The following is a 72,089-nucleotide window of genomic DNA, read 5'->3' on the forward strand; positions in this document are numbered from 1 at the left end:
CAACATTGGGACAACAACGTCCTAATAACATTGGCAGTCCTCCTTCAGTCCCTCATCTTGGTGGTAGACCGCCAGTTTCTAGCTCCCAAATACGGGGTGATATCTCTGTAGTTACGGATGCACGTGTTTCTTTTCTCGCAGATCTAGCCCAGATTCTAAAAGATCCCCGCCGTAACCGTCAACCTGCAATTCATATTCTCCAATCAGCTAAGACGTGTTTTGCTAACCTTCCCAGATCGATGGTGATGACCTAGCGCCACCACTGGACGTTCCAAATCTCTCTGAGTCTCTTTGGTCAGAGGAGATGGGTGGAATGAACGCTTCCAATGACGATGACTCCCACTGATTATAGTATTATTCAGTGGAACGTTAGCGGGGTTCGAGCCCATTTGGGTTCACTCACGCAGCTTATTCTGAGTCACATTCCGTTACTTGTCGGTCTTCAAGAAACTTTGTTATCCGATGCTTCCTCGTTCAATCTCCGATTTGGCCGTTACTCAGTGTATCGGTTTGATCGCGCTGGCCGTCAGGGGGGCGGTGTCGCTCTGCTGGTTCTTTCATCCATTTCCCAGTTCCGTGTTATTTTGCCATTCAGGAGGTAGTGGCAGTCTCCTGCTTTATCAATAATAGTTGGACGGTGGTGGCAAGTGTTTATGACCCTCACGGTTCTGCTCCAGAGCTGACTTAGATTTACTTAAACCCTCTATGGGCACTTCATGTTTTATACTGGGAGATGTTAATGCCCACCATCCTTTGTGGGGAAGCTCCGTCGTGGATGCCCAGGGTGTCAGGGACTATGGCAGCGACCACATGCCTCTCTGCATTCATTGCTCGCGCATCGTGACTCCAATGGTAGACTCCCCCTTAGTGGAATTATGCAAAAGCTGATTGGCCTGGTACCGGGCACTGCTCAACGGTGCTTTTGACGGTTGGAAACCGGGGGAGTCTATTGAAGATACGGTGGAGCTCTTTACTTATCAGGTTCTTTCTGCTGCTCAAGCTGCTATACCTAGTCGGGATGCTGACTGCTCTGTTGGATACTCTTTTTAAAGAGGCCTCCTTGGATGAAGATGAGGAGGTTCACATGACAATAAGGGAGTCATTGCACGAAGACTTCATGAGTCAGAACGATGAACCGTTTACGAGTGATGAGGTTTTGGAGACCATCAACTCTTTTAAAAAGGGCAAGGCTCCTGGTGAGGATGATATTACCATTGAGCTTTTCAAGATCGTTATCTTAGCTTGCCCATCGTGGTTTGTCAGGCTTTTCAACGCTTGCCTCAGCATGGGATGCTTCCCAAAGCTTTGAAAGGTTGCTAAGCTAGTCTTTCTGTATAAAGAAAGAAGAGACAGGCAGAACGCTAAGGCCTACAGGCCAATCTCTTTACTTCCTGTGGTAGGGTAGGTGCTGGATAAGCTGTTGTCAAGAAGGTTGTACTACTTTCTACACGGCAACAAATTGCTTAGCGAAAAGCAATATGGGTTAAGACATTGTCGATCCACGACTCACTGTCTTACCAATATGGTGAACCACATCAGGGATAACAAGACAAATAATTGTCACACCAGTTTGATATCTTTAGACATGACAATGTGTGGATTCCAGGAATCTTACACGGTTTAAGAAACATATATGAGACATACGTTAACTATCTGAAGGATAGGGTAGCAGTGGTGAGGGCAGGTTTTACCCGTATAAGGAGAGTACTGACCCGCGGATGCCTTCAGGGTTCATTCACTGGACCTCTGCTATTCAATGTGGTTATGGAGAGCGCACTGAGGATTGAGTACCCAGAGGACTCCCAAATCCAGGCTTTCGCGGATGACTTGCAATCACTATTTTGGGGCACGTCTAGGCATGCACTCGAAACCACGGGTAAGGTGATCGTGGAAAATTTGATGGAGTGGAGCCAAGTCTATAAGCTGAGATTTTCCATAAAAAAGTCGGCGGCAATCACCTTCGCCGCAAAGAGTGTCATGAAGAGACTCCCAATCTATAAGATCAACGTCCTAGTGATGGTGCGACGGTTTTTACGGATTGTCTTTTTGATATTAACGCAATAAGCAATCATAAAAACAATCATGGTTTATGCCATAAAATGCGTAAGTTGTTGAAACGGTTGGTGACGCAGGTCACGTTTACTTGGATAAAGTCACGCACTAGGTGTTGTCTAGGGAATGAAAGGGCTGACTTTCTCGCAGTACCCCGTTTTTGTTTGATTTAGATTGGTGTCAAGGCCCCAAATCACCCGGTTTACACGTCGAGTTGGATACTGCATTTCAGAATCGGTTAACACTGCTTGCTCATGAGTGATGTGTCCCGCCTGCCGAATGCTTCCTTTTCTGGCCTAGCATTCTATGTTGCCAATATCGATGTCACTTGTTCCTTCCGTACTTCTGCGATGCTATCACTGCTATCGTCCAATCTATTCTCTGGCTCCTTGATAATCAAATCTTTGAGGCAGTGATCTGCTCCGACTCCCGCTCCACCCTTGCGCTTCTTAGTCGTTACGGACAAACTGACCCATTATTGTTTCCGCTGTTAGGTCGTCTTCGTGACTATTGTCTGGTTCGTTATACTTTAACCTCGGTGCCAGCGCATGTCGGAATTCAGGGTAACGAACTAGCGGACCGCGCTGCTCGAAATGCGGCGGGGTCGGCTGCGGCCCCATATGTTTTTGCTCCAGTCGATGGCCTTCATTGTAGAAGGCTCCTTCGTAGCAGCCTACTTTCCTCCTGGCAGCTTCACTGGGATTCACTCTCAGTGGGCCGTTTCCTGTACTCGGTTCATCCTTCGCCGTGTTATCCGGCCATTTGGCATCTTCATCTTCACTGTTGTTGATGAAGCACTACTCGATCGTTTCCCCACCCCGTTTTAAACGATCGCCCTCCCCTCTCTGTGTGCCTTGCGACGTTTTTGGTGACCTAGCCCATTATGTGTGATTCTGTCCCCGCTTCAGTTATCTCCGGGGCTCTCTTTAGCGTCGCCTCTCGCCAGACAAACATTCCCTGGCTCATGTTCTCTCCTATAATGCCCTCCCATCCCGACTGCTTCTTCCACTCTTGAGCGAGCTCACGGTACTCCTGTTCAAGATTAGTGAACGATCTTTAGTGATTTATCCCTAAATGTACTGTCTGTTTTGATCTGTACGTACTACAGACCTGATGCCACGTTTATCACATCAAAAAAAACTGATCGAGTTTATAGTTTCATGTACTGTTATGTATTTAGTTAATTACGGATGAATTAGAGTGTTCAATGCAATTTTTTTGTCGAGTAACAAGAGACAAGATATGCCAAACCAGTTTTAAAGAAAGAACTAAAGGTAGTCAGGTTGAAATCTTTACAAACATTAGCGAATAATTAAGCCTTAGCGTTGCTGGCCCGGTCGCCAGTACATGTAGTGATAAGAATTATAATTTTTCTAAAACTATAAAAACATTGTGATCTACCTTCAAGATTCCAATTCTAGGCTCCCTCTAAACAATTTAGTTAAATGTTAAGTAATTTAAACTTAACTTTCCAATGTTTCGTAAAAAATATTTTTTGGGCTCCTTGGTAGGATTTTGGGGGCCCCCTTTAAAATTTCAAGGTAGGCGGTTGCTTACCCCATGACGCCGCCACAGGCGACAGTTCAAAAACCACTGGCGCTTTCCATTGGTTCTTAGTATTAGGACGTGTTTTGAAGAAAAAAAATAGTACCGGAGGTAGTCACCGGGTGGCTTTGGGGCTTTAAAAATAAAATGGCGTCTTTAGACCGAGCTGGAGGCCACGATTATTAACTGATTTACCGTTATTTTGTTGGAAAAATGTTGAACAGATAATTGTTAAGCTAATTTTATAACATTGTGAATGCCTTAAATAATGTTTTTCATTAAAATATTCTATTAAGATATAATCAGCACAAAGCTGAAGGCTATGAAAATTCTAGTCATTACAGATGCAACTTTTAAATAACAGAAGAAGATATTATCATGGTCATGATGAAGCTCAAGCCAAATAAAAATAAATAGGAAATAATTTTGTAGCGTATATGGTTTAAGTTTATTTTACTTTCAAAACAATTATGTTTGAAAATAAATTTTGGTTTTAATTAAAATACATTTTATAAGAAAAAACTAATGTAATTACATAATAACATAAACACAATTATAAACAGTAATGTATGAAATCCTATGTTTAAAGTCATATGGGCATTTTTTATTGTTTTTATTTGACACGAATTATTTATATTAAATAAATTGATAAACCAATAAAATAAAGGTTTAACTCTTTATCACAGTGGTTCTAGTAGGATAAGAAACATTTAAATAAAAATAAGTTTTAAATATATAATTAACCTCATAATTAATATAATTTTTCTAGATGCATTTTCAATACAGAATGTTACGTATTCACATTAGAAATCTTAAATTATTTACCTTGTCAATTATTTCACTTATGGTTCTTTGTAGAATTCCTATAAATTGTATAAGGTGAAGTTTTTAGAAAAACAAGCAAATTATTTCCTTAATATTTTGAAATACATTTTCCATTCAGACTCTTTCATATTTTAAAAGATATTAAATATTCAATTTACTAAAATATTTTAACTTATTAAAAAGTATACCTTTCAGAGGTTTATCGGTAATGTTAAACGTCATCCATGACGCGTTATTTTAGACATCTTTACGCGCTGCCTACGTTAATCAAGGCCTGTGCGCGCACTGTGAGAGAGGGGAGACTTTAAGAAATGCGACTTCTTGTTTTTTCCGGTAACTGGACGTGAGATGGCTCTCCTCGCTAGCCAAATTTAAGGAATCATCACAACTTTATTTACGGCGCGAAAAAGAGAATTTCGAATCGAACAGGTCTAGTAACCAGCGCTCATAGTGAGAGATTGCGGCGAATTAAATTGCCAATAAAAATTGGAAAAGGGAGTCGTGCACGGGCCTTGATTAACGTAGGCAGCGCTTTACGTTCGCCGACCGCAGAGAGCGGGCGGCGAACACGCGTATGGTGTAGGATTATCACCATCCGCGAGTAGGACCCGTTTAAGTAGAGCCCGTGAGTTCCGCGGAATGTTCTATCACGAATAAACCGAAGTGGAATACTTTCCCCGAAGGGGTTTATTATGAACTTCTAATATAACTAAAATTAAATTTTTCAAAAACATTGTTGATAGACGACATGAACTCTAGCCCTCAAGATAGTTTTGCCATTTTATTTACGTAATTAAGCAGTTGGTGTAACCATCCGCGGTTTCCCGACCAAACCACTCTCTACCAAAGGTGGGCATTTCATGAACTTTTGATGTTCATTCACTCACTAGTTGGAGCAATACCACCTTAAGTCGGCAGCTAACGAAATTAAATAAGAAAAAACTTTTATCATCCTCCAAAATCTTTGTTTGAGTACATAGTCCAAGTCGTAATACCTATTTAAGTAAGAACGATCGCGCTCTTTTGGTAGGAATGGAAAAAGAACAGTTCGTTTCGGGATCTTAAACCGAATTCCCGGCGTGAACGGTCACGTGATACCTTTATCACTTCAAACCTTAGGCGATGTGGGTTCATTTTAGTATTTTAGACCAAATATCTCAAATATGTTAATATTTATGCGAAATATGTCAAATGGAAAAACTGTTAGCCAATATTATAAGTTGATACAGGAGATAACACTAGGAAGAATTTTTCTGGTCAAAAGATTTATCCTTTTTTTCGTTAACAGTGATATTTCGTAGCTTGAACGAATATCATTTTTTAAGTCCCAATCGATATTTGTGAGATCATTTTTCTGGTCACTAATTTTTTTCAAAGCGTGAAATATATTGCGACTAAATTCAGAGTAAAAATGTTCAAAATTTAGGTTTGCAAGACGACCCATTTCCAACCAAACAATTTCCAGTTGTAACTTTATTTTTGTGAGCAATATTACAATTATTGTATTACATCTATTAATAACAATAAATAATTTTTATGCCTCATTTTCGGTTTTGTTGTCTTTCGTTTGCGCTTAGAATTTTTCCAAATGTGGTTTTCGATATTCCTGATATAACAAACAATCTTCTACGATCTCAATAGAAAGCCTAGCGCGTCTTGGTCGTTTAAGCGATCCTCCTACAGAAAACATTCTTTCGCAAGCAGCCGACGTTGCGGGGGCGGACAAATGTCTTTTCGCGAGTGCAGCGATAGCTGGGTATTTATGTTGGTTCTCTCGCCAATACATTAATGGACATGAGAAATCGGGACTTGCTGGTGTATCATTTAAGTAGGAATTAATCATGTCTTTAAGGGAGCCTGGCTCCAACCTTTGCCGCTTTTTGTGCATTAACGCGAAATGACTTGAGGTTGGTTTATTGTTGCAAGCCGTTTCATGGCTACTAGGGACAGCTGGCACGAAAAACTGAGGCGTAGTTCGTAAGCATTTCTATGGCGTCGTTTTCCGATAGAGTCTTGAATTGCGGATACATTTGCGCCCATGGTGGTTCGCTAAAGTCACCTGAAAATACATCAGAAGTTTCAAATATATTTCTTAGGTCGAAGGATCCAAATGTTATTTGCTAGTAGTATAATTTTGGCCACAGCAAATTTTCTATGGTAGAAGCTCTTTCACTGTACAACGGCCTCAAAGTATTGGAAATTATTCCGCTAGCCTACTTCTTCGTAATCTCGTTATTATTGGATATATAAATAACTTTTTAGACCCGTGGCCATAAATTAATTATTTTCTACTCCTTTATTAAGTGTTCTTTACGATGGCAAGGTCCCCAGGTCCCCAGTAGCACAGGCCTTACGGGTCAACGTCGCCCCAACGGTTGGCAAACTCGCATCAAATGTCCGGGTAGCGCGACGTGGCGACAATTTCTGCTGACTGCATAACCGCTAAACAACCAACGGTATTACGACGTCGTTTTGACGTTGGTTGCTTAGCGGTTTTGCAGTCGGCAGCAACTGGTGCCACGTCGCACCACCCGGACATTTGATGCAAGTTTGCCAACCGTTGGGGCGACTTTGACCCGTAAGGCCTGTGCTACTGGCGGTTTTACAACCATGCCTTCAAGAATTGAAAGAACTGTAAAGTGTTCTTCGACGATAATTACCTTTAAAAATAAATAATTTTTGCCTTGGGTCGCCCATGGCTGGTAGTATGTAAAATGGATCGGAGAGGTGACCACTAAAACGAGATTCCATATCTTTTAGGATGTTGTTTCGAAGCGCTGGAAATTTCGTAGTGCTGTTGTTATATATTGCGTCGAAAGCATCCAATAACTTCATCACCACGACTGCGATCTGCGGGCCATCTCCTTGAAGACAGTCTGTGGCGTCTTTCAGTGGTAGTAGCAAAGTATATAAAACTTTTATTTTGGTAAACTTGCTAGGAGAAGGTGCTTCGGTTATTCCATGAGTCGTCAAAGAAGGTACTTTATCATTTAATGCTTGCATGACAATTCTCGTCACTGCAGTCCTCATTACAGGCTTAAAGATAAAGAAACCCAATATATAAAATATACACTCGAAATATAAGTAAAAAAAGCGTTTGGCCCTTGGTGTTTTAGTATGGTTTCACTAATACAGCTGATAGGGGAGAACGGTACCAGGGCGAGTTACTTATTTGACCAGACACGTCACGAAGGCGCACGACATTAAACTGTAATGTTCAAATTAAAAAACAAAACAAACCTATCAAGTAGATGACAATATTTTAATTTAAAACGGGAAGCTCTCTAACACCCCGCCCCTGGGCCTTAGCAGTTGAACGGGTGAGCAACCGTTGGAGTTTAACTTTAGGAAGGACGCGCAGATAATAACGCCAATTACATTACAGGTGATAAGTAAGGTTTGTTTATTTCTGGTTAGTGGTAAACCATATAGATCAAACGTTCTTGTACTTCACAAAAGTTAAAATAACTCTACCATTAACAATCGCTCTATTGAAAGGCATAAGTAACTCCATCGCGTTTTGGGTGGGCAAACTAAGTCAAGCCCGTTTGTGTTGGCTTTTAGTTTCTCAGTCCATTGCGTTGATCGCCGAAAAAACATAATCACCCCGTTGACATAATCGCACACCGGCTTTGACGTGGTGTCACCTTGAAGATTATTGACCACAACGAGTTGTAAGGTATGTGCAATACAGCCTAATCGAGTCCATTTGGCTTTTTGAATAGTGTTTTCGACCAGAATCCAACTAGTATCGCTCCAGGCTAAAAACATATTGAATTACTTAAAAATTAAATTGGACTACCTTTAAAATTTCACAATGGTCATTGCGTGAAAAGGTCATTGAAAAGAACTCCGGTCTATTTCCTCTAGTTTTCGACTTGGAACCACTCTTATTACTAATATTACCATAGGTAACATAATACTCGTAACTATGCCACTCTCCCTTTGCTCCATAAAAAATTCTTAAATGAAGGTCTGTTTCACCTGGGACTTGTTAAAACGAGGATTGTAAGCCTTTTCCGCTGCATTATTAGTTCTAGTGATCCATTTTTGACGCGCCTCATTGGCTAGCGACAGGGATTTCCGTTTCCTGATGACGTCATAAATACGCAATCTTTTTAAAACAGACCTTCATTACACGATTGTACGCAGTGGCATACTTATGAGTGTTATGTTACTTATGATATTACCATCGTCTAACTCATCAGCGTTGTCATCATCGGAATCGTCAACATCAAAGGGTTCCGCATACATTTCTTGTAGATTAAAGCTTTAATCATGTTACTGGCGTTGTCGGCGCAAACTGTAACAACCTATTTTTTGAGGGACAATTAAAGGTCTTTCCACAGCCAATTAGACGGATTCAAGTTTGAATTTAGGGCCTGATTAGGAAAGATTGTTAAAGGGCACACCAACAAAATTTACCACCACTTTCGGACAGCGCTTCTTTTTAGCCCTACAACCGACGTTGCTTATTTGAACTCAGAACTGACCACAGCGCGTACCGTGAACATTCACTAGGGCTAGTGAAATAAGCTGTCATGAGGCCTCATGGCCCGTCGATTATAAAATGGGGCCTCACCTTGCCCGATTCTTAATCTGCGGTGCCTCAAATAATTCTCAAATCTTTTGGTCTAAGCAAGCCTTAATCCAAACCTCAGTAAGACTTAATTACCTGCGTTGACGTGACGCCAAGATTACTAAGAATTTGTTCCAGTTTGGCAAGTATGTTTTCGCCAGTGTGTTTTGAATCGAAATGCGTAAAAGCCAAAGTGCGATGTTCCAGTTGGAATGTTTCATTGATGTACTGCCCAATGACCCCCAAGACTCCTTCCCTCGAGCTTGAAGACCAGATGTCCAGCATAAGATGTAAGAAAGAAACTCCACTCAGCGACTCCATTAGCTTTGGTGTTATCTCTTCGGTTATTACTGTTCTTAAATCTCTCCTGAGCGTCCGACGACTTTGCAGGTTAATTTGGGGTAAAAACATGTTTATGAACGCTTTGAAGGCCTTCCCTTCAACGAAGCTTAGTGGGAGTCCGTCAACCGCCACCAAGTCAATCAAGCATTGCTTAAAGCATAATTGCTGCTGGGACGTCAGTGGAGTCTTAACCACAGCACTTTTCAGGGGTAAAGCGTGCGACTGCAAAACGGCTAAGTTATTTTCCGATAGGGCGGTATTTTCAGCGACTGCGACGTCTTTGTGTTTTCTCTGTAATTATAAATATATCAATGGCGAGCAGATCGAGGTTCGACAATTGTGGTAATACTATAGCGTAAATAGTAAAAGGTCCGTTCCAGAAACGTTCCTAGTCGAGCAGAAAGTTCTATAACTATGGCAATTCGCGTTGTGATATGATAACGCTGGCAAAAAGCAAACAAGGTGGTCTGAATGCCATAGTTCTACTACGTTCTGCAAGACTCGAAGCGTTTCTGGGACGGGTCTTTAGTCAACACACCTGTAAGTGACGTTCAAAATTTGCTGCTCCTTCACCTTTTTTCGTTTCGTGACAAATTTTACAGGTCATTACCTTATTTGGACCCGGTATGTTAGAGCCAACTTGAGAGACTGATCCATTATAATCGAAATATTTATTAATGTTGTTTTTACCAAATTTCCCGGCGGTAAATTTGGAAAGAAAGTTTGGACAAATAATCAAATTTTCCGTTTGCGATTGCAAACCCGACGCGCTAGCGATTACGTTATTCATTTCTTACGCGTATCACTGCCTAATGCGGTACTAAAATGTATCCCACACTCAAATGATATTTTAAATCTTGCAGCCGTGACGTGTCTATAATATTTTTAGAAGACGATAACAAATGCAGTTAGAAGTGAAAAATATCTAACAAGTCGTTAAAAAAACTGGTCCAATATTCGCTCTCAAAATCAAAACGTAAGTTGTGATTAGATTTATGAATTATTTAATTAAAAAATAACCTATATATATTATCAACCAAATATGTACGAGCTAAAATATTAGGTTTTCGGATATCAATGTTATTAATAGGCTTAAAATGTATTTGACATGTTCACGCCGTGAATGACCTTCACTAGTTGCCGTAATATTTTATCGCAGTTGTAAATTTTAAACCTGATCGTCGACAATTTGCTCTTTCTCAATTGACATTTAAAAAATCATTTAACATTCATTCTTATCTCGATTTTTGACTAACAACCTCTAAACGTTTTTTTTCTCTAAAAATAACGTTAATTCGATACAGTATGGATCGCGGTTTCGGAAGAACAAAAAATATGAACCCTCGTTTATTGATATTTCCTGTTCAGATACTGGTTTTTCCACGTGAGTGAGCAAAAAGTGCCCACCTTTGCTCTCTACGAAAGTGACGCCTTGCGAAATTTCCTAAAAAAAAGTACTCCTTCCTTATTTCTTCCGTTTAAACCTTATATTGTGACAGTTTTAAATTAATGATTCTTGGAAAAATATTATTGGAAACTCGTTTTATTTGTAAAAACATTTAAAATTATTTAAGAATATATCAAAATTATTTTGAAGCCGATTAAAATTTTTAAACAAATATTTTTTTACTCAAAATATAGTTTTTGATAGAAAACAGCCTTCCCTGCCAGCCTCAACGAAATAACTCTTTGACAATCTTTCAAGCATAATTAAGGGTGTCAAAATCAGTGCACCAGAGATCTGTAGCAAAGCCAAAATTTAGATTTTAGATTTTATTGGAGCATTACTCCGAGTATATTTTGGAAAGATTTTGAAATGATGACGTAAAGTATTGGTTACAAAAAGGAGATTGTTCGTTAAATTTGCTTATTTTATTAGTTAAAATCATTGTATGTATCATTGATTTTAACTAATTCAATTTGCAAATTTAACGAAGTCCATCTCCTTTTACATAACCATTTTCATCATATTGAACAAACAAAACTACCTAAGCCCAAACTAAATTATTCAGGTAGCATACCAAAAATTTATTCGAATGAAGATATAATACACGAGAAACAAAGGGAAAAGCTAATTGCATTAACTAATTGATGTCCATTAATTAAACTCTCTTTGAAAGTGCTTGCCTTAATAGCTTGAATAATACAAGAAATATAGCAAAAGATTCATAATGGCAAATTATATTAAGTATAATTTGAACGTGCGGCCCAAGTACGTACTGTCTCCACTGCTTCCTGTTTATTACCTTTCATCCGAGTGAGGTCAATAAAATATGATATCGAAACGCCTGGCACAGTACATGTGACGCGTGGCACAGTACATGTGACGCGTATATTTTCCAATCTAGCTTGTGCGTGTCGTCTATACATTCATAGAAAATAGCGTAAAACGTTTCGAAAGGCATTCGTGTATTCTTTCAGCCGCTGTACAATTTGAATAAAAATTATTACTTGTTAACACTGAAGAACTCGATTTGAGTCCGAACTCGGTCAAGGCGCCCAAACGTTTATCAAAGGCTCCAAGTACTTGTTTCTGCTCGATTCAAACATTGAAAGACGAAGCTTTTTTAGACAGTTTTACTTACAAAAGAATTGGACAGCATTGTCCAATTGTATTAATTCTTCAAAGTAGTAAGTGTGATTTGCTTTTGAATTTAGGAATTTGTGTATCTTCATTTCAAATTTGAACCAGGGATTTACAGAAGGTGTAGAATGATTTTTATAGAACTGTGCAAACCGAGTTGGAAATCATTTTTTGTTTTTATTATTGTTAAAAAGGTGGGGGGGCGGAGTGGTTAGCACTTTCGCCTCGCAGCAAGAGGAGCCGGGTTCGATCCCAACTTGTGGCACTGGGTGAAAACTCGGAACAATTCCTTCTGCGTTGAGTTTGCAAGTTCTCTTCTCACTCTTTTAAGGGGTTTCCCCCGAGTTCTTCGGTTTCCCCTTCCATATAAACTTGTCGAGGTTAACGGTAATAGTTATTGTAGGGAGCTGTTGGTTCGATCTCGTGGCATGCAGGGCTTGACACCACCCTCCTACGCATTGTAACCCGGCCACCTGAATTAATGGCTTCAAAAGTCGCTTGATGACTTAGGCCTAAGGTGGTGCCTTGGGTATTAGCCTAGCTGATTATTGTTATTATTATTAATATTATTTTGTAGTTTGATTTAAAATTATTGCCTTCTGACAACCGGTTTGTCAGAAGTGCGCCTTAATCTGTATTGTTAGTTTATTTGTATGACTTTGCTAGTAGGTGATTCTTTCAAGAGAAAATAGATGTTTTCATAAAATCCGGCTATGTTGTTTAGAGCTCGGCGAAACAGATAAATTAACCGCTAAAATTTCGATTAACCATAAAAATAACGATTAACTGTTTATTCGTGGATATTATCCAGACTAAAAAGCAATTTAACATGTAAAAATAATAGATTTTTTCGGATAATTAGTGGATAAATGTGTGTTTTGGATAAACATAAATAAAGTGATTAATTCTTATCCAAACGCCGAGCTCTAATGTGGTTTTTTACCCCAACAAAAATTGCTCCTTCAGTCTTTGATGGGAGTTCAGTTCAGCACGTTCCAGTTTTAAAACCGTCAGCGTGACTCGGGTGAATGTACGTCAATAAGCTGTCAAACATGTTTCCCGAAAAATCAATAATAACCAAAGGCTACAGAAGTTACATGTCCCTTTCCATAGTATATCACCTCCTAGGCAGTCATTTTATATTAATTTTTCATTTAAAAAAGTTTGCAAGAGCATATCCAAATATATTTATTTTCATTTTACATATTTTCTATCACAAAACAAATATTATAGTATTTTATTTGTACACACTCGTAACCCCCTGTATAAAAAAGGTATGATCTAGCTGCTGAAGTCTGGCGTACGTAGCGCGGCGAATCAAATTAAATCCACCCAAAAACCATTCGGTTAAAAATGGCAAGGTCCTTTAAACAAAAACGTCACGTCCTATATTACTCTAGGCCATAAAAGTAGTGAAATCAAATAACGGGCAAGATCTGTAATTATATTCCCATAAACGTCATAAACTGGACTTATTTATCGACAAGATGTGCTCTGAAGTAATATGCTAGGCCTTGCGCGTCCTAAGTGTTTTACTGAGTTAAAATCCTTTGTACAACCATAAAACATTTAGAATCGCATTGTATCAAATACACCGTTAAATAAATTGGTTTGGGATGCTCGCAAAGCATTCTGGGAAAGTAAGAAACACACTATTGGCTGAAAATGCTATCTCTCGCTCATGCGCTAGAACGTATTTTCGGCTCGATGGCCGAGACAAGTTTTCTTAGCTTAGCTGTAACGATTCTAATAATACCAAATAAGTTAAATAATTTACCAAGTTAATTAAAGAAAAAGGTTAATATAAGATAAAACGTTTTCTTAAGAATGTATAAAGAGTGACCAAATCATAAAATTTACAACGTAGCGGACGATAGGCAAGCATAAATATCAATAATTAGTTCCTAAAAACGATGTAGATGGCAGTTCAACCTCCCGACTTTAAAGTTTTCTTTCGTTCTCGCAAAACGTGGCCCGGCTTGTTTATTTTATTTATACATGTAGGTGCATATATTGTTTAGATCGAAATATATTATCTACTCTGTTTAGATTTACTCTTTTACCTTAAAAGCATAGTAAACGAGTTTCAATAATCAGAGTCAACATAACTTGTCAGTGAAATAAACGTTGGCACGTGTTTAATTCTTGTCTCGCTCAAATTACCACCTTGGCCAACCGGGACAAAATAAAAACACTCGATAAAATTACTGAAACTGTCCGTCCTAGTGGTATTCCAACATTTCGGAACATTATCGATAGGTGGCGGTGCGACTATTGAAACTGGCAAATTACTGAAAGCAGACAAGTTGTTGACTGCAGTGACGTAATTACTGCAGTCAACAACTTGTCTGCTTTATTACCTCTCCCCTAGGAGGGGTTATACAACGACCGTGTCTGTCTGTGGGTCTGTCAGGCCTGCGAACGCGTTCGCATTTTCGGTGCAAAGTGTAATCACTGCGTACGCAGTTTCTCGAGATCTCTGCGTTCGCAGTTGCTAGTAATTAGGGAACAAAGTCGAAAAACCGTGTTTGCAAAACCACCGTGGGACGGTGAGCGTTAACGGATTAATTTGCAGTCGGGGTTGGTTTGGTGGTTTTTTTTTTCGTCAACGCTGGCCGTCACGACAGGTTTAATTCAGTAGTTTGGATAATTGGCTATTGTAATGTTTATGTGTAGGGTGGTAATGTTGTGTTATTGTTATGACGTTTGTGGGTGTTGAGTTTGTGGTGTGTATGTACGGGTGGTATCTCTCCAACTGCTTCTTATTGACTTTTGGGACGGACCGAGTGCTGAGTGTAATGCTACCTCTCAACATCCAATGGCAGGGTTTCCACCAATTGTTCACGGTATTCGTCTTATTATCAATTTGCGATCGCATCGGGCGGGTTTCGAACCCGAGACCACCTGTTTGACAGGCGGACGTTCTACCACAGAACCACCGACACTTATTACGCCTTATTGAAAATTAGACCTTCAGCTTTATCTGAAGCGTATTTAATAGAGTACGAAATTTTGGTTTAATTGTAATAGAATTGAATTTGAAATTATTGCATCGAAGAAATTCTAATTTAGCGTTTCTCTATTGATTTAAAACAAATGCGCCACCCAGGTTTCGAACCCAGACCATTCGGCTTGGCAGTCGAGCGCTCTACCACAGAACCACCGATAGCTGTCTAGGTTCACTGAAATTAAGACACACATCGTAAGCATAATAGGTAATAAAGTCTTTTTTATTAATGAATTTATGAAGGCCTAATCTGGTTTTTTTTACAAATGAAATTTAAAGGTTAAATCTTGTTTTAGCGCAGTCAGCCGAGATAAGAGGGTTAAAGGGTAGACCCTGTGTTAGTTTTTTGTTATTTATTTACAGTTATTCTTAACGACCTATATATAGTTGTGTTAATTCAAAGACGATAATTTAACGTTTATTGCTTTAAGAGCTGGCGGTTAGTCAAGTGGCTCTCTGTGCTTTGTTGATGGTAAGGTTTTTGCTTCTTGTAAATATATTTGGTGTGGATATTTGGATATCTACGATTTCTAACGCAGTCAATGATTTCCTGGGTGTGCGAGTCATTATATGATATTGGAAATTGGACGGCATTCGTCTTTTTCATGCGGTATGTGTCACAACGTCAACTGGAAGTCTACGAGTGTTGAAATAAAATGAGCGTTAAAGATGCGGCAAGTATTTCGTAAGCGAGAAAAATACAATTACCATCTGTAGATATTTCTTTCATTAAAATTTGCTTAGTATTATATTCAACTGATAAACATGTACTGTAAAAAGGGTTAAATTCAATTGTGCATTGTTTTAGTAAGTCTAACTCGCTGTTGTAACTACTTAACTTATAATATTCTGAATAAATTAAACTCGATTGTTTCGTCTCAATTATTTAAATTAAAATTAAAATGTTATACCGGGCAGGGTTTGAACCGAGAATACGTTTTTCGTAAATAACTCTGAATTGCGGAGATATCTTTGGGGGTCGTGTCGAGAAATTAATACCACTAGGGATCATTCTTCCGAGGAGAGGTATATTTTGGCTTACCAACTTGTTTAATTGCGGTTTTTAGGTAAAAGAGTAAATTTAAACAAAGTAGATAATAATGTATATTTCGGTCTTAACAATATATTTGATAAAATGCGATTCTAATATTAGCCATTCTCTTTGAAATGTTTTATGGTTGTACAAAGGATTTTAATTCAGTAAAACACTTAGGACGCGCAAGGCCTAGCATATTACCTCAGAAGCTCAGAGCACATCTTTTCGATAAATAAGTCCAGCTTATGACGTTTATGTGAATATAATTACCGATCTTGCCCGTTATTTGATTTCACTACTTTTATGGCCTAGAGTAATATAGGACGTGACGTTTTTGTTTAAAGGATCTTGCAATTTTTAACCGATTGGTTTTTGGGTGGATTTTATGCCTTTTTGTTTATAACAATAGCAGTGAAGTTATTATAATACCTTCAAACGTAACAAAGCGGAAATAATATTTATAAACAAAATTGGAAAGTGAACTTTTACCTATTTGGAATATTGAGAACTGCCTAGCTCTTTCGCCAACATTGTGTACGTTTAGATATTGTTTACGTTAATTTTTTGAAAACGTGACGTTATTTTGCTCTTTAATTCTTTTTAATGTTAATAAATAAGCTTGTACGATTGTTAATAAACTTTACACGTTTTGAACAGTGTTTATTACTCATTGGCATCGTTTACCGCCCTCTGGTGGCACACTGCCCACCCTGACACTGGCGAGACACTTCGAACTCACTGCACCTCTTTCACTTAGAAACAACCTATAAATCATTAGCATTCGAATGTTTAATCTATTTCCCTAGGACAAGATCTGTAATTATATTCCCATAAACGTCATAAACTGGACTTATTTATCGACAAGCCCTATGGCGGACAACCCCCACCCTGACACTCGCAAGACTATTGTTATCGAACTCAGCGCCCCTTTTTACCTACAATCCACCTATAAATATGTTGCATACATAGTTTCCAAGTATATCCGTCATAGCGGGCATTTTAACCTTTAGGACTATTTTTTCGAACACAGCGCCACTTTTTCACCTAGAATCAACCATCAAACCTTTTGCATTATTTTTTTTTAATCGCTGGTCGCTCCGGTTTAGTATTTCTTATGTGTTTATTACTCCATGGTTTCTTTACCGACTCGCTGAACTGTACATTTGTCACCATAGCTCAAGAACTATACTAGATATGAACTTCTCCTTTGGCAGGACACAAACTGTATACCAAATTTCATTTAAATCGGTTCAGTAGTTTTTGCTGTAGAGCGGTCTGCGAGGAGAAGATGGAAGAAGAAGAAGAAGAAAAATTAAGCCTTACTTTGCCCCATTACTACGAAACGTCGCGTCAACCCTGTTCGATGGAATTCGTATATGTTTGTCGCGTGCCTGTAACCTTTCAAACGATACATCACTTGTTTTGATACGACCTATAGCTTTTGAGATACGAGGGGGTAAAATCGGCTTCATTCTGACTCGAGATAATATCTACCGGACCTTGCATAGGGACTACCGTCCCTTTTGATATCATTACTTAATTGAGAATGTTCTTATTTTTAAAAAAAATTCCTGGAAATATTTTTCTAATACCGATATTGGCCAATATCGGCTTCGTTAACGATATAAGAAAAGTAGGTCGATAAATGGGTGTTAATTAATTGTTATTTAAACTAATTAGTGGCTTTTTTAAAGTAAAAACTAATATGGAGTATATTTATATGTAATTTTTAAACGTGCGGGTCAATCAAGGAATGCATCCAACCTAAGATTGACCAGATCCGCCAACCTTTATCACAACATTTGAAATGTTATATGACTGTGCACGATTTATTGTTTGATTAATCAATTAATCAACTAAATTATTTCTGAATCAAATTTTAAATAATTTTAAGAAGACATATTAATGGATTAAAATAAAACTTCTAATTATATTAATGGATTAATATTATTTAAGATATAGTAAATTGAATTTGTAGCAAAAGTATAATAAATTTGTAATACACGTGCCAATTCAAATAACTGGTTAAAGAATATTCCACTCATTCAATCATGAATAATAAATTCGTTGAAGTTTTATAGCAGCAACTTTTCGCAGCGATCAACAAGAACTTATATTAAAATGATAAAATGGTTATTAAAATATTTATTTAAATAACAATATCAAATTACATGAAAGAAAACGATTAATATATGACACAGTGTAAATAGTATTTATATTAAAACCCGAGCAGAATAAACATTAAGAATTTGCCCTTGGGTGTATTAACTACCGGACACGGTACTCAATGATATTTCGCCATCAAAAGTTACCTCCAAAAAAGTGTTATCCCGTGCGGTGCTACCAGTAGATTATTTTTTTCTTTTAATTATAAATATTACAAACGTTATTGCATAAAACAAATTTCCAATATCAAAAGAACAAAAAACCAACTTTAGACCCAAAACGTTATTAAATTATCAAAGCAAACGTAAAATATACGTGCAAGAAACTACTTTATAGAGAAAAACTAACCCATTGTAAAACAATGAAATTTATATGGAATAACAAAAGTAAAAGCGGAAACCAAAACTATAAGGGAAAGTACTAATAAAAACTGCGTGCTTTCATGACGACCACCCAACGAGGCCGATAAAAAATTAATGCAAATAAAAAATCGTAGACATGAATTATCCTCCACATTATCAACAAACTAAGTAACATGTTAAAATACTTAGGAATCAAGAAAAAGTCAACCTAAATACCCACAGTAATAAACATTGTATTAACAGAAATATGCAATAAAAATATATAATAATAACCCAATCAAACATCAAGGTAATTCAAATACTTAGAAATCCAGAAAATGTCAATCCATATAACCACGGTAATGAAAATTGTAATAGAAAAAACCAAAAACACCTTACCGTTAACAATTCCCGGCTTATAACGCACACAAAATAAACATTAACTGAATAGTGAAGGCTAAACAACAGCGCATATCTCAAAATATAAAACCAACGTAACCACATTAATGAAAATGTATCACACATTTAAAGCCGATAAGAAAACACGAAAAATAAATTACGAAGTTACGAGTAAAGTAAGCAAAACGAAAAAAGCGTGTTGTATACCACTTGAAATTGTATTCATAGATGGCCCCTAACGGTTCAAAAGTACCGATAGACCAAAAACTATCTAAGTGGACCACCCACGGGTTCTACCCTTTAACCCTCTTATCTCTGCTGAATGCGATAAAACAAGATTTGACCTTTCAAATTTCATACGTAAAAAAATTTAAAACGTTAAAAACTATTAATATACTTTTCCGCTTAAGCTGAGCTTATAATTTTCAATGAACCGTACCACGTATCGGTGGTTCTGTGGTAGAACACTCGCCTGTCATGCAGGAGGGCTCGGGTTTGAAAACCACCCGATGCGATCACAAAATGATACTATGACGTATACCGTGAACATTTGGTGGAAACCCTGCCATTTGGATGATGAGACGTTTACCGTAACCCTCAGCACACGGTCCGTCCCAAGCGTCGAAGATTCTTCACTTACAATCACAATTCGCAAAAGAAAATTATAATACACCCAAGGACAAAAAGAGGGCGCTTTTGGAAAAACCTTTTCCCTAATACTAAGAAACTGCGTACGCAGCGATTACACTTTGCTCCGAATATGTGAACGCTTTCGCAGCCCAGACAGACAGACCCGTACACCGACAGACATGGTGATTGTAATATCCGTAACTATGTCCCCTCGGTACAAAAGACGGTGTTAAAGAACTATCTTCGACGTTTATCTTCAACATTCTCCCTCAACAAAGATATGGTTAAACGCATAGAGATTCAGTCTATAACTACATGTAAGGTGCGTAAAAAAATCAGCGCATAATGGCTTCGTGAAAATATACGCTAACTGTTCTCCGCTTGGTACGTAAGTGACATCAATTTGACCATCTTGCAGGAGTTATCTCACGTAGAATTGACGGTAGTTGATGTGATTTGTGTTACGATGAATTTCTGGAACAATTTGATAGACCCGGAGTTGTCTTTTAAAAACTGCCATAATCAGCGTCGCAGCAGGTTTCAAGTACCGATAAGTCATCCGGTTTGAACAAGAGACGCAGGGTTGTCGTTCCTCGTAGATACCGAAAAATACGTTTTACGGCTTTCCAGTCTGCAACTGTTGGGTTTGCCATACCTCCAGATTTACGATTCACGACGAACTTGATATCAGGCCGAGTACCCTTTGCAGCATATCGAAGTCTTCCAATGGCTGAGGTGAACATTGTTTGAGCCTCTTATATCACTGGCCATCTTTGCTTGTGACTGGTATAGAGTGTAGCTTTTTTACAGCTTTACAGTCAAGCATGTTGTATCTTTCCAAGACTTTCCCGTGATAAGCGCTCTGATGAAAGAAAATTGAACCATCTTCCGTGAAGTTGATCTTGAAGCCAAGGTATGTTGAGGAAATTCCAGGGGTAATCTCGAATTCATCAGTGAAGCGTTGGAGGAAAGCATCAACATCTGGGTCTGTAGTTACGGCAATGAGAGTCAATGATCACCGTCAGCACGGCTGAAACCGGAGGCTCGGAGAACTTGATCAATTCGCTCTTTCCAGCAGCGTGGCAATTGTTTATGTCGGTATTCTTTCTAAATCTCCAGACTTTGCCACTACAGTGTTCAAAACAGTGTTGACAGCTTCGGCCCTCAGTTTTGGAGATTAATCTGTTTTCTAATACAGAATGGCTCAAACGGACTCAATGATTGTTCGATTCTCACGTTCAGCTAGTCCATTTTGCTTAGGAGTGTATGGCATTGAAGTTCGATGTTTCAGGCCAAATTCTTGCGTCGTAATTCGCTAAATTGATAGTTGACGTACGCGGTCCCGTTGTACGTGATAAGTTCTAGTACGGTAATAATCAGCTTGGCTAATACCTAAGGCACCACCTTAGGCCTGAGTCATCAAATGACCTTTAAAGCCATTAATTCAGGTGACCGGGCTACAATGGGTAGGAGGGTGGCGGCAAGCCCTTCATGCCAATCGCTAAACTAACTATTACCGTTAAACGCATGGCTCTTGCCCAATAAATCCAACACATTTTCAAATCGTCTTAGAGGTTGGTTTATTGCTTAATTGCTCCACAAAACGCTAAGAAACCTTTTTGGAAGTTTAATTCAGAGTAATACTTTAGGCATCGAAAGGCTAAATACTATTTTGCCTGATAACACCTAGATTTTTCCAAATTTATCAAAATTAGATACACTTATTTTTTAACCATTTATAGATAACACCCTACTAGTTCACGGTAATCTGATTAAAAACATAGTGTATCTGTTTTCTTTAACCGAATTTATATTTTTCAATTCGTGATATCCGATGTTTACTTTACGTGAGGTTATGCTTTCTCAAAAAGTAACTTTTTAATAAAACCTTTCTTTAAATGAATTTATTATATATTAATAAGATAGCATAATATTTTTGTAAAATCTGTCGCGGATTGCGGTTTCATTTCCCGTTTTTTTAAATTATTAAGCAGATAAGCCAAACATATTTGATATCATTAGATCAAATAATGAATTTGTTTTATTTGCTATATAATAAGCATCACACAAATTAAATACAGAAACTTATTAACAGTTCCAAAAGGGAACAACTTACTTTAAGAAATGCAATAATTAGTGAAGATTTGGGTAGACAACCTTCCAAAACTTTTAAAATTAAGGGTCACATTTTGGTGTTACCGTTAAACTTACATTGTTGAAATAAAAGTTATTTTCCCATAATAAGTATTTGGAAAGTTTTTTTTCATTCTAGGCTATCATTATTCTGTATCTCGCTGTTGAAGATGGAACGCGAGGTGATGGGTGATGAAACATTTGGACCGGACCAAATGTGGAGCAGCGATCCCATCTTGGTTCTGCATTTCCCCTTCCGCTCACATTTCCAAAAGTTCAGTAGCGAAATAGGTAGGATTATGCTCAAGTACATGAACAGGGATCCGTTCAACTCTGTGTCGTCTTTCGTGCGATTTTACGAAGAATTCAAGGAGCAAGACTTGGATTTGATGAATTTCTACGAGACTGTTTATCAACCCACCATTCGAAGAGACAGCCAGAATTGCGTCGGAAAGTCTCTTTATCTCAGAAGGAAACTCATCAAACACACTCGAAGCGAATATCCGGATCTGCAGAACTATCTCTATTTAGGCACTTGTAACTCATACTTGCCAAATGATATCCCAAAAAGGTAAAATGATCAGTGGATTAATGTTTGATGTTTCTTATAACCTGATCTGCTTTAATTAAATCACCGTAAAAAAAGATGAGCACCGTAATTAATGTTTTCTTAGTTCCAAAATTAGTTTTTGCGAATACCTTAATTATTACAAATCAATAAACACATTATAACCTCGAATAAGGAAAGTTTAGAATTAATTAATTTTGAGGTGGTATAGCTTCGTAATTTCATTTCATTAAACAAAAATGGCCGTAAGCTCGCCTTGTTCAATTTTCTAGAGAAGCCGGCCCGTATATGGGGGACGCCCAGGGATGCTGAGCCATGGAACAATATGAAGATGATCTAATACCGGTTGTTAATAAAACTTCCCCGAAAAACTGATAGTTTAAAAGATCATTCATTTCTCGTAATGAAATTTACGCTCGAAAGTCGAAGGCGCCAAGGCTACATAATTCTCGACCCCGGATTCTTGATTAATTTTCCGGTCGTCGTAATGAAAGATGGTGAGGCACCCAACACTGGAAGATTTGAAACTGAGAGAAATTCAACGACTTCAAATACTACAATGAAAACTACGTTTGTTGGCTAACCGAGACATGCGACGCCCCGGAATCTACCAATAGCTGTGAGAAACACAGATGGTTCTTTGTTGGCAAAAAGTTGCAAAATGTCCTTCAAATTACAAGACGCAACCGAGTAAGTTGGAAAACGAGGTTTTAACATTACATCTTTTGTCTTCTTACATCATTATCTTCTATAAATTATTACCACTTTCACGACTACATTTAACATATTTGATGTGGACGTAATTAAATGTGCCTACCTTATGGTTATTAATCTGCCAAATATAAGACAAAATAAATAATTATGTAATAAAGCGTGGGTTACTTAATTTAAAATTTTAAAGATTTCCATTTTGTTGGTCGAAATCGCCCTGTTTGTATAAGTTTTTTATTGTGAGATTTTAGTATATTTTCGAAAACGGTTTTGATGGCGGAGTTCACCATTTGCTAAAGATCTCTTAATATTTGAGACTAACGTAAGAAATGTAGATGTCGGTGTAGTGGCGGCTCTTACCTAGTTTAATTGTCTTCATTAAGTGGTGTTCAGGACCGCAAATAGTATCCTTTCAGAAGGTCCCCCGTCGAAAAAGGGGTTCTTTAAATGAGGCATAAAATCAGGGTTAGCGGGTGGCCTCAGAACCAATAGTTAATGGGTGTCCTTGTGAAAGGGAGGCCTGAAGAAATAGTGTAAAAAAATTAATCGCGTGACAATGGAAATCGTCAAAACGCGTGACATCTACTTCAATTCGTTTTCTTTATTTTCCAGATGAGTACTTTCCATGCACTGGCATTCGCGGATTTGGGAGGAGTTGTTGTTGGTTTTTTTACCCTCCTCGGTGCGAGGGATTACATCGAACTGCACGTACGGAATGGGGATCAAACCTCGAAAACGAATGAAGAAGTGAAATTGATCACCTACAAAATCCCCTTCGTGTACTTCTTGCCCAAAGGAGGTCCCAGGAAAACGGAGTGGGAACAGGCTCTAAAGTTGTTGGACGACCGATTTCGCCCCTTCGATGACATTTACGAGCTGCTCCGGAGATTGGCCGTACTGGCCACCGATGCCCCCTTCGTACAGGAACTTACCAAATTTAATGATTCTTGGAGAAATATTATTGAAAATTCGTTTAATCCATAATGAACTTGTTAACTGATTAGGAATCAATTTAAATTATTTATTTTCACACTTAAAACATTTTAAGAAAAAAATTTTAGAATTCCATTGCTTGTACATGTATTTTATATGTTTTATACACATGGACGGTATATAGCTAACAAGATTTTTAACATTAGATCGAGTCCTTCACGCTATGGGAGATTATAAAAAATTTTGGGGCGAATTTTTGGAGAGTAAAGAGCTCTGTGACGTCACTTAACGTTAAATTATTAAGCCAGGGCTAGAGGGAAAATGGTTCGTCCGTTAAGCTTCAAATTTTAAACCAACGTTCTGTATTGAATTGTCTAAGGACATTTTTAATTTGATTAATTTTAAATGAATTTAAGATATTTTAAATTAATTTTAAAGAAAATTATTGTGTATTATTAGAACCATAGCGCTACTATGTACAAAACGTTATCATTATTGAACAGACCTCTTAATATACGGTGTCTTTGCGCCATCGCGAAAAATAAAATGGCCGTTATTGATGCACAAGCTCGTATTCAGTTAAGCCCTGGACAAATGTAAAGTTATGGTAAAAGAAATAATCACCGCTAGCGAGATAGGCAAGCGCGGCCGAGGGGTTGCGATCGTTGTTTGTAAAGTCTTCGGCCTATGTAATAAATGTTCGAGCCTCGTCATGTAAAGAAAAATATATATTATAAAAGTAATATAATAATACAGTGTAATTTATAATATTGAATTATTATTATTGTTGAATTTTAAACTAACAGTTGTAATCTTAAATTAAATAAATATAATATAATCAATACTTGTTAATATATTTTCAGTTTTTCTTCCCAATTGTTTTAAATTTATATAAAAATTATTTTTTCTTCTAAAATTTCTAAATTTAAATAAAAATTATTTTTTGTTTTAAATTTTTTAAATTTATATAAAAATTATTTTTTCTTATTAATTTTAAGTTACAATATTATTATAGCAAGTGACATAGCGAACCGCGTCGTTGTTTGGTATATACTTTAAGTTACAACATGGTTTTACCAAACGACGTAGCGCAAAATGGAAATTAGGGAGCTCATTTTTAATCCAACCCCCCCTCCCCCCCCCAAAAAGAAACTCAATCCCATAGTAAAATTATCCCTTGCTATCACACTAACCCGCAGTGGCGTAGCTGAGAACTCAGAGGCCTCCCCGCAAAACTCTCAATGGGGGCCCTTTTGAAAGAATTTTTAGGGTGAAGCTAGAGGCCTCCCGCACCGTGGACCCTGCGGACTATCAGCTACGCCAATGCTAACCCACTACCCCTTTTACGATGTCCCTTTCTTTCACAGTAGCCCGTTACCCATTTTACAACGTATTTAATATTTATTATTTTCTATAATTATTAATATTTAATATTTATTATTTTCTATAATTATTAATATTTAATATTTATTATTTTCTATAATTATTAATATTTAATATTTATTATTTTCTATAATTATTAATATTTAATAATTATTTTCTATAATTATTAATATTTAATATTTTTATTTTCTATAATTATTAATATTTAATATTTAATATTTTCTATAATTATTAATATTTAATATTTAATATTTTCTATAATTATTAATATTTAATATTTATTATTTTCTATAATTATTAATATTTAATATTTATTATTTTCTATAATTATTAATATTTAATATTTATTATTTTCTATAATTATTAATATTTAATATTTATTATTTTCTATAATTATTAATATTTAATATTTATTATTTTCTATAATTATTAATATGTAATATTTATTATTTTCTATAATTATTAATATTTAATATTTATTATTTTCTATAATTATTAATATTAAATATTTATTATTTGAGTGCGTATTTACAAATTAACATTTTCTTGTCAGTTAGGCTATTTGTCACATTTTTACATTAAAATTTTGGAAGATTAATTCATTGGCTCTTATAAATTAACCAGGATCAATTTCCGAAAAGTCAATTGAGTTAATTTTTTTCTTTTGTTTTTCAACGTTTATGTAACTATACAATTTTTCTTTAAAACGGTTTTCTAGAGAGTAACGATAGGGAATATAATGTTAATTTTGTTACAGTTAAGATTAAACATTTGGTAAAGCTATAAGGTTCCTTTATGGGGTACAAAAGCCAATAGATATTATTACCGAATACAAAATCGGGATCCAGTGTTTTGATTAGAATCTCTATATATTTCAAAAATTTAATTGTCGTTTAGCATTCAAAATAAATATGGCGGAAATTGGCGCTTCTGGTATGACAAAATGGACATCCGCGGCCGACGTCCGGAATAAATATGGCTGAAATTGGCGCTTCTGGTATGACAAAATGGACATCCGCGGCCGATGTCCGGAATAAATATGGTTGAAATTGGCGCTTCTGGTATGACAAAATGGACATCCGCGGCCGATGTCCGGAATAAATATGGCTGAAATTAGCGCTTCTGGTATGACAAAATGGACATCCGCGGCCGACGTCCGGAATAAATATGGCTGAAATTGGCGCTTCTGGTATGACAAAATGGACATCCGCGGCCGATGTCCGGAATAAATATGGTTGAAATTGGCGCTTCTGGTATGACAAAATGGACATCCGCGGCCGATGTCCGGAATAAATATGGCTGAAATTGGCGCTTCTGGTATGACAAAATGGACATCCGCGGCCGATGTCCGGAATAAATATGGTTGAAATTGGCGCTTCTGGTATGACAAAATGGACTTCCGCGGCCGATGTCCGGAATAAATATGGTTGAAATTGGCGCTTCTGGTATGACAAAATGGACATCCGCGGCCGACGTCCGGAATAAATACGGTTGAAATTGGCGCTTCTGGTATGACAAAATGGACATCCGCGGCCGATGTCCGGAATAAAGTAGCTGGCTGCGTCTGGGGTAAGAATTTTGCCGAAAAAAAACGATATATTAAATTATTTTCTTGGGCATTAAATGTATTGGCCCAACAAAAGGTCCAGTGGGGTTTGTCGTTTTGAATGAACTGACGAATTTTGTCTATAGGGTCAGAGGAACTTGAACAGATTTTACTGATTCGATTTTTACTTAGGGAAGAAAATAAAGTTGGTTGGGAAGAGTTCGAAAATTTATAGTATAACCTATTCGAAAGGTCTTTTTTTTTGACGTTTCGATGGCCTTGTAACGTAGTTGAGAATTAAAGTGAGGGAAGATATTTAATATTTGAGTAATTAACGAGTTAAGTTGCGTTTTAGCGTTGCGAAGTCTAGGAAGAGTATTTGTAAAAAGTTCGTTGATGGTTTTAAATCGTTTTTCCTGTATATGTATTAAATCAAAGACAAAGCGTATACCCTCATCTCGCCGATAGGGCGAAAGATCTGTCGGGAAAAAAGGGTTGATATGTAATTATAATTATTAATATTTAATATTTATTATTTTCTATAATTATTAATATTTAGTATTTATTATTTTCTATAATTATTAATATTTAATATTTATTATTTACTATAATTATATAATATTTCTTATTTACTATTTTTAATATTTATTATTTTTTGGCGCCTAAATAAATTAGGTCTGGCTAAACTCGAATCGAACTGAAAAATAGTGGTTCAGTAATGCTTAGAATATACAAAGATGTTTCATTGTACCTATTGCATCTTATTCCGAGATTTTTAAATTATGACAAATAGTCGTTTAGTATTGTCCAACATTTGAAAGGATGTCGTCATCACTCTTACTGCACTTTATATCGATAATATTTATATTATTATGAAGGTGTGACGACTCATGAGTCAAGAACATTGAAATCCCACGACCAGTGTTTCTTTCAGGCATCTACCGCCCCCCCCCTCCCCCGGAGCTTCCCCTTTTTCCGACGCCACTGCCAGGCGTGCAGGGAGCGCTACGCTCGCCATTGGATACTGGCACCCCCGAATGTCTGGGAAACCCCCCCCCCCGAAGAAAATTTTCTGAAAAAAACACTGCCCACGACGCAAGTCACGCAAATAATTTTTGTGGATAAATAGGAATTTGTCTTTTCTTTTCTCTTTAGAACCAGGAATGGTAATATCATAAGCAACATCAGCTCATAAGTACGAGATTTAGCGATATTTTGGAGAAAACTATTTTTACTATTGGCAGGGTGATTGGGCAATCTTTCCTAGTGTATGTTACCCCTGGGGCGCCATATGGCGAGAAATAAAAAAACTAAAATCGATTTCTCCTAACAACATAAGTGAATAAAAAATTAAAAACTATTTAAAAACTAAGCCTATATAAATAAATCTCTAAATATAAATCCAATAAATAAAATAAACCTTTTAAAACCCTTAGTTAAAAGAAACATATAAAATCGTAGTCATAAATATTGTTTGTTTTGTTTATTAATGTTAAGTTTTGTGTTTTTCGTTTGTGTATCCCATTAGTGAGTGTTGAATATAGAATTAAGAGGGTTTTTCGTTTATGTATCCCACAATCATATATTTGATAATTTCCTATACATCAAATATAATCAAAAATCCCCTCCTTTAATACACTTAATTAACCCCTAATATACTTGGTATGTCATGCGTGATATGATTAGAAAGCCCCAGAAAAATCCCAGAAAATAGATATAATTTAAAATTCTAAATATTAAAATTAAATTAAAAAACCATTAAAATCGAAAAGTTTATTTAAAACCATAATTTTGCGAATACATTCATTGTCCCACCTTAGTGTTACCTTCCCCCAGATAGACAATCCGGCGCCCAGAAAAATAGAAAATCCACCCAGAAGGTCAGATTGCACCATGAGGCGACAGTTCTAAACAAGAAAGAGCGTCCGAAATTTCCCCCTTTCTCCACGCAAACTATGTGACGGCCGACCTAACCCCTGCCTTACATCGTGAAAGGTCATATTCAGCTATGGAAAAATATAAAATATGGCGCCTTCCAAACCCCCGAGAAAGTATAACCGCAAGTAAAATCCACTATCAAGCCTACACTTCCGACACCCGACTCCCCCCTCTAGACGGAAGATCAACAAAACCAGAGAAAGCAAAGGAAACAGGAGAGAAAACAGTTCGAACAGAATCGGAACTAGGAGAGACCCCAACCCAGTGATGTCCCAAGAACGCAGTGAAATAAAAGATGCATAATGCACAAAATTAACGGTCAAACCAAAAGAGGCGAAATGCCCATCGCGTTTAATTTTAAAATGAATCCCTAAATCAAGGAACATTTTACCCGTTATGGAAAAACTATCAGCAGATCGAGTCAACTAAAGGCATTCCTCCAAACCCACCTGTCGTCGAAGTATCATCCCACTGGCAAAGGGCATTCCTGGGTACCGTCCCCTTCTTTATCGAGAAATAAAGTCGTCCACGTCGCTTTGCAGTAACCCGATATTCGAGACACCAAGAAAAACGCCAACAGAAAGAAGACAACATCCCCTGACTGCGAAACCGTAACGTTGATAATCTTCTTAAAACCCCCCTCACTATTCCCTGAGATGGAAAACTACGTTTAAGCATGATACACGCCAATCCCCGACAAGTTAAATATTGAGTCTAGAACCCCTAAAACCATGTTAAATCGATACTCCCCAACGATTCCTCCAATACCAAGTTAGAGTGTTTTGTTAATTTCCTGCCCCGAGAGCGAGAAAAACCCCGTGTCGCGAGTCCCGAATAATACCCCTTTATTCCGACCAGTATAAAAACCGTGCCCCCAACCCATAAATGTATCTTAACCGATTTGTACCTTCGCCACGCCAGTCTTAATTTTATATTACTTCCCCGATAAATTCTTAAATCTAAGTAAATTTAAGCGCCTAACGCAATTTTTTCTGTATTATATTTTTTTACCAACCCAATTTTAAGTTCTATCACCCACCATGGCTGCCAGATATCCCGAGGATACGCCTGATTTACGTAAGAAATCCCCTTTTTTGATTTATCTGTTATTTTGCAATTTTTGTGTTATTTTATATATCAATAAAAACATTTCAATCAAAGCTCATTGAGTATCCTAATCATTGTCCGACATCATCTTCGTTCTTTTACTTATTATCAACGCACTGCTACGTCGTAACAAACGATACGCGGAAAGCGTGGGGGTAATATGTTATGAATGCGCGAAGCGGTACAATTTTACTTAATGGTATCCGCTAAACTACTGATGTTATTCTAGTTATTTAGGTAATAAAAGTGTTATTTAGGTATTAAAAGATAGAAAACTTAGTTACCTTTTGAATAAGCCACCGCTTTTGAGAATATTTAGAAATTTTTCCATTTACTTGGTTTTCTAACGCGGCGAAAACCGCTTCGTTGGATTATGACAATATTTTGAAAGATTGGTGTAGATGCACCAACGACGAACGGAATAAAATGTTTGAACTGCGCTGCCTAGTGACCATACTTGAAGCGTAAGGCTTGGTGCTGTCCTCTAGGTTGCGTTACAGATGGCCCATAGTTTATTTTTTTTAGTATGGGGCTGGGGGGCGCCACGAGCCCCCAGCGCTCGAGCGCGGTGCCGTCAGGCGCCAAAACTTAGTTTACTACATGTGTTATTTCCTTTCATTCCGTTATGAGTGCAGATATACCTTCTTAGAACTTGCGTCAACCTTTTTCTGTTTCGTCATAAGTCCTACATAATAAAGTTTTCTATCTTTTGATGCCTAAATAATTAGAATAGCACCAGTAGTAAAGCGGATACCATTAAGTAAAATCCTACCCGCGAAGCAATGTTGCCCCTCCTTGGCATTTCTCCCAAGATCTTGGCATCTGGGTATTTTTTTTCAACACCTTGGCATTTTACCTAGGGTTTTTTCGGTTCTAGGATCTTTTATCCTCCCTAGGATTTTCTTTGCGAAAACGTAATTTTTTTAGTTTTGATACAAAATAAAAAAATAAGGGGAGATACCTTATTTCCAAAACTACGTATCTTCTTAAGATTTGTGTACAAAGTTACCTGGTTTTGGAAATAAGGCCATAGATATATGATCTATGAATAAGGCTGCGTGATGTCTTTATAAGGAACGTTTATAGGTGGCGTTGATCGCTGTGCGGCGCGAATGTCATGGTGTGCTACTTCAAATCTCTAGTTTTATTTTTTTCACGGTCGGGTGTTACCCCCAAATCCCACTGAAACCTCTTTCGAACGTAGACGAAATCAGTAAGACGTAGTGATGTGCAGACAGTCACGTAGATAGATAGTGGCTAAAGAAAATCGGCACCGCAACGCCACCTAGAACCGTTTCGGTCGCGATTATAAATATATTTTTTAATGATTTTTAGTCAATTTGAGCCCACTCCTTCTTTTATATAACACGGTGACCTGTATAAAACAAAATTTTCACGCCTAATTTTCGTTTCTGCTTTCAAATTTCGCGCTTGGCATTTCTTGGAGCTCGATCTTAGCATTTTGTAAATCATAGAGTGGCAACACTGCCGCGCAGCTACCCCTTCTAGTCGAAAAGTATGTGCATTTATTTTTACCTCTCCGAGGGGACAAAGTCCCCTAGGAGGGGTTATACAACGACCGTGTCTGTCTGTGGGTGGGTCTGTGGGTGGGTCTGTGGGTGTGTCTGTCTGTCAGGACTGCGAACGCGTTCGCATTTTCGGTGCAAAGTGTAATCACTGCGTACGCAGTTTCTCAAAGGGTTGGCAAAACCACCGTGTGACGGTGAGCGTTAACGGATGCATTTGCGGTTTGGTTTGGATGGTGTTTTTTCGCTCACCGTCGTGACGGTTTGGTGTAATGTTTATGCGTAGGTTGTGAGTGTTGAATTTGTTGTGTTTGTGTTCTGATGGTTGTGCATGTTGAGTCTGTTGTGTTTATATGGGCGTTTTCTCTCCAACTTCTTCTTAATGACTTTGGGACGGACCGAGTGCTGAGTGTAATGCTACCTCTCAACGTCCAATGGCAGGGTTTCCACCAGTTGTACACGGTATTCGTCTTAGTATCAATTTGCGATCTCATCGGGCGGGATTTGAACCCGAGACCTCCTGATTGACAGGCGGACGTTCTACCACAGAACCACCGACACTTGTTACGCCTTATTGAAAATTAGACCTTCAGCTTTATCGGAAGCGTATTTAATAGAGTACGAAATTTTGGTTTAATTGAAATAGAATTGAAATTGAAATTATTGCATCGAAGAAATTCTAATTTAGCGTTTCTCTATTGATTAAAAACAAATGCGCCACCCAGGTTTCGAACCCAGACCATTCGGCTTGGCAGTCGAGCGCTCTACCACAGAACCACCGATAGCTGCTTAGATTCACTGAAATTAAGACAGGCATCGTAAGCATAATAGGTAATAAAGTCTTTTTTTATTAATGAATTTATGAAGGCCTAATCTGGTATTTTTTAAAGGTTAAATCTTGTTTTAGCGCAGTCAGCCGAGATTAGAGGGTTAAAGGGTAGACCCTGTGGGTGGTCCACTTTCTTAACGACCTATATATAGTTCTGTTAATTCAAAGGAGATAATTTAACGTTAATTGCTTTAAAAGCTGGCGGTTAGTCAAGTGGCTCTCTGTGCTTTGTTGATGGTAAGGTTTTTGCTTCTTGTAAATACATTTGGTGTGGATATTTGGATATCTACGATTTCTTGGGTGTGCGAGTCATTATATGATATTGGAAATTGGACGGCATTGGTCTTTTTCATGTGGTATGCGTCACAACGTCAACAGGAAGTGAACGAGTCGTCCACTACCAGATATCTACGGTATCTTCATCAAGGGCGAGTGTTGAAATAAAATGAGCGTTAAAGATGCGGCAAGTATTTCGTAAGCGAGTAATTCCAAAAAGCCTCTGTAGATATTTCTTTCATTAAAATTTGCGTCGTATTATATTTAACTGATAAACTTGTTCTGTAAAAGGGTTTAATTCAATTGTGCATTGTTATAGTACGTCTAACTTACTGTTGTAACTACTTAACTTATGATATTCTGAATAAATTAAAATTGGTCGTTTCGTCTCAATTATTTTAATTATAATTAAAATTTTATACCGGGCGGGATAGAAATGGGTTAATATTTTTAACAAATAACTCTAAATTGCGGAGATATATCTTTAAGGGTTATCTCGAGAAATTAATACCACTAGGGACAATTCTTCCGAGGAGAGGTATATTTTGGCTTGCCAACTTGTTTACCTCTCCGAAGGGACTTTGTACCCTAGGAGGGGTTATACAACCACCGTGTCTGTCTGTCTGTCTGTGGGTCTGTCTGTCAGGCCTGCGAACGCGTTCGCATTTTCGGGGCGTACGCAGTTTCTTAGAATCAGGGAAAAGGTTTTTCCAAAAGCGACCTCTTTTTGTCATTGGATGTAGTATAATTTTTTTAAACGGCCGAGATTCGAACCAGAGCCCTCTTGCACGACAGGTGAGCGTTCTACCGCAGAACCACGGATACAGTTACGCTTCATTGAAAATTAAAAACTCTTCCGAGGAGAGGTATATTTTGGCTTGCCAACTTGTTATAATAGCTTCAAACTTAGACAAAATCTACCTTAAACCTCGTGTTGTAAGTATCATATATTAATAAAATAATTATATTTTAGATAAGCTGTTGTTTATTACGTTAATTTCTTATAGCAATCGTCCTGACCTTGAGTAAACACGGCTCTATCGTCTTTGCAAAATTGGTTATATTTGTGGTAATGAAGAACCAATGATGAATAAAATAAAATCCTGGATCCGTGGTAGACGTTTATAATAAAGTATATCGAAGTTACACACGTATTATTAATTAATAGCCCAAACATTTTACCTTATTTGTCGTTGGTTTTTAATCACAACAAATGTAACCAATTTCGTTCCAAGGATTATGTAAGAACGATAGTATACTCGTTAGATTGGTTGTAAGTCCTTGTTGGATCTTTGCTAGAGCATCAGTGTCGTAAATAGGTTTCGTTTAAAGTTTAGCATTGGAAAAATATTCTGTGTCTGTGTAATATTTATAGTCTGATGTTATTTCGTTCTTATTTTTGTGTAACGTTCATGGTATTTTATATTATCTCCATTCCCTACTAAAGCAGGGCGCAATAAGTGTAAACTTTATTTTCATGATTAATTAACTTTATTATTATCATTATTATCTCAATTCCCTGTGATAAGAGTCGAGGTATGAGCACAGATTGTGTTATGATAAACATAGGAGCAAGTCAGTGGCGTAGCGAGGGGGGCGGAGGGGCGGACCATTAGGAGGGTGGAAAAATTGCCCTTTTTTACTAGGATTATTTTGGCACGTTCATCCCTTCTACTTCGCCTCTCTTCCTATCCTCCTTGGAATTATGATTCCGCCCCGGGCGACAATGGCCCACGCTACGCCACTGGAGCAAGTGAGTAGGATGTGCTACCATCTTTGCCAGTTTTCCATGTACAGGTAGAAAGGGGGTCGGCACCGGAAGTCCCCGCTTCCTTCCCCCTTCCGGCAGGTGGCGCGGGGGGGTCGATATTTTCTCCCCCCCTCGGGGTAAGTCACCGAAGGTCATTGACCTCCGCAGAGTGGCGCGCGCTGATTGGCGTGGGGACCACGTGGTAACTACGCGGATACTGCGCGCTGATTGGCTGGCGCGGCGCGTGTACTGCGCGCTAATTGGCTGGCGCGAAATTATTCAAAATGGCGCTGATTGGTTGGTGTTTTGGCGCGAAAAGGGGTCAGTACTCCTTTAAAGGAATTCCCAGGCTCTCGGGCATTGTTAAAGTGGTGACAGGTTTGATTGATTACGAGCGCTGTTAGAGACTCGGGGAATGTGTGACCTTGTAGCTATATAATAAAAACATTTTTTGGCGGGAATTTAACATGACAAAGGGTTAACATAAGTTTGTAACTCTCTTTTAACGGTTATTATATGAACTCTTAGTAATTTGGAAAATTGACGTGATTTGGCCGCCATCTTTAATGTCGCATATTCAAACGGGTTCTGTAGGGTGGCCATCTATATATTTTTAGGAAATTTACCATATTTACGTCAATTTTTTAACGCTTTTTAAACAAGTTGTTCCTAACGGATTTCTATATCGTTACGTACCTAGATGGCTTGAACTTGATTATTATGACATATGTATCATATATTACCGTCACGTAACCTTTAATAACGACGCGAGGGAAAGCTTTCTAATTTATATTCAATACATTGCCACTATACGAAATATTTACATAAATTAAACAAGGTCGGTTCGCGCTCGTGAAATTTAAATAAACGTAATAAGTAATTACATTGGTATAATAACAAACAAAACGGGTTTTAGTTCTTTAACAATTAAACTACTTTACATCTAAAAAACCAACTTATACCGTCAATGCGTTGCTTATTTGAATTGATAATAAACCTTTTTTACAAAACTCAAAAATGAATAATACAATGTTATAAAATAATTTTCAACTCTGAACCTGAAATTAAATATGTTTGTCAAATTGTTACCATTTTTTTTAAATTATCTTACATCCTTCTATGTTTAAAATAAACAAGTTGGCAAGCCAAAATATACCTCTCCTCGGTAGAATTGTCCCTAGTGGTATTAATTTCTCGAGATAACCCTTAAAGATATATCTCCGCAATTTAGAGTTATTTGTTAAAAATATTAACCCATTTCTATCCCGCCCGGTATAAAATTTTAATTATAATTAAAATAATTGAGACGAACGACCAATTTTAATTTATTCAGAATATCATAAGTTAAGTAGTTACAACAGTAAGTTAGACGTACTATAACAATGCACAATTGAATTAAACCCTTTTACAGAACAAGTTTATCAGTTAAATATAATACGAAGCAAATTTTAATGAAAGAAATATCTACAGAGGCTTTTTGGAATTACTCGCTTACGAAATACTTGCCGCATCTTTAACGCTCATTTTATTTCAACACTCGCCCTTGATGAAGATACCGTAGATATCTGGTAGTGGACGACTCGTTCACTTCCTGTTGACGTTGTGACGCATACCACATGAAAAAGACCAATGCCGTCCAATTTCCAATATCATATAATGACTCGCACACCCAAGAAATCATTGACTGCGTTAGAAATCGTAGATATCCAAATATCCACACCAAATGTATTTACAAGAAGCAAAAACCTTACCATCAACAAAGCACAGAGAGCCACTTGACTAACCGCCACCTCTTAAAGCAATTAACGTTAAATTATCTCCTTTGAATTAACAGAACTATATATAGGTCGTTAAGAAAGTGGACCACCCACAGGGTCTACCCTTTAACCCTCTAATCTCGGCTGACTGCGCTAAAACAAGATTTAACCTTTAAAAAATACCAGATTAGGCCTTCATAAATTCATTAATAAAAAAAGACTTTATTACCTATTATGCTTACGATGCCTGTCTTAATTTCAGTGAATCTAAGCAGCTATCGGTGGTTCTGTGGTAGAGCGCTCGACTGCCAAGCCGAATGGTCTGGGTTCGAAACCTAGGTGGCGCATTTGTTTTTAATCAATAGAGAAACGCTAAATTAGAATTTCTTCGATGCAATAATTTCAATTTCAATTCTATTTCAATTAAACCAAAATTTCCTACTCTATTAAATACGCTTCCGATAAAGCTGAAGGTCTAATTTTCAATAAAGCGTAACAAGTGTCGGTGGTTCTGTGGTAGAACGTCCGCCTGTCAATTAGGAGGTCTCGGGTTCAAATCCCGCCCGATGCGATCGCCAATTGATACTAAGACGAATACCGTGTACAACTGGTGGAAACCCTGCCATTGGACGTTGAGAGGTAGCATTACACTCAGCACTCGGTCCGTCCCAAAGTCATTAAGAAGAAGTTGGAGAGAAAACGCCCACATAAACACAACAGACTCAACATGCACAACCATCAGAACACAAACACAACAAATTCAACACTCACAACCTACGCATAAACATTACAAAAACGTAATACACCAAACCGTCACGACGGTGAGCGAAAAAACACCATCCAAACCAAACCGCAAATGCATCCGTTAACGCTCACCGTCACACGGTGGTTTTGCCAACCCTTTGAGAAACTGCGTACGCAGTGATTACACTTTGCACCGAAAATGCGAACGCGTTCGCAGTCCTGACAGACAGACACACCCACAGACCCACCCACAGACCCACACAGACCCACCCACAGACCCACCCACAGACAGACACGGTCGTTGTATAACCCCTCCTAGGGGACTTTGTCCCCTCGGAGAGGTAATAATAAAAACTCTGATTTAAATTTAAACTTTATTTTACAACATTTGTTGTTGACACAAAGGAACTATCGTTAATAACATTTAACACGCTATCAATAAAAACCACTAACTCGTCTATCGCCTTTAAGAATCCAGTTTTTGGGGGTCGTTCCAAATGCATTTCGTGAGAATTATGCTCTTTTTGAAAATATATCATTCTTTGTGCAATCAAATCCATTTCAAGTTGACGATTAATTTTTTTCAATTCTTTATTTATATGTTTAATCAGTTCATAGTCCTTGTTTTCTTTATAAGTCATTATTCCACAACAAAAACAAAGCGAAACTAGTTTGTATAAAACGCGATGTGGTTAGTTCAGTACAGGTCGGACACAAAGGAATCTGATTACTGATCTCTCTCTCCACGCCGTTAGAGCTCCTCTGATTACCGCGAACTATATCTCTCTCCACGGCGTTAGCGCTCCTCTGATTACCACGAACTATCTCTCTCTCCGCGTTTATCTCCATTGTTGATTTATTTAGAGCAGGTGTTAAGCGGAGAATCCCCCGTTGCTATGGTGACCTCGGCGCGACGTTTATTTGAGTATCAACAAACTTAGCAAATAACCTCGCATGGTTTAAATGTTCTCCACTTAAATATACGAAGTTTGAGAAAAAACTTTGACCAATTTTGTGTTTATTTAGAATCAATTAACATATCATTAGATGTAATTATACTAACTGAAACTTTTCAAATTATGGAAAATAATGAGTTCAAAATAAATGGTTATAATTACTGTTTTACAAAAATGTGTTAAAACCGAAACGGTGGCATAGTTATTTCCGTAATAAATGATTTAAGTTTAGTTGAGAATGTATTTACGATAGCCGAAGCAACTATCAAAAGTATCGACGTCAAATTACCTAATAATAAAATTTACAGGATTATAGGATGTTACCGAGTAACAGTGCTCTAGAATTTATTAGTGATATGAATTCCAAATTGTCTTATTATACGAATATTGAAAATATAATTTGGGCTGGAGATATAAATATAGATCTTTTATTGCCACGCGAGAAAATAGTTACTGAGTACCTAAACGTACTACACGAAAACGGCTTTTTTCCATGTATAAATAACCCTACTCGAGTAACTTCCACTACTAAAATGAGTATTGACCACTTTTTCATTAAGCAAAACGTAAATAATGAAGTGTTATCCACTACTCATATAGTTAATATTGCAGACGACTACCCAATTTATATTAGTGTCCCTAACATACGCGAAACAAATAAACTGAATAATTCAAAAGAAGTTATCAAAATTGATTATGAAATTTTAACCAAAAATATCGGAAAGAAAACGTGGAACTCAGTTTTTGAAGAAAACGACCCTAATGAAGCCTCGAAACTATTTGTTGATGTATTAAAAAACATATTAATCTAACGTCAAAAAACGACATATTTCTTTCTCTCATAAAAAAAAATAAAACCTTGGATAACAAATTCAATAATTGTATCGATAAGGAAAAGAGATGAATTAGCTAAGCGTATTAAAAAAGAACCATTTAACATTGCATTAAAAAATTATTATATAATTGCCCTTCTTAGTAACATTTCTAAAATATTTGAAAAAGTTATAAAAAATCAGTTAATTAACTTCCTGGAGAGCTAAAAATATTTATCGAAAAATCAATACGGTTTTAGAAAAGGTCTATTTTTGAGCTAACAGAAATGCTATATAAAACTATTGATCAAAATGTAAAATCTATTGGCGTGTTTTTGGACTTAAAAAAGACATTCGATACTGTCTCCCACCCTATATTAATACAGAAATTAGAAAAATCTGGTATACGTGGAATTGTATTAGATTGGTTTAGAAGTTATTTACTCGAGAGATATACAATAGTTAAAATAAATAATACCATAAGTAACTCACTATTAATTAAATTTGGTATACCTCAAGGTACAATGATTGGCCCGATATTGTTTTTAATATACATAAATAATTTATGTAACATCGAAATTGATGAGAAACTCGTATCGTTTGCGGATGATACTGCGGACACAAAGGGCTCTAAATATAGTTTATATGAAACTTAAGGAAAATTTATTAACATTCAACATAAATAAAACTAATTACATTTGTTTCTCCTCGAGAACGACTATAGATTTGTTACATGAAATTAAAATTCACGAAAATAATAATTGTAGAAACTGCACTGCAAAATGTTTAAAGTTAGAAAGAGTAAATAAACTAAAATATCTGGGGGTAATAATAGACAGTAATCTAAAGTGGAATGTACATGTGACCTATATCACTAATAAAATTCGACTATGTATAAATTCCGTGAAATTAAAAACTTTCTAGAAATACTGTGGTTAATAACAGTATATTACGCCCTAATTCAAACAATTATATCATACGGAATAATCGGCTGGGGTGGTACTTATGATACTACAATCGTACCATTAGAAATATTACAAAGAAAAATTCTACGCATATGTACGAAATTATTATTACCCAAATCAATTACTATATGATGAATTTAAAGTTTTTCTGCTAAAGAAATTTTATTATACCCTTTCAAACACAAACAACTTATCGACTTGACTAAAACTTACGACAACAGATATGTAGAAGTAGTTATAAGGCAAAAAGTTTTGATAAAGTGTAACAAAAGATGATAAATTTGACTATTGAATAAACGGGCTGTATTCAATTGATTGCTATTCCAACATTTTTAAATTTTCATGGTTACCTTCTCTGGTTTTATTTAAGAAAATAAGATGTTAAATGGTTGCAGATTGTTAAAATGTTAAGGTGTTGGTTGCACGAAAAATATTTAGCGATAAAAACGAATGAATGCCCTGGACGTTCTCTTTAAAAAAATGTCATTGTCGAAACAAATTTCAAGTCTAAGTGTACTAGTAAGTGTCACACTTATTTGTTATTTCAGGTCATACGTTGTAAGCATCGCGTATTACTCCGATAAGGTGTAAAGTTAATCTAACAATGCCTCACGTACATATATCGGTTACGTATACATTAAACTATTATAACGGAAATGTAATGTTTTACCCTTTGGGGATTTTCATGTACACTGTTTGAAAATGTATTAAAAAACATTTATTAGTTTTTGAATAAATCTTGGGGTTTTTTCATGTGATTACATTTATTAGTTTGAATAAATCTTGGTAATATTTTAAACAATTTCATATCCCTATTACAAATTGCATATCAAATAATTGTTATTAATTTTTTTTATTTTCATGTAATAACATTTTCTTGCCATTACACATCACATGGGATAATATTTTTTCACAGAAATCAACACCTAAAAATGTGTTATTAATGATTGTAGAAGTGATATCGGAATAACTTAAATTATTAGCTGCATTTAGGAAATTAAGTTCCACTCGTTCATCCCACGTTAACATTAAACAATCGTGTTGGATTTGGGATGGATGATCAATTTCGCAACCGTTACACTTTTTTTGTATATAACCCTCAATTTGACTAATTGCGGCAAGTTTTATTTCATCGTAAACACGTTTAACCTCATTGAGGCACGCTATAACCTCATCGTACTTGTTGACAAACGCTTTCCATGTATAAACGGAGATGGCGTACCCAACCTTGGTGGGGAAAAACGTTCCGTTATTCACCCCCACCCCGCGTACCATTTCTCGGATGTTCAATATTCTTCGACCTTGATAAATACTTAAGTCAATTTTCCTTGTATTCGACCCCTCTAAAAACCACGAGGATGGTGGTGTGGATTCGCTTTCGAAAAATGTTGTAATTCGCTCTCGATCCATCCACACTTGTTTAAGTTCAAATTCCGATAGTGTAATACCAGAATCACCGTCAACCCGCCCGAGACGTATCGAGCAATCGGGGGTAACTGCGACCGCCTTTATCGGGGAAATTAGGAAAACTTTCATCCCTTCCCTGAAAACAAACACCAAGATATAAACACATTTAATTTATATTAGCTTAACCATACTCGCATTTTTAGTTGTGTTGCACCACCGTTCGTGAAGTCGCAAATAGATTTTATAGTTCGCGTCTGGGGTTTTAATCAAAATAAAACCTTGGATAGCAAATTCAATAATTGTATATACGAAAAAAGTGAAAAGGTAGAAAAATACTACCTCTTTTCTTGGCGTTCTAAAGTGGCGAATGAGTGGTGGTGAATGTTATATCGGTGGAGCGAAATCCAGGGGTTTTTCTACTGTGCTGATATAAATACAATGACGCAATAACTGACTATATAAAATCGACCGATCAGTTTATACCCATTCAAACTCGAAGAAGATTCAAGTCAAGCCAAAACTATGTAAGTATAATCTTATTTTAGTCCTCTTTCTCGGAAGGTAATCTATTTACTTTTGAATTATAGGCATAAGAAATCAATAGTCGTTGATTTTGAATTCTTTGACGGGCGGACCAAAGATGAGAAAATAGTGAAAGAAGCGTCAGCTTGCGCGGCCGAAAATACATCCCGGGTCGCATCGTGGGTTTTTCTTCCACCATACCCCCTAACCGATCTACCTTCCCAAACTCAACGCCAGAACACGGGGGTTGAGAAGAACATACACGGTCTCGCTTGGGACTATGGTTTTACCCCGTACAACAAATTGGAAGAATGCATGCGAATGGCTACTGACGGCTATGACCGCGTATTTTGTCAAGGAGCAGACAAGTGCAAATTTTTATTAGAACTAATAAACCGCGAAGTGATAGACCTAAATGGTGTAGGTTGCCCGGAGGTTACTGAATTGGATGAATACAGACCCAGGTTTACGTGTCTTATTAAACACAACACTAATTTGGAAAGTAAGAAATACTCTTGCGCTTTAGAGAAAAGTACGATATATGCCGAGTGGCTATATATAAATATCTTTATTGTAAATTGGAGATTATGTGAATAAAAAGCAATTTTAGATCAAGAGTTTTATCTTAAAACATTTTAAAAAACGCCTCGCTTGACAAGTAATTTACCTCGTTACGTACTATTAAGAAGACGTTGTTAATATACTTTTACAAGTAATTGATAATTATTACCGCGCCACCCTCAGAAGTAATAAATTTGTCTACAAATATATAACATGTCTCCAACTGGATCCCGAGGCACTACCTTAGTTTATTATAAGATTAAAAATGATAGTTTCTTAATTTCCTATCATTCTCCCTAAGGTATCAGATTATGAACAAATAATCGCGTGAGAGTCCTATTAACAGGTGTATTCAATTTGTCAAAATGATTAATTAGCACGAAAGCAGAATGAACCGGTTCTACCATGACTATGCGAAAGGATTGTTCTCTAACGTGGCCATTTTTCCAGCGAATGCGCGACCTCAATTTAATTCGATGACATAATTAATTGTATTGTCAACGAAACACCTGCTGGAGTTTTCAACGCGTCCCCTCTAAGGGGTTTTATTTAGTATATATATACCCTTTAGTCACACGAATCTAGAAATCCTGACACTAGTGAATCTTCCCGAAGCAAAAAAAATTTAAGTTTCCAGGTGTTTTTAATGTAACAAATACTTAGTTGTTTTTGTTTCTAGGGAATCGTTTGTAGCTATACACATTCTTTTCGCCATAATTTGGCCAAAAACTAAATATTCTTCTTCTAAACGGTTTTTGGTAAAAGAGGTAATTTTTAAAAGTTTTATATTTAAAATTTTATATTTTAAGTTAAATATAAATGTTACAGATTGGCTACAAAAGCTCAGATGGTTGCGAAGACCTAATTGTTTTTCGTATCCCGGTTGCTAATAATTATTCGGGGGATACAAACCGCCAAATCGACTCGATCGCCTACTATGTCAATAAGCTTCCCAGGGATCAGGGACAATACGATATTGAGGCCGTCGAGCGCCATGTCTTAAATATAACGCGACTGGCCCAATACGTTATTGTCAAAGAAAGGCAAACGAAAGAGTACCTGGGAAACTTTATCGATATAGATCAAATAATCGTCGCCACGCGGTTTGTGTGCCCCAATTTTCCAGATTTAGAACTACAGCCGGGTGACTTTCACCATCATTTTAACAACGACCATACGCGGTATGAATCAATAATCACCATCTTTTGGTGGGGAAATTATATAGTATTTCTTATTTAACAGAAATGTGTGCGCCTATGAAAAGGCAAGGCAAGTGGCTGCCTATGTTCAAAGTATAGAGGGTAATCCCCTAGAATTGTACCCCGAGGAAGAGGACGACCCGTCTACACCACCCACATCCCCGACAAACCCAGCGAACAAACCAAGAGCGCTTGATCTCCGAAATGGTTAATATAAAATCAAACTATCATGTTTCTCATTTTTAATTTTTAATTTTAATTACAGCTCCGGGAATCACTATTGTCGTAGAAGGAGGTAAAACAATTGGTTCCGAAAAAATAATTACGATTCTAATAGCATTTTTCTTTTCTAGGTTCCGAGTTAAAAATTATATTATAACGCGTAATAAAGTTGTATGAAAATTGTATAAATAAATAAAGCTGTATCAAAATTTCTTCCGATCTTGCAACTCTATTTTCATTCTTATTATAACTGACAATAGCGATCAATAATAATTCCCATTGAACCGTATAGGAGTGAAACGCTCAATAACTAAGCATAAAAATAACCTAAAAATAGTTAACCAAGTAACTTCTAGCCCTGTATTTGACGGTAATTAGAATGTCATACTTATCGACTGCTGTTTTTTATATGTTGTCGTTAATGTTAAGCAATGTACACGTTTAACACGAATAACCGTTTAAAAGTTCATATAGGGGCGACTTGTTTCAAACTGCGAGGTTAATAATAATAATTTCGTACATATGCGTAGAATTTTTCTTTGTAATATTTCTAATGGTACGATTGTAGTATCATAAGTACCACCCCAGCCGATTATTCCGTTTGATATAATTGATTGAATTAGGGCGTAATATACGGTTTTTAAACACGGTATTTCTAGAAAGTTTTTAATTTCACGGAATTTATACATAGTCGAATTTTGTTAGTGATATAGGTCACATGTACATTCCACTTAAGATTACTGTCTATTATTACCCCCAGATATTTTAGTTTATTAACTCTTTCTAACTTTAAACATTTTGCAGTGCAGTTTCTACAATTATTATCTTCGTGAATTTTAAATTCATGTAACAAATCTATAGTCGTTCTCGAGGAGAAACAAATGTAATTAGTTTTATTCATGTTAATAAATTTTCCTTAAGTTTCATATAAACTATATTTAGAGCTCTTTGTGTCTTGGAAAAAACTTCTGCCCAACTGCTTCCGCAGTATCATTCGCAAACGATACGAGTTTCTCATCAATTTCGATGTTACATAAATTATTTATGTATATTAAAAACAATATCGGGCCAATCATTGTACCTTGAGGTATACCAAATTTAATTAATAGTGAGTTACTTATGGTATTATTTATTTTAGCTATTGTATATCTCTCGAGTAAATAACTTCTAAACCAATCTAATACAATTCCACGTATACCAGATTTTTCTAATTTCTGTATTAATATAGGGTGGGAGACAGTATCGAATGTCTTTTTTAAGTCCAAAAACACGCCAATAGATTTTACATTTTGATCAATAGTTTTATATAGCATTTCTGTTAGCTCAAAAATAGACCTTTTCTAAAACCGTATTGATTTTTCGATAAATATTTTTAGCTCTCCAGGAAGTTAATTAACTGATTTTTTATAACTTTTTCAAATATTTTAGAAATGTTACTAAGAAGGGCAATTATATAATAATTTTTTAATGCAATGTTAAATGGTTCTTTTTTAATACGCTTAGCTAATTCATCTCTTTTCCTTATCGATACAATTATTGAATTTGTTATCCAAGGTTTTATTTTTTTTTATGAGAGAAAGAAATATGTCGTTTTTTGACGTTAGATTAATATGTTTTTTAATACATCAACAAATAGTTTCGAGGCTTCATTAGGGTCGTTTTCTTCAAAAACTGAGTTCCACGTTTTCTTTCCGATATTTTTGGTTAAAATTTCATAATCAATTTTGATAACTTCTTTTGAATTATTCAGTTTATTTGTTTCGCGTATGTTAGGGACACTAATATAAATTGGGTAGTCGTCTGCAATATTAACTATATGAGTAGTGGATAACACTTCATTATTTACGTTTTGCTTAATGAAAAAGTGGTCAATACTCATTTTAGTAGTGGAAGTTACTCGAGTAGGGTTATTTATACATGGAAAAAAGCCGTTTTCGTGTAGTACGTTTAGGTACTCAGTAACTATTTTCTCGCGTGGCAATAAAAGATCTATATTTATATCTCCAGCCCAAATTATATTTTCAATATTCGTATAATAAGACAATTTGGAATTCATATCACTAATAAATTCTAGAGCACTGTTACTCGGTAACATCCTATAATCCTGTAAATTTTATTATTAGGTAATTTGACGTCGATACTTTTGATAGTTGCTTCGGCTATCGTAAATACATTCTCAACTAAACTTAAATCATTTATTACGGAAATAACTATGCCACCGTTTCGGTTTTAACACATTTTTGTAAAACAGTAATTATAACCATTTATTTTGAACTCATTATTTTCCATAATTTGAAAAGTTTCAGTTAGTATAATTACATCTAATGATATGTTAATTGATTCTAAATAAACACAAAATTGGTCAAAGTTTTTTCTCAAACTTCGTATATTTAAGTGGAGAACATTTAAACCATGCGAGGTTATTTGCTAAGTTTGTTGATACTCAAATAAACGTCGCGCCGAGGTCACCATAGCAACGGGGGATTCTCCGCTTAACACCTGCTCTAAATAAATCAACAATGGAGATAAACGCGGAGAGAGAGATAGTTCGTGGTAATCAGAGGAGCGCTAACGCCGTGGAGAGAGATATAGTTCGCGGTAATCAGAGGAGCTCTAACGGCGTGGAGAGAGAGATCAGTAATCAGATTCCTTTGTGTCCGACCTGTACTGAACTAACCACATCGCGTTTTATACAAACTAGTTTCGCTTTGTTTTTGTTGTGGAATAATGACTTATAAAGAAAACAAGGACTATGAACTGATTAAACATATAAATAAAGAATTGAAAAAAATTAATCGTCAACTTGAAATGGATTTGATTGCACAAAGAATGATATATTTTCAAAAAGAGCATAATTCTCACGAAATGCATTTGGAACGACCCCCAAAAACTGGATTCTTAAAGGCGATAGACGAGTTAGTGGTTTTTATTGATAGCGTGTTAAATATTATTAACGATAGTTCCTTTGTGTCAACAACAAATGTTGTAAAATAAAGTTTAAATTTAAATCAGAGTTTTTTATTTTAAACATAGAAGGATGTAAGATAATTTAAAAAAAAATGGTAACAATTTGACAAACATATTTAATTTCAGGTTCAGAGTTGAAAATTATTTTATAACATTGTATTATTCATTTTTGAGTTTTGTAAAAAAGGTTTATTATCAATTCAAATAAGCAACGCATTGACGGTATAAGTTGGTTTTTTAGATGTAAAGTAGTTTAATTGTTAAAGAACTAAAACCCGTTTTGTTTGTTATTATACCAATGTAATTACTTATTACGTTTATTTAAATTTCACGAGCGCGAACCGACCTTGTTTAATTTATGTAAATATTTCGTATAGTGGCAATGTATTGAATATAAATTAGAAAGCTTTCCCTCGCGTCGTTATTAAAGGTTACGTGACGGTAATATATGATACATATGTCATAATAATCAAGTTCAAGCCATCTAGGTACGTAACGATATAGAAATCCGTTAGGAACAACTTGTTTAAAAAGCGTTAAAAAATTGATGTAAATATGGTAAATTTCCTAAAAATATATAGATGGCCACCCTACAGAACCCGTTTGAATATGCGACATTAAAGATGGCGGCCAAATCACGTCAATTTTCCAAATTACTAAGAGTTCATATAATAACCGTTAAAAGAGAGTTACAAACTTATGTTAACCCTTTGTCATGTTAAATTCCCGCCAAAAAATGTTTTTATTATATAGCTACAAGGTCACACATTCCCCGAGTCTCTAACAACGAGCGGGGTAACCTAGCAACGGCGCATTCCTCGATAAACACCTGCTCGTAATCAATCAAATTTGTCACCACTTTAACAATGCCCGAGAGCCTGGGAATTCCTTTAAAGGAGTACTGACCCCTTTTCGCGCCAAAACACCAACCAATCAGCGCCATTTTGAATAATTTCGCGCCAGCCAATTAGCGCGCAGTACACGCGTCGCGCCAGCCAATCAGCGCGCAGTATCCGCGTAGTTACCACGTGGTCCCCGCGCCAATCAGCGCGCGCCACTCTGCGGAGGTCAATGACCTTCGGTGACTTACCCCGAGGGGGGAAGAAAATGTCGACCCCCCCGCGCCACCTGCCGGAAGGGGGAAGGAAGCGGGGACTTCCGGTGCCGACCCCCTTTCTACCTGTACATGGAAAACTGGCAAAGATGGTAGCACATCCTACTCAAGTGTTTTCCAAAGTGGAATGGTTTATGTTGCTCTTTCTAGAGTTGCATCGTTAGATGGTCTTCATTTACTTGTGATACAATTTACTGACACGCCTTACGCTATAGATTAAAAAATATATAATAAAACCACGATATTATTGCGTAAGTATGATGTTTATTAAAAACCGACTAGTTTCGGCACAGCGCTGTGCCATTGTCAAGGCAAAAGAAGAGCGACAGTAAAATCCAATAAATATATACACAAAAGAAAAAAAATAATATATATAAATAATAACAAAATTGTAAACAGTTAAAAAAATAGGACTCAACTACACAATATTTATCTATAGTTTTTTTATATAAAAAGGGAAGAAACCGCACCATCATTTTGGTTTAAAAGTTTGATCTTTTGTGCTTGTAAATTTCTACCGCTTCACGAATATCCCTTTGTTTTTATATTTAGCTTCTGCAATTATTTTTGAATCTGAAAAATTAATGTTATGTCCCGTCTCTTTTACGTGCAATGCTAGACCAGAGGCGTGCCATTCTTCGCGTCTGTAATAGGCTTTGTTTTCATTACAACGTGTTTTAAGAGATCTCTTGGTTTGACCGATATATATTTTATCCTTGTAGCCATTAGTAGAGGTTTTAAACCGCATATTATTGACAATATATTTGATAATAGTAAAATGATCGTCCGAAAAAATTACCAATATTTTAAAGAAAAACAAAATTAATGTAGCGTTTAAATCCCAAAATCAGATTAAAAATAAATTTACTAATGGCAAAGATAAAATTAATTACATAAAGCTCAGTGCAACACATTTCTTATTTATAGTTTTGTATTAACGGATAATTTTTTTCACGTTTATTGTTGATTTTATAAACAGTTTAAGAACGTTCAAGTTAAACCAAGAATGTATTTATTTATATTTAGGAAGAATGATTATGTCGCGACAATCGGCGGGCACGTTGAGCGCCTTATCTCCCGCCTTGCGTGAAGTGGGGGGGGAGAAAACGTCACCGGCCATGATTCCATCGCGTCGAGTGACGTCAATTTTACCGAGCCAATGACTATTTTATGTATTTTAAGCGGAGGAGCGTACTGGGGGATCAACGGGTGTATTGAGAGAATCGTTAAAAAACGTCTCGACATATTCATTCTCCCTAGGTATAAATAACTACATTATTGGTTAAACTCTGAATTTATACAATTAATGCTCATTGAAGTTGTACATGTATTCACTCTTTTACACGCTCGCCAAATCAGGTAACCCCTCAAAACCGTTTTTTTAGGGGGGGATTTAACGGTGGAGCTTCAAGCCCTGCACGAAAATGGTTGCACCGTGTAAAGACACGATTATAGTCTAAAATATGAATGTGTATTTTGTTTATAATGTACAAATTGTCTTGAAGTGACCGTGCTGTGATCAATTACAAAAAGAGAAATGAAGTAAAAATTGATATCATGCTACTTTTAGTTGTATATTATTTTAAAGATATAACTTAGAAATTTAAGTTCGGTTTGTATATCTATATTATACATGTATTTCTCCAAGTGTGTCCTTCTGTATGTATGTCTCATTAATAACTTTTAAACGCAGCTAGGTAGCGTGCTAAAATTTTCACCACGTGCTCGGCTTTCTTTTTTTTAGCTTAACGTCACCATTATGACCTCGCTGTGAACTTCCATGCCTAGGCTGCCAGTTCTTTTCTAATCCGATAAAAAATAATGCTGCGCCTAGTGGGATACTTCTCCCCAGGCAAAGCCGTGAATAGGCGGAATTGTGGATGGCATCGAGGGAACCACCAGCACCGGAAAGACCAGCTGGGGCAGGAGCGGGTGGCACCAGAGAAATCGTGGTGGCGTGACGTGTGGAGGCCTCTCCGACTTGGCACATAGAAACAACTTGGTCAAGGGTGACCAAACGTTTTGCGAGAATGCGTTCACGCAAGTCATCATTAGGGACACCCATGAGGATGAGGGTACACAACAATGAGGCGGTGCTGGCGCCTAACTTACAGTGGCGGGATTTAGTTTTGATGAGGGTGAGAAGGTGGGTGAAGGATTGGTGTGGTAGTTGTTTAGTGGTCAGTAAGTCGTACTGCGCAGCAATGATATTCTTGTAAGGGGCGTAGTAGTCATCATAGGCTTGGAAAATGAGATCCAAAGTCAGTTCTTGCCCGTCAGGAAAGGGAATATCCAAAGTTTCATAGAGGCGGTGAGCAGCAGGGCCAACAAAATATAAGAAATTGGCAACCTGAACAGCGTCAGGCGTGGAAGCATCAGAAGCTTGGTGGCGGTGGCATAAATCTTAAAGCGAGATTTGTAGTCGGCCCAGGAGGCGGCATTGTTATGCAAATCAGGAACAAAAGGCTCTGGGCCTGTGAAAGAGGTAGTAGCGGCCATGTGGGCACGGAAAGCTTAGCGGCGGCAGAAAGAAAACTGAATTAAAAAGGGAAAAGCTAGTTTAAAAAAACGAAGGAAGGGGAGGAGCAAACGAATCCCACTTCTGACACCATATTATGATAGTTCGGGTGTTATAAAAATTAATATAGTAACTATTTTGTAGTAAATTATAGCACTTTATTTAGACCTGCATCGTGGTACTTTTCCAAAAGGGGTTCGGACAGGTTTTCTTTATGTAGAAATTAAGGCCATCTAGTGAGGAGCAACATCTGGGGTAATAAATGCAATAAATGCAAGATACAATTTCATATTTTACGTACGTTATCATATTGTAATATTATAACAAGGCATATGCGTCGAGAACAAACTGAACATCTATATTGCCTTGCCAAAGGCGCAAAACATCCTTATTGAAAGGATTCACTCTGGTATCTTTCGGATTTCTTTTCAATAAAACGGTTTTCTTTTATTTTTAAACCTTATGTTGCGGCTGAAACATATTCTTCTTCCGTCATGTTAAATTTTGCTAGCAGCTCCTCAAACGTATCAATGCAAAATTAAGCTTTCTTCGACTGCAAAGTATCGTTTTTCATTATCATTAGTTTATTTGTTCATTTTTTGTTGTAATACAAGGGTGCTGGGCTAAATAACGCGTGACTTGTGAGCCCCGCTTAATTTAACACGTATAAAAAAAATATAAAAAAGATAAATATTGAACACTCAACAATAAGTCCATGAAAAGTAACATCTAAATATTATAACACAATCGCTACCTCCCCTCAATATTCCTCTTTTAGCTTTTTCTTAAAACTGTGCTCTTTTTGGTTCATTTTTATTGATCTTGTAACATAATTAAATAGGTTTACACCGCTGCACATTACTGAAGTTAATTTTTTACTAGTTTTACTTTGTGGAACTTCACATAGGTTTTCGGATCTCGTGTTAACTTTTTTTATATTTATTTTAGCAATTTGATTTTTACTGTGGTAATCACGAAATAGAAATAAAACTGCATGGTATTTATAGAGCTGGTTAATGTTTAAAATTTCACTTTTTAAAAATAGATTTCTGGTGTGAGTTAAAAAGGGGGCATTAAATATATTTCGTATAGCTCGTTTTTGAAGTATTTTTAGCCTATTAATATTTTGAGTAGAAGTATTACCCCAGATAAAAAAGGCATAACTTAACCTCGAGGAAAATAATGCGTGGTATACTTCTTTCAGGGTTTTGTGACTCATAATGTTTTTACACCTGTTTATGATACTGCATATTTTTCTTAAATATTTACATAGGGTCTCTATGTGGGGTTTCCAGGTTTAGTTATGATCGTGTGGTTTCCAGGTTAAGTTATGATCGTGTGGTTTCCAGGTTAAGTTATGATCGTATATTACACCAAGATATTTATATGTTTTAACTCTATTATTTTTTGATTATTTATATATAGGTCACCAGCGTCGTTTATCTCTTTACCTGTGTTACTAAATATAACATATTCGGTTTTAGTTAAGTTTAAGGTTAGATTATTATTTTTTAACCAATTATTAATTTTACCAAGCAAACAGTTAGTTTCTTGTATTGTCTGCCATAAAGTAGTAGGGTGTCATCGGCGTAAAGATATAGCCCATTTTTTATTACGTTGGTTAGGTCGTTAATATATAGGTTAAACAGAGAAGGTGCAATTACTGAGCCTTGGGGTAGGCCACTACGCAAAGTTTTCGGTTGAGATATTTCTCCATTGACTCTGGTGAAACAATCCCTGTTGGAGAGGTAACTTTCTAGCCAGTTTCTTGCTAGTCCTCTAACACCCATGTCATATAATTTATTTATTCAATTTTTGTGGGGAATAGAGTCAAAGGCTTTTTAGGGTCTAAAAACACACCTTTACATATCTGGCTTTTATCTAAATAGCCCATAATCAAAAGGGACGGTAGTCCCTATGCAAGGTCCGGGTATAGAGTAGAGCACCTACCCGAGCACTTGCTATATTATCTCGAGTCAGAATGAAGGCGATTTCACCCCCTCGTATCTCAAAAACTATAGGTCGTATCAAAACAAATGATGCATCGTTTGAAAGGTTACAGGCACCCGACAAACATATACGAATTCCATCGAACAGGGTTGAGGCGAAGTTTCGTAGTAATGGGGCAAAGTTAGGCTTAATTTTTCTTCTTCTTCTTCTATCTTCTCCTCTCAGACCGCTCTACAGCAAAAACTACTGAACCGATTTAACTGCAATTTAGTATAAAGTATTAAAATATTAAAAGAAATACTCGACTTTTACACAACTAAAAATACTTTATTGTAATAAAGCACTACATGTTTCGACGTGTTCTCACGTCGTCGTCAGGTGCATAACATGACGACGACGTGAGAACACGTCGAAACATGTAGTGCTTTATTATAATAAAGTATTTTTAATTGTGTAAAAGTCGAGTATTTCTTTTAATATCTATATACACAAGGAAAAACGCCAATTTCAATTTATTAGTATAAAGTATTGAATTAAGCTCCCATTGTGTCCTTCCAAAGGAGAAGTTCATATCTGGTATAGTTCTTGAGCTACGGCGACAAATGTACAGTTCAGCGAGTCGGTAACGAAACCATGGAGTAATAAACGCATAAGAAGTTAAAATGCCCGCTATGACGGATATACTTGGAAACTATGTATGCAACATATTTATAGGTGGATTGTAGGTAAAAAGGGGCGCTGAGATCGACAACAATAGTCTTGCGAGTGTCAGGGTGGGGGTTGTCTGCCATAGGGCGGTCAAGGTCAAAATGGCCGATACTAGGGAAATAGATTAAACATTTGAATGCTACTGATTTATAGGTTGTTTCTAAGTGAAACAGGTGCAGTGAGTTCGAAGTGTCTCGCCAGTGTCAGGGGGGCAGTGTGCCGCCAGAGGGCGGTAAACGATGCCAATGAGTAATAAACACAGTACAAAACGTGTAAAGTTTATTAACAATCGTACAAGCTTATTTATTAACAATAAAAAATTAATTAAAGAGCATAATGACGTCACGTTTTCAAAAAAATAAAGTAAACAATATCTAAACGTACATAATGTTGGAGAAAGAGCTAGGCAGTTCTCAATATTCCAAATAGGTGAAAGTTCATTTTCCAATTTTGTTTATTAGACACACAGATGGGACTTTCTAATGGGCTTCACGCTATGGCAAAATCAACTATTTTTGCGCATTTTTAACTTAAAGGGAATATAACCTCAGGTATTTGGTGTGGAACACCAACGCTTGCAGCTCTGGCCGCTCTTGCCTTTGGCTTTAAAAATGTTTGGCGCCACTGTACAGGGACATTTGAAAAATTGAAGGGGTCTTCCGTAAAGATTGCTTTGCAGGTTATATTCCCTTTAAGAATGGTTTATCCGATTGTTATAATTTTTTTAAAGGAATCTTCGTTTAGTAGTAGGTTGTGTGCTTTTGTATATTTTATTAAATTAATTATCAAATAAGTCTATGAAAATTAATTTAAGAACATACTTGTAAAAATTAATACCACCAGATGTCGATACAACTACGGCTGCAAATATTTTCACCTTGGTTGTCTAGCCTCTATTGATTATGTCTCTACTCCATCATTAAAAAGAAAATGGCGTATCGCCGCGATGCATTAGCTCGTGTTTTAAGTAAGCCTTGGCTTACACTTCGATTATTAAGACTTTTTGTACTTCCTTCTTTGTTATCCGTGCGTGGTCGAATGGTTAAGTGTAATATATTTGCGCTAAATGCGGTTATGGGGAAGACGAGTTCGAATCTCATCAAAAGGGCGTGAAAATATTTATATTTAAGATTTTAATTTAATAATGCAAATTAATTTATACCCTGTTTACACAACGGAATAATATCATAATATTTCAATTATTATTATTCTTCTTCAGTAGACAAGTGGGTTTTCAAGGTCCAGACTCCCCCTCCTTGGACCTAACTTTGACTGTACTACATTTTCACCCCTTATCGATTCCTCTTAATATTCACATACTTAGACCCCCCTTTGTTCAATTTCTGGCTACGCAGTGTTAGGTAAAAAACTTTAATTTCGGCATTTAATAAAATACTGAAAACTCAAATACGGTAAAGTATTTAAAATATAATACTAAATACCTACAGCATAACATATTTAAAATAAATAAAATACTTCATTTTAGTATTTTAAAATATTAAAATAATCAAAATACTGTGAATTCTTGAAAAGCGGAAAAAAATGAAAGACTGTTAGAAAGATTGAGAATATTCCATTTTTGTGCGCCATCTACAAGGCAGATTGTCTCGTAAGTCTCGAGTCCTCCCTAATGCAACGCCACCCCGGCCGATAAGCGGAATTTTTCATGAGTTTGTGCGGGAATTAGACGTATTTCTTCCTCTTGATGGTGTTGTATGGAGACTATTTGATGGATAAAGTATTGTTGCTAATAAAAATCTGTATTTTGTTCAAAATACAAAAAATGTATTTAAATATTATACTAAATATTTTTTTAATTATTTGAAATAAAATACAAAACACTGAAAACGTATTTGAAATTAAGTACAAAATACTGAAAAATATTTAAAATACTACCAAACACTTACTATGTAAGTTAATGTTTAATTTAATCTTCCTTTCGCACTAGAAACAAGACGATTCTAATGCTGTTAAATGCATATTTATTAACTTTTTTAACTGGTAAAAATCAATGGTACCAATCCCCTCCTTCCCCACCAGAATGACATCCCTGTACATATGATACATTCCCTATGGAATATATAATGTTTTTTAGGATCCGCTTAATTAAGTAGTAGTTACGGTATAGCGACATCTTTTAAGGCGTCAAAAACCTACACCCAATAACTCGCCACTTGTTTTTAAATATTTAGATTTAAATATTTTTGAAGATGATATCTTTGAAAATAACACTGGTGGTACGATAAACAACCACACTGGTGGTATGATAACTAACCACACTGGTGGTAAGAGAAATAATATTGATAGTCATACGAGAAATTAAATAGTTAAAATTCTGATGATAATAATAATAATGGGAATTTTGAACGGCTAGTTGTTCCCAATTCTAAAGGTAATACAATTAACCAGGGCCGTTAATTTGTTCAGCAACAAATTTAACAAGTGAAAAGAAAACGTACAAAAAAATTACCCTTCCACCCCTTAAAAAAAGGAAACTGACTTTAGAAAATCAATTATCGATTGAGTGTGGTTAGTGTCTTTTAACTAAAGCTATTTAAAGTGTTACAGAAGCCCGGGATTTAAAAATGACTTTACATAATAAGAGAAATTCAGATGAATCTTTGGGTTTTTTAGATATTTCCTATATAAAAGAAAAAAAAAACAATTTTCATAGAGTGTTCAGCAAACTTTGTTGGTATAAAAAATGCTAAAACACGAATTTGAAGATGGATCAGGTAGATTTATTTCTAAATGTAACCCCAAATATATTGAATTTAAATTATTTACCAATTATTGTCTAGGAAAGCTTTAAATTATAAAGCGATAATACAGAAAAGATTTGATTATGTAAAACACTATCTATTAAATGTAAGGAACTTGTTGATCGCTTTCCTGCAACTGTAAATGCTGATCATTTGATTGATTACTTTAGTTGGAAAAAATATCACGACGCTATACCAATGAAACGTATTTTTGGGAAACGTCGTATCAACCATGCACAAATATGATGGATGAAAAACCACTTGTTATTGATGTTAAATAATGAGTACATAACATAATACCTCTTATTGTAAATGCTGATGAAGGGAATGGTGAAAAATAACAGAGAACAAACATTCTTGGAATTGTGGCGCTATTTGTGATAGTGGGCCTATGTCTGTAGAAAAATGGAAAAACAAATTCAAGACAATAGGTTATTCCAAAAATTATGTTTGGCTTGAAGTATTTAGCACCAAGTTAGAATGGGTCACCCACTCTACTGCCTTGATTCTAAGAAATGTACGAGTTGTTTGAGAATTCTGAGGGAATTAGCTCCACATTTTATTGCGCTTCGTATTCTTCTAAAATATATTTACAAGGTTAAAACTTGGTCTGACCTTTATCAAAAACTGTGTCTGACTATTAAAATAGGTAATTTTGATAAGCTACAGTGTCTAATAAAGTACATTGCGGCGTTTAAGATAGGTTTACGGAAAGCGAATATTGAATCTGACTCTGACGTAGTGCAACCTTCATTAGACGAGTCTGATCTGCTATCTAAGTATGGCAAGCAGCTAGTAATTTGCTATAAAGAGAAGTACGAGTTCCATGATTCGCCTTGTGAAAGTTGTGAAAAGCTTTTTAAGAATAGCAAGTTCAAATTTGTGGGAAATTGTTTTGATACACATAATTTAGATAGCAACGAAGGTTTAATGCTTTTTATTGCTGCCTGGCAATTCAAAGAGCCTCAAATCACAGTGGCAGATATTTTAAAGGTTAATATTGCAAATGATGATGATATGGCAGAATTGGAAGGTAACGTTGGAGTTCGTTTTATGTTTGACGAAAAGCGATTATGCGTGTTATGTACGCAGTATCTTCAATCGGGTAAAATACCACCGCAATGTTTTCTTAATGGCCTTCAAGTAGATCCCGTGCCAAATGACATTTCTAAATTAAATTTTATTGAGAAAATGCTAATACAGAAAGTAAAAGTGTTTCAAACTATTCGTCAACATACACTATTGGGGGAAAATATTGTTAAAGGGCAACGCAAGTTCTGTGGCAAAATAAAGAAAAACAACGTGCTTTTTAACCGCCTACACCCCCCCCCTCAGTACTGGCGAGACCACGCAGAGTTTACCGTAAGTTTCGCACTTTGCATACATATTCACGCAAATGCCAGCTCACTTGCATTGCCTTTTAACCATTCTGGATTAACGAGAGCCGTTAGAAGTTGTGCAGTTTATTTGCCTATTCCCTTCACTGAAATTGTGCAAATGAATCCTAAACACTTACGTACTGATCATCAATTATTTATTATAGTGAGTGGGCTGTTTACCAAGAATAAAACTGTAGTAATGTAGAACAACATTACAAGCTGTATTGTACTCACGCGAAAATGTTTTTGAAAAATATAATTTAGTACTACTTAAAAATTATTGTAAAGAAGTATAATTTGAGAAATATGTCTACGATTTTACCAAACAGTAAACCTAGTGGAAAGAAATAAAAGAAAATTGTAATGTGTTGGTAAATGTTCATTAATATAGTTTTGGTATGATAAGTGCTTTGAACTATTTATTTTCATTGTATATTTTTAAATGTTTAAATACGTTCAATTTAAATTGATTATCGTTTCGGTCTTAGTTTTACACCGTAATCAAAACTATTTTATACATACTCTTGTAACAATAATTATAAATTCAAATTGGTAACTAATTCATATTTAGAGTTTCGTTATTCGAATTGAACTTATAACCCACGAAAATATAATTTATACATATTATTTATAATATATATGTAATATATAACTATATAATTTATAAAATATAACAAATAAAACATTCCTAGAAATATATGCGTGTATTGTTCTTAAGAAGGGACATATATTATAGGAAAAAGCTTAGCTTCACTGAGTATATAGAAGGTGATATATAGGTAGACCTGAGTCATTCGTTGTGGCCAAGAAGGGACAGGTATTTGAAAGGTTAATAAATTGTTTTAAATGTAAATTAATTCCAATAAATTTTATTTTTGGTGTTACACACATACGTAATTTACGAGGCCACCGTATACCTTTAAAATTGTGTAGATTTGGAATATCGCCTTCTAGTGACCGACGCTGTATTTATACATCAAAACACACTAAAAACTACATAACCGTAATGGCAACCACAATTGTTTACTACCCGTAAACCGCGTATTTGATTAATAAATAAACGTTGAAATTTTAACAAAGTGTACAACACCAATGTACAAATGTCATCTTATGTATTGCTGTTTTCCTTTTCAGCCTATATATTGCGGCCATTTTGAAGTAAGTTGGTGAAATATATTTATGATTAAATATTAATTTTTAGTAAAACTTGTTTAATGGTAACTTAGTGTAAAATTATACTGTCTAGTACATATATAAAATTTAGACTAAGTTTTACAATAAAATAGTCATACTTGTATAAGTGTTTGAAAACGGCGGCGTACTCACCCAAGACCGAACGCGAACTTTATTAAACCTTAAAAATTAAGTATTTATATTGTACTGACAATCGGTGAAAGTTTATCCTTCTAATCAGTAACACATTTATTATAAAATGGTCCTCTTTTGCGTGCTATATATACATGTAACTAATACTGTAGTGTTTTAAAACCTTTTCGGCACATCGTTTTCGAATATTAGTAATGAAAGGTTACAAAAATGGCCGCAATATATAGGCTGAAAAGGAAAACAGCAATACATAAGATGACATTTGTACATTGGTGTTGTACACTTTGTTAAAATTTCAACGTTAATTTATTAATCAAAAACGCGGTTTACGGGTAGTAAACAATTGTGGTTGCCATTACGGTTATGTAGTTTATAGTGTGTTTTGATGTATAAATACAGCGTCGGTCACTAGAAGGCGATATTAAAAATCTACACAATTTTAAAGGTATACGGTGGCCTCGTAAATTACGTATGTGTGTAACACCAAAAATAAAATTTATTGGAATTAATTTACATTAAAACAATTTATTAACCTCTCAAATACCTGTCCCTTCTTGGCCGCAACGAATGACTCAGGTCTACCTATATATCACCTTCTATACTCAGTGTTAATTTCTACTCTAAGATTAAAACCACCTGACAACTTCTCGAAATAATCAACAAAATCAAACTTTAATGATTTCTAAACTTTACAAAAGAATTGAGGCGAGTGGCCGTTCTCAACCGTTATAAAAAACACTTCTTTTTTCATTCCGCTACATGTCTGCCGTGCCCGCCCTGAAACGTATGGTTGTATGTACATTTTTTTATTTTATTTTTATTTTCTTCCATTGCGTGCCCCCCCTGAAATCAAATCCTGGTTACGGTGCTGTGGTCGAATGACAGGTCAAGTATTTCAAGAACATGTAAATCTTTGAGGAAAACACTTAAAACGACTACAGCATTACTTTCAGATTTGAAACTCCCGCCAAACTAGCTAAAAACGTCATAAATAGGAAGTGTAATAATTTTGCGAAGAATTCAATAATTTTTTATCGTCGATACCATTATTTCCGTTTTCAAATCTGACAGCGCTGGCAGCGCTTCTCTTTTTTATTTTAAGGGCAAAGTCCGAGGAAAGTTCGAGAACGAGGGGCTATTCCCATTTACTTCGGGAAGGGGAATCAAGCTTTGTTTATTTTAAAAAGGGGGGGGCAATGGACACAATAATAACTAGAACTTTTAGACATGATTCGTCTTTTAACATTCCCGCCCGATGAGACCTGGTGGGTCTCATAAGTTCAATATATCTAACAATTTTTTTTTCAAATTTCTAAGTTACACAACAGTTTAACTGGTCTTTTCAAAATGCTCCCATTAGATAGTTTCACAAAACATGATCTGATTATCTCGTCCCTTCCTAGAACAGTTTTTACCACTTTTCCCAGCTTCCAAGATTGACGTGGTTGGTTGTCTTCGACTATCAGAACTACGTCACCAATCTTCAATTTCGCTCCTGGTGTAGACTTTTGTACATCATGGGCTGACCTTAGATCCAAAATATATTCCTTTCTCCATCTTTTCCAGATTCGATTCAGTAGCGTCTCCTGATATCTCCATCTTCTTCTCAGGGTATTCCCTTTCACGTCGCTAGGTTTTAAGTCCTCTATGGGAAAAGAAGTACTTCGGTTGGGGATTAGGAAATGCAATGGGGTAAGAGGTGACAAATCATTTGCGTCTTCGTTCAAGTAGGTGATTGGCCGAGAAGTTATTATTTTCGAAACCTCTACCAATACGGTACTTAGTTCTTCGAAGTTTAAAAGAGCACTACCAAGATTCTTCTTTAGTACTTGTTTAGTAGAGCGTACCAGCCTTTCCCACCATCCACCTTCCCAAGGAGACTTGGGGACAATGTACTTCCATTTTACGCCTTTAGAGTTGCAGAATTCCTTGACCCTCCAGTTTTGAGCGATGTGATAAAGCCTGCTTATTTCTCTGTCTGCCTTTCTAAAAGTCAGGGTGTTGTCTGAATACATAATTTCGATCAATCCTCTTATGGACATGAATCTTCTCAGAGCCAGTAAAAAACACTCAGTGGTCAAACTTGACACCAGTTCTAAATGAATGGCCCTTGTCACGGCACAGGTGAACAGGGCCGGCGCTAGGATTTAACAGGCCCCAGGTAGTTTTTACTCCAAAATTTGGTTTTTTTGGAAATAGTCAGAAAATTTTAGATAGGCACCCGTTCCGGCGGGCCCCTTTCAGAGGCCCGGGCCCGGGGTACTTTTGCCCCTCTTACCCCCCCCTAACGCCGGCCCTGTAGGTGAACAAGGCTATATAGGACTTCGTTGAACTGGCTTTCTTCATATCGGTTTTTCTGAAGTCCTTTATAATCAAAGGTCCAGCGAAGTCTATCCCCGAAATGGCGAATGGAGGTGATTTGCAAACCCTATCCTTGGGTAAGGGAGCAGTTTTTTCGCTATATGGTTTTGACTTCCATTTTTTACACATGATGCAGCGGCTTATGACTTGCTTTGTCGCTTGTCTACCTTTTAATATCCAATAATTTTCTCAAAGAGTTGCTAATGTAGTAGACACTCCTGCGTGCATTAAATTCTCATGTTCTTTCATAATTATTAGCTGCGTCAAGTGGTTCTTGTTTGGAAGTAATATTGGGTGCTTTTCGGAATAGGTGAATTCCGTGTATTGTAATTTTCCTCCAACTCGCAGTATCTGGTTTTCGTCGATAAAAGGATTCAATTGTTCTAATGGAGAGTCCTTAGTGATGGGTTTCTTCTCTCTTATAGCTTTGATGTCCTTCTGAAAGGCAGAATTCTGAGTTTCCAATGCCCAATAGTCTTTTGACGTTTTTAATTCTTCAGTTGTTAATGTCTCCGATTTCTGTACATCCTTTTTTCGGCAGTTATTTATAAATCGGTTGACCCAGGCGGTGACTCTTAATAAGTAGTTAGAATCACTATAGTCTTCTGGTTCCATGAAAAGGTCGATGCCCTTGTTTGCGCAGGTATTTACTGACGTAGTTTTATAACATTAACGTAGCTCAACTTCTGTTTCTTCTACTTGATTTTCCAGGTCAACTTTCTTAATTGGCCAACTTTTTTCTTGTTGTGATAGCCAATTTGGTCCTCGCAACCATAAGTCATTTTCGATTAATTTCTCTAATTCAAATCCACGGGTCAATAAATCTGCTGGATTCTCCTTCCCGCTTATATGGTTCAAAGATTGGGGAGAAACCTTTTCCTGTACTTCTGTTACTCGATTCGCCACGAAGGGCTTCCATCTTCGGGCACTTCCTTTAATCCAGTAAAGGGTTATGGTTGAGTCACTCCAAAAATAGATATTTTCTGCTTTAATCTTGAAATCCTCTTTGATCCTTATGGTAAGTCGCGTTCCAATCACTGCGGCCAATAATTCCAATCGAGGCAAGGTAACCTTTTTCATGGGAGACACTCTGGCCTTAGAAGTGATCATAGTTACTCCAATTCGTCCGCTTTTTGTCACGTATCTCACGTAACAAACCGATCCATATGCGGATTCACTGGCGTCAGTGAAACAGTAGAGTTGCACTTTTTCAAGGTCACTTTCTGATTCGCCCAAAAAGAAGTGTTTTGGAATCTTCATTAAACTGATTGTACTTAATTCGTTGGCCCAATTTTTCCACAAGTCTTCAAGATCAACGGGTACTTCTTCATCCCAGTCCAAGCCTTTTCCCCACAGTTTTGTAAAATCATCTTGACTCGGATGGTGTAAGGTGACGAGAATCCAATAAGGTCAAAAATCCTAGCCGATGCTTTCAGGATCGTTCTCTTGGTGGTTGAAGCCGATTTCAAATAAGTCAAAAACCTTTGACTACGAAATAAAAGTTGTCTTCTCGATAGTTCCAAGCCAGCCCTAGGACCTTTGACGTCGCGGGAATTCCAATTATTGGTTTCTCTTCGGGAATGCTTTCTATAAAACCTTCCTGATTCCAAACTTCCATAAGGTCCTTTGAGTTTGACAACCATTTTCGTAGAGTCATTCCGGCGTCTTCTAATATTTCTTTGGCCTCCTTCGATCTTTCGTATGCTGGTTCAACGTTTTGTTCTCCTGATGTTAGATCGTCGACATACAAGTCGTGTTCCAGTATTTTCGCTGCTTTTGGGAATTCCTCTTCATATTTTCTTGCATGATGGCGAATGGTAATTGCAAGTAGAAATGGACTGCATGTTACTCCGAAAACCATTCTTGTAAATTGAAGTATTTTTACTTTCATGGAGGTCCCATTCGTTGGAGGTTCCTGAAACCACAAGAAGCGCAATACATCTCGGTCTTTGGGGGCGATTTCGATTTGTAAAAAGGCCTGTTGGACGTCACCCATAAATGCGACCTTGTGTTTTCTGAATCTAACAATAACGTCGTAAAGCTCCGGATTTAAATTGTCTCCCTGCTGTAAACATTCGTTTAGAGAAAGTTTCCCTTCTTCTTTAGCAGAACCATCAAAAACTATTCTGAGTGTTGTGGTTATTCTTTCCTTGTCTATCACGGCTTGGTGAGGAAGGTAGTAAATAAGATCATTATTCGGTAAACTGTCTACATTTACGTGTTCAATAATTCCCTTTTGTAGATAATCTTCTAGGACGGTTTTATAGTCCTGGTATAACTCGGGTTCACGTTGAAATCTTCGCCCTAAACTTGCTAGTCTTCGGTATGAATTATTGTAGTTCAAGGACAGTTCGGGTATCAACTCCTTTATCCACGGTAAATTCACTTGATATCGTTCTCCCGTGAATTTTACGGTTTCCTCAAAGTTTCTTGTTGCCTCTTTCCTCTGAGAATGGTCTTCTATATTGTCAATAATTCCAATGGATTCCAGTTCCCATAATCTTTTAAGATCTCCCGTGATTTTTTCGTCGTAAACTTGGACGTGATTGACTGTAACGCATCCTACTTTAGTTCCGATGGACATCACAGCTGACGTGGTCGGACCTTGAATTAGCCATCCGAAAATACTCTCAGTAGCGCCAACCATTTCGTCCAAATGCAGGAATTTTCCAGTAACTACACGGCAGTAGTATTCTGATCCTATGAGTACAGAAATGTTCATATCGTGTAAATCTTCTGGTGACGTGTCGTCTGCCAGTTTCAAGCCTCGTTATTTTCATATTCTTGCGAATTTCTTTTCCAGGGACACACATAATGCCTTCATTAATGTCAGGACTCAGGAACTTCTAAAGCTTCGCATTAAAAATATATTCCTATAAATTGAAAATATTGTTCATATGGGCGTTCTTTATGACATCAACCCTTCCAAATCTTCTTTCTAAGATCCCAATCGCTACGCGATAATTCGTATCTTCTATACTTAGTGACGAAACGGCGTTGTAAGCAGGTCCCACTAAATATGATCTCAAATACACCAGTTTCTCAGTGTTACTTCTAACGCTCTTATCAATTAAGAGCTCAAACTGAGACCAAAAACTTTTCCATAGTTGGACCTCTCCGTTAAATTTGGGAATCTCAATTTTTGGAGGTCGCGCGGAAAATGAATTTTGTACTTGCCCAGTTGTTGAACGTTGTGCGAAATGTTTGGTATCCGATGATCCCCCGGAGTTGTTCCTTCTTCGTGTTGACATTAGAGAATTCTTAAAGGGATCCATCACTCACAACAGGGGGAGGCATAGGGGTAGCATAACATCCAGACTTGCAGTGTGCTTCAAAACCAGTTTTTTTGTGACCCCTATGCCTTCCCCTGTTGTGAGTGAGGGATCCCTTTAATCAACATTTCCGCTTCCGTTTTAATCACAATAATTTTATCAATTTGTTCTTCAGCTTCCCTGACCGTTGCCGCCATGTTTGTCAGGGGTACAGCATCCTCGATCTCTTCATCAAGTGCTTTTAATGCTTCTTCTTTCCTGACTAACTTTGCCACTAAACACTCAATCAAGATAACATTCGGCGGATCCTTCTCCAATTGTTCTTCTATTTTCGTAATTAACGTATCAGCTAAACTACGGAAAGTGTCCCGTTTAGAAACCACCCGTTCCAATTCCATCGTGAAATTGTTCGTCACGTCACGTGTCTTCTAAAGTAATCAAGAGTCCTTCAAAATGAACCTTTCAAGTTAAACACGCCGCTTTCTTTTATACGCGTTCACTCCTATCTAAAGGTTCCCGGGTTTCGGAACCATGTTAATTACTACTCTAAGATTAAAACCACCTGACAACTTCTCGAAATAATCAACAAATTCAAACTTTAATGATTTCTAAACTTTACAAAAGAATTGAGGCGAGTGGCCGTTCTCAACCGTTATAAAAAACACTTCTTTTTTCATTCCGCTACATTTCTGTCTACACAGCGCTTCTATTTTTTATTTTAAGGGCAAAGTCCGAGGAAAGTTCGAGAACGAGGGGCTATTCCCATTTACTTCGGGAAGGGGAATCAAGCTTTGTTTATTTAAAAAAAAGGGGGGGGGGGGGCAATGGACACAATAATAACTAGAACTTTTAGACATGATTCGTCTTTTATCACTCAGCGAAGCTAAGCTTTTTCCTATAATAAATATTATTTCCGCTTTTTTACGTTTAAAGTTATTATAATAACTTTAAACGTAAAAAAGTGGAAACTTCTATTGTTATAAACAACAAGTTGGCAAGCCAAAATATACCTCTCCTCGGAAGAATTGTCCCTAGTGGTATTAATTTCTCGAGATAATCCTTAAAGATATATCTCCGCAATTTAGAGTTATTTTTTAAAAATGTTATCCCAGTTCTATTCTATTCTAGAAAATTTTAATTATAATTAAAATAATTGAGAGAAACGACCAATTTTAATATATTCAGAATATCATAAGTTAAGTAGTTACAACAGTGAGTTAGACGTACTATAACAAAGCACAATTGAATTAAACCCTTTTTACCTCTCCGAGGGGACAAAGTCCCCTAGGAGGGGTTATACAACGACCGTGTCTGTCTGTGGGTGGGTCTGTGGGTGTGTCTGTCTGTCAGGACTGCGAACGCGTTCGCATTTTCGGTGCAAAGTGTAATCACTGCGTACGCAGTTTCTCAAAGGGTTGGCAAAACCACCGTGTGACGGTGAGCGTTAACGGAAGCATTTGCGGTTTGGTTTGGATGGTGTTTTTTCGCTCACCGTCGTGACGGTTTGGTGTATTACGTTTTTGTAATGTTTATGCGTAGGTTGTGAGTGTTGAATTTGTTGTGTTTGTGTTCTGATGGTTGTGCATGTTGAGTCTGTTGTGTTTATATGGGCGTTTTCTCTCCAACTTCTTCTTAATGACTTTGGGACGGACCGAGTGCTGAGTGTAATGCTACCTCTCAACGTCCAATGGCAGGGTTTCCACCAGTTGTACACGGTATTCGTCTTAGTATCAATTTGCGATCGCATCGGGCGGGATTTGAACCCGAGACCTCCTGATTGACAGGCGGACGTTCTACCACAGAACCACCGACACTTGTTACGCCTTATTGAAAATTAGACCTTCAGCTTTATCGGAAGCGTATTTAATAGAGTACGAAATTTTGGTTTAATTGAAATAGAATTGAAATTGAAATTATTGCATCGAAGAAATTCTAATTTAGCGTTTCTCTATTGATTAAAAACAAATGCGCCACCCAGGTTTCGAACCCAGACCATTCGGCTTGGCAGTCGAGCGCTCTACAACAGAACCACCGATAGCTGCTTAGATTCACTGAAATTAAGACAGGCATCGTAAGCATAATAGGTAATAAAGTCTTTTTTTATTAATGAATTTATGAAGGCCTAATCTGGTATTTTTTAAAGGTTAAATCTTGTTTTAGCGCAGTCAGCCGAGATTAGAGGGTTAAAGGGTAGACCCTGTGGGTGGTCCACTTTCTTAACGACCTATATATAGTTCTGTTAATTCAAAGGAGATAATTTAACGTGAATTGCTTTAAAAGCTGGCGGTTAGTCAAGTGGCTCTCTGTGCTTTGTTGATGGTAAGGTTTTTGCTTCTTGTAAATACATTTGGTGTGGATATTTGGATATCTACGATTTCTAACGCAGTCAATGATTTCTTGGGTGTGCGAGTCATTATATGATATTGGAAATTGGACGGCATTGGTCTTTTTCATGTGGTATGCGTCACAACGTCAACAGGAAGTGAACGAGTCGTCCACTACCAGATATCTACGGTATCTTCATCAAGGGCGAGTGTTGAAATAAAATGAGCGTTAAAGATGCGGCAAGTATTTCGTAAGCGAGTAATTCCTAAAAGCCTCTGTAGATATTTCATTAAAATTTGCTTCGTATTATATTTAACTGATAAACTTGTTCTGTAAAAGGGTTTAATTCAATTGTGCATTGTTATAGTACGTCTAACTTACTGTTGTAACTACTTAACTTATGATATTCTGAATAAATTAAAATTGGTCGTTTCGTCTCAATTATTTTAATTATAATTAAAATTTTATACCGGGCGGGATAGAAATGGGTTAATATTTTTAATAAATAACCCTAAATTGCGGAGATATATCTTTAAGGGTTATCTCGAGAAATTAATACCACTAGGGACAATTCTTCCGAGGAGAGGTATATTTTGGCTTGCCAACTTGTTACAGTACAAGTTTATCAGTTGAATATAATACGAAGCAAATTTTAATGAAAGAAATATCTACAGAGGGTATTATAACGTTCGTTCGCGTTTTGGTTTATAATTTTAACGGAATCGGGCCGATTTTAATCGAACGATATTTTATCGAAATTTTGTTAAAAGAATATTCCCTAAGGCCGCGCGATAAATTTACGAGAATAATTTCCCGTCGCCGTTATATCGAAAATTTATTTGATTCGGGATTGCCAGAACTGTAATGTTGTGGGCGAGTGATTATAAAATAAAATGGCAACAAGAATTATGCAAAATTATAAATGTTTATTTTTGTTCAGAGCAGTCTATGGAACGTTCTAGATTTAACTTTAATCAATAACCCAACAATATATATCCCTTCTACGTAATTGTACAGAACTGGTACTCAAGTGTCTAAGACTAGATTGGTCTTATAGTGAGACCGAAATTGGAATATTTATTTTTTAATTTCATAATTGTGGTGGCGAGCAAATTTAAAAGATAAGGCATTCCTATCATTCTTAAATTTAAAATAGTAGGTATAATTATTTAATTTTGTAAATTTATTTCTACGTCTTACCAGTTAAATCGGCAGTTTCTTTTAAAATAGTTACCACGCTTTCTTGGGGGTAACGTTGTCTTAATGAGCTATAGACGTTTAAAATTATATTTTTCTCTTTACTTGTTAACAATAAACCTTTATCATGCTTTTTATAGTAACCTCTTGGGCTATTTAAAATATTTGGAGCTTCAATTATCGAATTTTCTTTAGCTGCATTCAGTAATTAAACTCATGACAACATGAAATTAAAAAATAGATTCCAATTTCGGTTCCTAGATGGCGCGAAAAAATGATGAAACTCACGAAATTTAAATTACGCGCGGTCGACTGGCCGGAACTGGTCTGAGGTATCCTTGCGCCGAATGTACTATATATTTTGTCTTTCTTAGCCTGCAACTGATCGTGATTGAAAAATAAACCAAAACACACTTACACTTAACTAAATATCATAAATTATACTGAGTAATTTTAACTAAATTCAAACTACCTAACTATAAACTGTCTTAATTAACAGCTGAGAGCTGTTTGTTACTAATTACTTCCAATCTACTTAATTAGCCTCACAGGTTGAGATGATAATTTCAAGGGTATAATTAGGTTATTCCAATTCCAAAAATAATAACAATTAATTTTATCTTACAGCTGACTTGAGTTAGTTCACAATTACTTAAACACTTTCAGTCTTAAGCACGCACTGTTCATACACTTAAGTCCATTCACTCACGTTCCAAACGCGAAACACAATTTAACTCTTTTCTTTACCGAAGACCGAACAAACTAATTAAAACCGCAAAGTTACCTCATAACTTTTGACCGACACCAGGACCCCGTCCTGTAATAGCTCGTCTGACAGCCAAGAACTAAGAAAGACTATATCTTCTATAATGACGGCAACGACTTTTATTTTGTGTTTTTGTTTTGACCCGTCAAGATTTGACTAAAGTTCGAAAAATTGAAGAGATTATATTTTTTCCATCAAAAATGATCCAATTCCGAAAAACTTAAATATTCTCAAAAAATTAATAGACCAAAAATAAACGGCAAAAAGGTTCCTCGCGGAAGAAGTAAATACTCTTAAAAATTAAAGAAAAAATATACAACAGAAAAAATCTTTATCTCCATTCATTAAAAAAATAACTAACAAAAGTACCATAAGACCCTTCCCTTCCTTGAAATTCAACAACTTATTATTTTAAACAAGATTAAATCAACATAATGTCATTCGTAAAAAAATCAGATTAGGCCTTCATAAATTCATTCATAAAAAAATTCAAGACTTTATTACCTATTATGCTTACGATGAGTATCTTATTTTCAATGAAGCTAAGCAGCTATCGGTGGTTCTGTAATAGAGCGCTCGACTGCCAAGTCGAATGGCCTGGGTTCGAAACCTGGGTGGCGCATTTGTTTTTAATCAATAGAGAAATCGCTAAATTAGAATTTCTTCGATGCAATAATTTCAATTTCAATTCTATTTCAATTAAACCAAAATTTCGTACTCTATTAAATACGCTTCCGATAAAGCTGAAGGTCTAATTTTCAATGAAGCGTAACAAGTGTCGGTGGTTCTGTGGTAGAACGTCCGCCTGTCAAGCAGGAGGTCTCGCAAATTGATACTAAGACGAATACCGTAAACAATTGGTGGAAACCCTGCCACTGGAAGTTGAGAGGTTGCCATAACACTCAGCACTCGGTTCGTCCCAACAGTCAATAAGAAGGAGTTGGAGAATACGCACCCATAACAAACGTAGCGACGCTGTGCGTTAACGAAAAAAAACTCAACGCAATCGCAAATTTATCCGTTAACGCTTACCGTCACACGGTGGTTTTGCCAACCTTTAAACTGCTAAAACGGTTTTTCGACTGCGTACGCAGTGAATACCCTTTGCCCCGAAAATGCGAACGCGTTCGCAGGCCACACACGCACACACAGACTGACACGCTGGTTGTAAGTCCCCTCGGAGAGGTAAAAAGGAGTAAAATCCACCCAAAAACTATTCGGTTAAAAATGGCAAGGTCCTTTAAACAAAAACGTCACGTCCTATATTATTCTAGGCCATAAAAGTAGTGAAATCAAATAACGGGCAAGATCTGTAATTATATTCAAATAAACGTCATAAACTGGACTTTTTATCGACAAGATGTGCTCTGAAGTAATATGCTAGGCCTTGCGCGTCCTAAGTGTTTTACTGAGTTAAAATCCTTTGTACAATCATAAAACATTTAGAATCGCATTGTATCAAATACACCGTTAAATAAATTGGTTTTAAAATTTTCAACGGTTCTTGGGATGTTCGCAAAGCATTCTGGGAAAGAAAGAAACAAACTATTGGCTGAAAATGCTATCTCTCGCTCATGCGCTAGAACGTATTTTCGGCTCGATGGCCGAGACAAGTTTTCTTAGCTTAGCTGTAACGATTCTAATAATACCAAATAAGTTAAATAATTTACCAAGTTAATTAAAGAAAAAGGTCAATATAAGATAAAACGTTTTTTCTTAAGAATGTATAAAGAGCGAACAAATCATAAAATTTACAACGTAGTCTACCGGAAAGACAGGAACTTAATCGGAGGTGGTGTTTGCCTTGCCGTCCACAAGGACCTCAAGTCCTACCCAATGGACCTGAAGACTGAAGTCGAAGCGGTCGCCGCCCGGGTGACCATCGGCTCCTCATGTCTCCGTCTCTGCTGCATTTATCGGCCACCGTCAGCCACCCTCATGTACACCAAGAGATTTAATTCCCTTCTTGGATCTCTTGCCGGGGGGAAGTCCGATCTCATCATCACCGGCGACTTTAACTTTCCCAGTATTGATTGGGTTATGCAGACAAGTTCCTCGTCAGTGGCAACGAGCTTTCTACATTATCTGCTGGCCTCTCACCTCAGCCAGCGTGTCACTGAGGCCACCAGGGTACGTGATTCTGCTGCCCACATCCTTGACCTCGTTCGGTTTTCCGATGACAACATTCTTGAAACTCGCCCATCTTCCGCACATCAGTGACCATGATTTTATAATGCTCAATTTTCCTGGGGTCCGCTCCCTACCAAGTAATCCTCCTCGATCGGTCCCTGACTTCAACAAGGCCAACTTTGCGTCCATGACACGCTCGCTTCCTGATATCCACCTCCCCGATGCCACTTCTATTGAAGAGACGTGAGGCGCTTTCACCTCGGCCGTCAGGCAAGCGGTGACTGATCATGTTCCCACTAAGCATCTATCCTCCAGGCATAATCTCCCGTGGGTAGGCTCTTCCTCCAGACGTCTGATGCGCATCACAAAGCGTAGGTACAACCGCTCCCGGAAGTACCCTTCTGCTGCCAATGTACAAGCCTTCAGTCGGCATCGTGCTATGGTCAAATTTGCACTCCGAGCTGCGCGCACCCATCATGATGACAAAGTAGCGTCGGATATCTCAACCCACAGGAAAAAGTTCTACCTGCTAGTCTCCAAAAAGGCGAAGTCAGCGAGAGTTCCCGATCTCTTCAGCTCTGGAACGACGTTCACCACAGCAGTAGACAAAGCCAATCTCCTGGCGTCTACCTTCCGGCGTACTTTTCTGACGTATAATGTAGCCGTAGTTCCACTCTTGGCGCCTCTTGCGCCGCCCATGCCGGACATCATATTCTCAGTCAAAGAAATACACCAGCTGTTGACCAAAGTAAAACCGCATAAAGCCCCTGGCTCTGATGGTATCCAGTCAATTGTATTGCGCCAGTGCGCCGATGCATTAGCGGCTCCGCTTGCGACCATCTTCCAGCTGTCTTATGACGCCGGTGCTATTCCGTGTGATTGGAGTTGGGCTAACCTCACGCCAATACCCAAGGGTTGAGATAAATCCGATCCTACTGAGTACTGCCCAATTGCTCTCCTATCCCTAGTTCTGATAGTCGATGAACATGTCTGTGCGTCTGCCATTTCTACGCATTTCATCCAGCACAATCTGATAAATCCGTTCCAGCACGGCTTCAGGAGTGGCTTCAGCACCGAAACCCAGCTCCTTTGCTGCGTCGAGGATTGGACCTCTTTCCTTGAGCAGGCTGGCCGTTTCGACATCATCTTCCTTGACTTCCGCAAAGCATTTGATTCAGTCCCCTACGAGCTTCTCAAGGCCAAGCTCCACTCTTATGGGGTCCGGGGTGGCACGCTAAACTGGCTCTCTGCTTACCTTGAAAATTCGGGTTGTTCTGCCCGGTGTCTGGGATTCCACAGGGCTCGGTCCTGGGACCTCTCCTCTTCATCATCTACATCAATGACATTGGAGACAACGTCGTCTCTAAGATGTATGTTTTTGCGGATGATGTAGCCCTCTCCAGGACGATCTTCTCGTCGCAAGACAGTAACACTCTACAATCTGACCTAGATACAATTAGCAAGTGGAGTCACCAGTGGCTTCCCACGCAGTCGAAAAAATCCAGCGCCAAGCCAGCGTTGCCTTCGCGTGGAGTACCTCCATGACGAGGGTTCTTCATAACTATAAGTGGAACACCATGACTGCGCGCTGCCGTCTGAAGAGGCTTGTCATTATCAACTGTGTTGTGCATCGCGCTTCTGGTGCCCTTGCTCCACTTTCGATGGTCATTTCCGATTGGCATCGCCTCCCCCGAGGGAATCGTGTAGCCTCCATGGTCCTCCCGGGTTTCCGTCTCGCCGTTCGGAAACATTCGTTTCTCCCCTCCTCCGTCCATGAGTGGAATTCCCTTCCGGAACACCTGAAGGACATTCCAAGTCGCGTGCCATTCCGGAAGGCGCATTCCTCGTTCATGGACCTGTACGAGTAATGCTTCCCTTTCTCGACGTGATGGGTTTTTTAACCCTTTGTTGAGCAAAAACCGAACTCAAGAACTTAACGCTTCCATTTTCATACGGCTTTCGC

At 37.0% G+C, this 72,089-nt stretch overlaps 4 protein-coding genes across 4 annotated transcripts; 1 reads left to right on the forward strand and 3 right to left on the reverse strand.

Annotated features, from left to right (window-relative positions):
- Positions 1–6,034: 6,034 nt before the first annotated feature.
- LOC149958906 (uncharacterized) lies at positions 6,035–8,676 on the reverse strand. Its single transcript, XM_090167282.1, has 4 exons — positions 8,613–8,676; positions 7,897–8,183; positions 7,083–7,458; positions 6,035–6,481 (listed from the first exon to the last, which is right to left on the reverse strand). The coding sequence occupies exons 1-4, from the start codon at positions 8,674–8,676 to the stop codon at positions 6,363–6,365; spliced, it is 846 nt and encodes a 281-aa protein (XP_090023408.1). The 3' UTR covers positions 6,035–6,362.
- Positions 8,677–21,809: 13,133 nt separating this feature from the next.
- LOC149958907 (uncharacterized) lies at positions 21,810–43,556 on the forward strand. The gene is made up of 6 exons (XM_090167283.1): positions 21,810–22,210; positions 42,610–42,697; positions 42,759–43,111; positions 43,173–43,336; positions 43,395–43,424; positions 43,483–43,556. The coding sequence occupies exons 1-6, from the start codon at positions 21,810–21,812 to the stop codon at positions 43,506–43,508; spliced, it is 1,062 nt and encodes a 353-aa protein (XP_090023409.1). The 3' UTR covers positions 43,509–43,556.
- A 15,823-nt stretch (positions 43,557–59,379) lies between these two features.
- On the reverse strand, positions 59,380–60,090 carry LOC149958908 (uncharacterized). The gene has a single exon (XM_090167284.1). The coding sequence runs from the start codon at positions 60,088–60,090 to the stop codon at positions 59,380–59,382; it is 711 nt and encodes a 236-aa protein (XP_090023410.1).
- A 535-nt stretch (positions 60,091–60,625) lies between these two features.
- Positions 60,626–64,106, reverse strand: LOC149958909 (uncharacterized). Its single transcript, XM_090167285.1, has 5 exons — positions 63,858–64,106; positions 63,417–63,519; positions 61,919–63,187; positions 61,121–61,779; positions 60,626–61,066 (listed from the first exon to the last, which is right to left on the reverse strand). Exons 1-5 carry the CDS (start codon positions 64,104–64,106, stop codon positions 60,626–60,628), a joined length of 2,721 nt encoding a protein of 906 aa, XP_090023411.1.
- Between the last annotated feature and the right edge of the window lie 7,983 nt (positions 64,107–72,089).

Source organism: Leiobunum rupestre, chromosome 2 (genome assembly GCF_980474605.1).
Source record: "Leiobunum rupestre chromosome 2, qqLeiRupe1.1.hap1, whole genome shotgun sequence".
NCBI classification, from domain to species: domain Eukaryota; kingdom Metazoa; phylum Arthropoda; class Arachnida; order Opiliones; family Sclerosomatidae; genus Leiobunum; species Leiobunum rupestre.

Coding starts and splice junctions, on each gene's coding strand:
- LOC149958906 (XM_090167282.1), bottom strand. CDS start 8,676: ATGTATGCGGAACCCTTTGATGTTGACGATTCCGATGATGACAACGCT. Junction 8,184..8,612: donor CGCTGATGAGTTAGACGATG/GTAATATCATAA, acceptor ATATGTTTTTAG/CCTGGAGCGATACTAGTTGG. Junction 7,459..7,896: donor CAATAGAGCGATTGTTAATG/GTAGAGTTATTT, acceptor TTTATCTTTAAG/CCTGTAATGAGGACTGCAGT.
- LOC149958907 (XM_090167283.1), top strand. CDS start 21,810: ATGGAACGCGAGGTGATGGGTGATGAAACATTTGGACCGGACCAAATG. Junction 42,698..42,758: donor AACGGTTTTTGGTAAAAGAG/GTAATTTTTAAA, acceptor TAAATGTTACAG/ATTGGCTACAAAAGCTCAGA. Junction 43,112..43,172: donor TTTAACAACGACCATACGCG/GTATGAATCAAT, acceptor CTTATTTAACAG/AAATGTGTGCGCCTATGAAA.
- LOC149958908 (XM_090167284.1), bottom strand. CDS start 60,090: ATGTATTCAGACAACACCCTGACTTTTAGAAAGGCAGACAGAGAAATA.
- LOC149958909 (XM_090167285.1), bottom strand. CDS start 64,106: ATGGAATTGGAACGGGTGGTTTCTAAACGGGACACTTTCCGTAGTTTA. Junction 63,520..63,857: donor AACAAATTGATAAAATTATT/GTGATTAAAACG, acceptor TTTTGGTCTCAG/TTTGAGCTCTTAATTGATAA. Junction 61,780..61,918: donor CTTTTATTTCGTAGTCAAAG/GTTTTTGACTTA, acceptor TGTGGGGAAAAG/GCTTGGACTGGGATGAAGAA.